The following is a 58,963-nucleotide window of genomic DNA, read 5'->3' as shown; positions in this document are numbered from 1 at the left end:
TAAGCTTCAAAACTTCTGCGTACTCTCGTGATAAAAGAAAACTACTTTGAAGGAAAACGTGTTAGTCGATACAGGCACCTCGGTAAACAAAAAGGAGCTAGAAGAAATCAAGAAGAGGAAATTGATATGTGAAGATTGTGAAAGGTGGAGGACAGATAAACTTTGGTGCCTTGATATAACGCAGTAGTTTCCAAGGGATGGGGAGCATAGACAGGGGGTGGCAGAAAACTAGGTGGTTAGATAAGATTAAGTTTGCTGGCGAAGGACAGCGTCAATTAGACATCTGTAGGACAGGCGCCTTTGAGCTTTAGTAACCTTAAGATAGATGATTATGATGATCATGGTGGTGTCTGCACAAATAACCAAACAAAGAACAGCATGGCAGCGCTGTAAATGCAATCGTAACAACCTTAAAAACTCTTGAAAGCAGTGCCCTGTCGTCCTTTCCTCGTCCACTGCTTTTTGCCGCCCATTCGTTCACTGCTTGCACTCATCTAATTAACTATTAATGAGACTTCATTAAGCACCTGATCAGAGAAAAAAATTGGCGGTGGCTTAGCTCGGCTATGCCACGATATACGTAACGAAAGTAAGTCGAGCTCAACGACGAGGCAAGTAGTGTGACGTCATACCAAACAGCGGCGAGGCGTGCGGTGTGACGTCATGCCAGATGGCGCGGCGAGCGCGCGGCGTCCGCCAGCTGCGGCGGTTGCTAGGCAACGGCTCAAGGTCGGTCTCTGTGCCTCCTCGGAGCAGCGCCACAGCGAAATCGCAAGTTCGTGGTCAACGTAGCTTTCGCTACAAAACAATGCGCCGTCGGTCATGAAACTTGCCCTTCGGCTGAAGGGAAGCGACGCCATCAGAGCGGGTAAATGTAATCGGCAAGCCTGAAGACATAAATGTACATAGTTGGCGCCTTGACCTCCAACCTTCGGCGTACACGTTATTGAAAGTGATCGTCAAGCTAGAAAAAGAGTTGTTCGAACGCCAGAGGCCAGCAAGGGGCAATTCGCGGGACGAAACAAACATTCGCAACTTGCTTTCTTCCGCTGTTTCTGCTCTCGTAATAGTATGTTCCGGTTCCGGGACACCCGGTCAAGTGAACGCAGTTTTGGCGATAGCTAACCATACTCTGTTCAATCCATCTCTCCTATCGAGATGAACAGGCGACGTGGAACTTGCATGCACCAGCCTAAAAAAGAAACAAAAAACAAGCAGACGAGCGCGATAGGACGAGAGCCTATACCCGAAGTGAAACAATGCGATGCGGCGTCAAAAAAAAAAAGAAACGAAGATATCGTTATGGCCGCAGTTGGAACACATGCAAACTGATATTGAAGATAAGTAACCCTCCCCGCCCCCCTTCCCCACTGCTTCCCGGCACTGCGGACGAGAATTGGCGAGACTTGGCCTAAGCCTACCGTGCTTTAGCGATACGGCGGCAGCATGGCTCCGCCCTTTCAGTGGTGCTCGGGTGTAATTTTCTCAGTAATTAGTGACGTCGTTATCTAAATTAATTAATGAAACCCTTCCTGCTTCCCTCGTCGAACTGTGGCATCAGCTGAAGCCCTGTGTTAGCCGAGGCCTCGAAATTTCCGTCAAGTGAAAGCGTGCAAGAAATTCAGCGGGACCAGCCACTACCGGCTCCGGACAACGTCGTGTTCGTGCCAGCAGTTCGTTCGCCCATCGCTATACACGGCAGGTCGCCTCTTCAATCGTATAAGAAAGAACTCCTGTGCAAAAGTGCCACTGCTGCCAGCTCGTCATGGAAGTGCGGTGTTGTTTGTGTCACCTCTTCAAAGGGATTGCATGGACGAAGTCTGCCCAAAGCTTCATTCGCTGCAACAAGAACGGTAAGTGTGATTGCAATCGGCCAGTTCTGCAACTCGCACTGCTTAGTCCGCGAGTTTTGCAATACTCGAGCTTTTGTTGGCGTCGAAAATGCATTGATCGCGAATGCCAAGGTACCGTACATACCTATATTTACCCCAAGAGATTTCTTGCGCTAATCGGGGGGGTACAAGTGCAAGCTGCGATAGGCAGCACGCTGTCATGTGTAGCTGAGGGTTGTTCGCGTACCTGTTGCTGATCTAGAAGTGAAAGCACGCCCCGACGCCATCGTCTCTTCTAGAAAGCAGAGAGGGAAGTAAGAACCGAAGTTGTCGCTTAGCGAGTACGGCGTGTTTAGGAATTAGAAGCACCGTTAGCAGCCGTGGTGGCTCGGTGGTTATGACGCTCGGCTGGTGACCCGAAAGGTGCGGGTTCGATCCCGAACGCGGCGGTCACATTTCGATGGAGGCTAAATGCTAGAGGCCCGTCTACTGTGCGATTTCAGTACACGTTAAAGAATCTTAGATGGTCGAAATCATCCGGAGCCCTTCACTACGTGGTCCCTCATAGCCTTAGTCACTTTTGGACGTTAAACCACACTAAACCATTAACTTCGCTGTGCGGCCCATTTTCGCGCTTTATTTGGAACTTTCACAGGGGCAAGAACCGGTGCTTTGAAGACAAAGCAGTAACTCTTGCCCGGCGTTCTCTCATTCTCTCATGTGTATACTCGAACGTTGGCTCGCGCCCTTTTGGCCTCCCACTGTGTCCCTCATTGAGCACTTGATCCAGGGCCCGCGTTCGAAAGAGAAACAGAACAAAGAAATGCACAGGCGGTCATACGAGGTGGTGTGACAGATATGTGTTTGGAGTATTGGTTGTACTGTATTTGTCGAAAGCAACCACGCCGGCGGCCGGAGCAGGCTCGCAGCTGAGCGGCGGCGCTGCAGTTCCCGACGTCGGTCACCTGCTCCCTTGGCTGCGAGCGTATAAAATGACTGACGGCCGCATAAAACGGCTTGTGCCCTCGCCCTCCTTCCTTGGATGATAAGAAGTAAGCGGGTAATATGTGCGGCGTGCATTTTCGCGCCTTCGGAGGTGGGCGTTGTGCGCCGCATAACGCGCTTATCGCTCATTTCGGGCTGGCGCTGTAAAGGCGCACAATTTGCGAGAAAACCATATGCGCGTTGAAGTTTCAGTACATCGTTCCTGTGGCTTAAACGAATGGGCAGATGCGCGCTTTTCTGCACGGGTTGGAGTGTCGGCAGAGTAAGAGCGGGAACGGATCTCGAATATTCACTGGACCTTTTCCACGGCACTTTTTCTTCCGTGCTGCCACTTCGTGTGGCTCGAGAAGCGAGCAAGGGAGCACGCTTTCCAACGCTTTCAAGTATACACCTATACTGCTAACGGAAATGATTCCTTATACTTATGATCTCCACAAGAAAACCTCGCTGTTAGTAAAGGTTGCCTGTGAATAAATTTTTCTAGTTGCTTTGAATCTTGCGATCAACACTCACGATAAAGCGGCCAGAAAATTCAGGAGGGGTGGGAATACCTTTTGCTTCCACAGTGCACTATATAGCGATGCACTTGCAGATTGCTGCTGACCCGAAAGACGCGGGTTCGATCCCGGCCGCGGCGGCTGAATTTCTTGAAGGCGAAATTCTAGAGGCCCGTGTGCTGTGCGATGTCAGTGCACGTTAAAGAACCCCAGGTGGTCGAAATTTCCGGAGCCCTTCACTACGGCGTCTCTCATAGCCTCAGTCGCTTTGGAACGTTAAACCCCAATAAATCAAATCAAAAACTTGCAGATTGTCTTCGGCATGTTTTAAGCATGTTGCTGATGGCACCACTCTGCCTGCAAGCCCTGATCTACCATGGAGGTGGTCAGATCAAAAGCGGGCAACACAAAAACTGTTCACCAGTTGCTGATGCCGTGTGCCCTAAATAATTATTTCCAGAATTCATCATTATTATTTGGGGACATGGTGTTTATTGCTTATGGTCGTGACGCTTATTATGGAAATGGGGCACGTATGTTTTATGTCTGAGAGTTAGATTCTTTCTTGCAGTTTATTTCCTGAAGCAAAAAAAGGTTACATGCAAGCCAATCCCCAAAACTAATTACCATTACAGAAACAGCTTTGCATGTAACCAAGTGTAGGAAATGGAGTGTGTAGCAGTTGGCGCAATTCGAAGAGCTGGAAACATTGCTTCGTTTTTCTCTCCTCGAGCATCATAAAATAGGAGAAACGTTTAATGACCAAATATTCAGAGGGCACTTTGAGGATCTGAAGTGCGCGAGGTGGAAGCCATGCCACCAACGAGACGACGGCTGTAGGCACACGCGAGGAGGCTATGGGGCAACTTGGATTGGCTAGTCATGACTCATGACTAACTAGTCATGTTTGGTTAAAAACTAACTAGTCAAGATTAGTTAATCAGGTCCACGGTGATGTTCGGTGAGGCAGGAGCCCAAGATTATCGCCGCTCGACTGGTTGGTTGACCTGTCGAGCAGTCGCGACACGCTTTAGCAGCCAGTGCCAATGCAGTGAATTTGCTGTGGCTGAGCTATTCTTTGTATAGTTAATTACTAGTTAATTACCAATTAGTCGTGACTAATTAGCTAATGACTACCTAAACTAATTACCAAGGCAACTCATGACTAGTCATGATTGGCTAATGACTGACCAGTCATGTGTGGTTAATGACTGACCATTCATGTGTGGTTAATCATGACCAGTCAAGGTTAACCAGTCATGACTTGTTGATGACTAACTTGCCATGACTGATTAATTATTAATTAATGTCTAATTAGCTGATGACTGGTTCATGACTAGTTAGCCGTGACTAATTAGTTGATGACTAAGTAGTCATTATTGGTTAATTACTAGCTAGTGATTACTAATTAGTTGATGACTGAGTCATGGTTGGTTAATTACTAACTAGTCCTGACTGGTTAATGACTACTTAGTCGTGACTTGTGACTAGTAATGACTAGTTACGACTTTCAATTTAGATGTAACGGACGGACGGACAGTCATGGCCGCGAGAATGAGCGCTTAAAGGCTTTCGCCTGAGAAAAGAAGGATGTTGACTGAACTGGTGAGTCCCATGACCCCAGTGTCCTTGGCCGGCTATCGCACAAGTTAGATGAGCGATCGTTGGCTCTCCAAGGTGACGCTGGTCAGTTGTATCTCTCACTGCTCAGATGACGTGTCCGGTGTCTGTAAATGTTGCTGTGTCTGTAAATGTTTGCGAATGTAAATTTTGCCTGACACCTTCATAATATATGAAATTGTCTGACAAGCGTTGCACCAAGGGCAGGTGTTTTGATATTGGGTGGGTTGCATACTGTGGTGTCTTGAAACGTTTGGAAAAAAAAATCCAGGGATGCACACAAGTCTGCTTATATGCAGTAATGCGAAAACATCTCCTACTGCTGCCGATTATGTTGCTGCGTGTTCGTTTCTTCATACTTTTGCCGTTTCTAAGTCGTGTTTTCGCTCTAATTTCGGCTCTACCACATCCGAAGACGTGGCTCCGGTTGATAGAGCGTCTAGTATGCACAGAAAGTATAATTACTTAATTAGTTCAATTTAATTAAATAATTAACTATTTTAGCATTTAAATGATTCATCAATTCAATTGAATTACTGTTTGATTTGTAAATTATTGGCTAATGATAGTTCAAGTAATTATTTCGTTTAATTAATTAATTACCCATTTAATCTACCGTATTGCTAATTTATTGTTCTTTCATGCTGATAACACAATTATTTAATCAACGATTCAATTAATTACCCATATAATGGATGGCCGGCAGTTAGTGCGGACACGCTCTGCGGGAAGGTCCTGTACACACCACTCATGAGACAAGAAACGCTTTGGCATTGAAATATTTGTTTGAATTTGACGCCGACCGTAGGCTTCCTCTGAGGTGAGGCGCCTGTGGAGTGGATAAATCCGGTAGTCGAGCAGGTGGGTCTGAAGGCTTTCTGAATACGTGTATGGTAGGGGAACAAGGTTGGTAGTAGGCAGCTGAGCTTGGTTGGTAAGATCGCGAGCTAAAGCGTTAACCCTCTGGTTCCCCTCTAGGCCCTCGTGGCCTCCATGAGGTCCCCGTAATTCGGTGAGGCAGGAGCCTAAGATGATCGCCGCTCGACGGGTTGGTCGAGCTGTCGTGTAGTCACGACACGCTTGTTAATGCGAGATGTTATCAAAACGTTCAATAGCCAGTGTCATTGCAGTGACCTCTGCTGTGGCTGGGCTGTCGGCTCGTACAGAGGCCGTTGGAACCGGGTTGAAACTGTCGTCCAGGGCCGCTACAACGAAAGCGTCACCGTTCGGGTGGGCTGCCACGTCCACACACACTGCTTCGGTGTCTTTTTCGACCCTTATTGCGCAGGCGCTGAATACGGGCCAGGCGGTGGCCTGCGTGCAGCTCGTGGTTCATGTGCTTTGGTATTGGAGACACCTGAATGGGGTGTCGGATACCGTGCGGGAGTGATTATTTGCATACCAGTGCTCGCAGGTCTTCCGGGTTGCTTACCCGTATGAGGATCTCTTTGCCCGCCTAGGTGGTCTGGAGCCTGGTCCTCTGTGATGAGAGGACTGTGTCACTTAATTAGTCAAACATATGCGGTTCTAGGGCTAATAAGCCTGTTCCATTACAGGTGATAATGGGGAGGCTTCGAGTCGTCCAGTACGCAGTCCGAATGATTGGATCAGTCTGCTTGACTTCGCTTTTGTGTAGGGTTTGATAGCGGAGACCGTAGGTGATAAAGAGAGAAAGGGAGACGAAACTTTTAATTAACATATAGATTAATTCGGAGGAGCTGGGTGTTAGGGGTCCCCAGCCCAGGTCTCCGATGGCGGCAGCTGACTTGCGGACTATAGCTGGATGATCCATGCTTGCTGGCACAGGTTGTCGCTGGTCAGGGACTCCTCCCACTGCTCGTGTGTCGGGTGTGGCACTATTAACGTTTTGTCCTGGCATTCCCAAGAAGTATGATAGAGCGTGAGGTTTAATTCGCACCAAGGACAGTAACTTGGGTATTGTGTGGGCCTGATCTTGTGTAAAATGTGAAGGCTTGGATGAGTGTTTGTTTGTATTCTCATCCAGTCAATGGCATCCGAGGTGAACAGTTGTTTGTGTGGGGGTGAAAAATGTCTTCTCTCTAGCCTAAGGTATTCTAGCCTGTCACCATACGGTCCTAGGAAGGGGGGGGGGGGGGGGGTGGGGGGCTAGGGATAGGGATCCGCCCGGTTTGTGAGAGCTCGGGCTAGATAATTCGCTACCTCGTTTACAGCTAGGCCTTTGTGACCAGGTGTCCATGTTAACCTGTGTCAGTGCGAGAGTGTACTTAATAGTGCGCTCCCCTTCCGTGAGTTCTTCCAGCAAGGTAGTCTGTGCAGGCTTGTTGGGAGTCCGTCACTATGTGCGATGACTTCCCCTGTTGATCCTGAGTCTTGATGGGGATGGCCATGGCAGTAGATTCCGCTTCTGCAGGATCTTTGGCATAGGTTGAAGCCCTGATGATTTTCCCTCTTATGTTTGTCGACCGCAGCGGTCGCGAACCTGCCTGGCTCGGCATAGGCCCCGGTGTCCACGTATACGACTCCCGGTTCTTTTGATAGTCTTTTTGCCAGTGCTTTGACTCTGGCTCTCCTTCTACCCATCTTCCGTTCGTGGTGCATGTGCCTAGGTATCGGATTTACATCGATCATCTCTCTTGAAGGTGTTAGAATTTGGGAATTGCTGTCATTTGTTTGCAGTGCCTGTCATAGCCCCAGTCTCGTCACGATATCCCTACCCGCTTGCGTTGTGGTTTGGCGTTTTTTTTTTACCGTCTAAAACCGCCTCCCTGAGCTCGTCGAAGATGTTGTGTACTCCGAGTGCCCAAAGACGTTCCGTTGATGTAGTTGATGGGATGTTTAGGACAGTTTTATAGGCTCCCCTTTTGATGGTATCAGTGGACTTTCTATTAACGATTCTGATCTCTTGATAGGGGAGCCCGTAGGCAATCCTGCTTACGACTAGGGCTTGGGCTAGGCGGAGGGTGTTTTCCTCCCTCATATCTTTCCGATGTCCGGTTGCCCTTCTAATCATTATAAACCTGGGTCTGTGGATTCAGAGCAATGGATGGGCTGCTAACACGATCAAAGACTCTCAAAACAATGAAGAACCAAATGAGCAGCATGATTACACGCAGCACCAAATACTGCGACGGGATGAGAGAACAAGACACACTTTGATGAATTCCCTCATAGTCACTTGGATCATTTACGGTCAATCCTATCAAACGCTATCGAGCATGCTCCTCACTCTCGGGCGTGCCTTTACAACGGCGCTCATGGAAACTTACCTTCGTTCTGTGTGCTGCATGTTGTCCATACCTCGTAACCATGAGAGGTGGCTCAACCACACTCACATTCACGGCCACTCGCGCTCACATCCACTCACTCACACTCACAACCACTCACTCACATCTGCACTCATGTCCACTCGCGCTCACAGCCACTCACTCACACTCGCACTCACGTCCACCCATACTCACAACCACTCACTCGCACTCATCTCCACTCACAACCACTCACTCACATCCGCCCTCATGTCCACTCGCACTCACAACCACTCGCACTCACAACCACTCACTCACATCCGCACTCGCGTCCACTCGCACTCACAATCACTCACTCAAACTCACAACCACTCACTCACATCTGCACTCAAGTCCACTCGCACTCACAACCAATCACTCATATCCGCACTCATGTCCACTCGCACTCACAACCACTCGCTCACACTCGCATTGGTGACCACTTGCGCTCACAACCACTCGCTCACAACCACTCGCTCACAACCACTCACTCACATCCGCACTCGTGTCCACTCGCACTCACAATCACTCACTCAAACTCACAACCACTCACTCACATCTGCACTCAAGTCCACTCGCACTCACAACCAATCACTCATATCCGCACTCATTTCCACTCGCACTCACAACCACTCACTCACACTCGCTATGGTGACCACTTGCGCTCACAACCACTCGCACTCACAACCACTCACTCACATCCGCACTCGTGTCCACTCGCACTCACAATCTCTCACTCAAACTCACAACCACTCACTCACATCTGCACTCAAGTCCACTCGCACTCACAACCAATCACTCATATCCGCACTCATGTCCACTCGCACTCACAACCACTCACTCACACTCGCATTGGTGACCACTTGCGATCACAACCACTCGCACTCACAACCACTCACTCACATCCGCACTCGTGTCCACTCGCACTCACAATCACTCACTCACATTCGCACTCATGTCCACTCACTCACAACACTCACTCACACTCGCGACCACTCGCACTCACAACCACTCGCACTCACAACCATTCACTCACGTTTATGTACACTCACTCACCTTTACGTTCACTCACTGTTTCCTTATGTGCTGACAACGGAAGGTATGAAAGATTTACTGCCTCGGTCGACTGCGCTCGTGGCTCCTCTGGCATAGTCTTGGTCGCACAGATGTGGTGGTGAGCCGCCCGGGGCTCTGCCCGGAATTTTGGCCAGTTCTCACAGTTTCGATGATCGAAGGAAGTGGTCGCTTATCAAGCATATCTTCCATGTCCAGAAACAAACTTACCACGTGTGCTTCCACGCTTGCTGCTGAGACGATGAGTAACTGTTTAGCGTCAGCGAAAATGCTTAGACACGTTTTTGAATGGTCACCATAGGCGTGCGCAGGGTTCTCCATGAAGGGGAGGCAAGTTTCAGCGCCGCGCAGGGGGGCTCTGCTCCCCACCTGTAATTTGTCATGGCCAATAAAGTTTACACCACCACCACCACCCACCCCCTTTCCCTCAGCCTCTTCTTGCCTAGGCCCCTACGGTCAAAACGGAGCACAAAGATGAGGAATGATTATAAAATATTTATTTCAATGTGGTGGAATTGCAATGTCTATAAACTATCATTGAGCAGTAGATTTACTTTCATGTGCAATACATACCACACATACCATGAATCACAGTTACCGACTTGCCCAAGTTAATACCCTTGTGAATTATATTTAATGTGCAAGATAAGCGGAGGAAGGCAGTAGTACCTGCGCTGATGAGGCACGAATGTATCAACGCTCTTCCGAATGAATTTCCATTCTGTCTAAACCACAGAAAATGTGACACTTCTGTCTTTTGTTAACTGCAAAAAAGAACATGAAAAAACTGCCTCAAAGTCACCCTTCTAGTAAACAGTTTTTGGTAGGGGTGTGCGAATATTCGAAATTTTCGAATATATTTCGAATATTATATTTTTAGTATTCGAATTCGATTCGAAATCCAAGTATTCGTGTTGTTTCGAATATTTGACCCGACGCGAATATTCGTATCTAGCCGAATATTCACTGCGAGCACCGGCGTGCATTTCGGTCCGCAAGCCCTATCGACAGATATATAACAACATGGTGGTGGTGGTGGTGAAAAACTTTAATCAAAGAGAGATTGAAGGTTAAAAAAAATAAAAATAACCCTGCTGCATGGTCGGTATCCTTAGTCCGGGACACCGCATGACGAGGCCCCGTCTCGCGCCCGCTTGACCAGAGCCCTTTGGGACTCCAGTGTGGAGCAGTTGAGGAGGGCAGTCTCCCATGCCTCTCGGGTGGGGGTGGGGGAGGGGGGAAGGTGAGGATTCTGAGTACATGCCCACACCATGTGAAAGATATCGCAGATCTCTCCACAGTGCGGGCAGCGCCCATCTGTGTTCGGATCGAAGTGTTTTGCTATTGCAGGACAGAGAAGGGTTCCTGTCTGCAGGCGCCGCAGAGTTCGCTCCTCCGCCTTACTCAGCCCCTTGGCAGGTGCCGGGTAGAGACGGTGGCGGTCGCAATAATAAATTAGGATTTCGCGGAACCGCGGAAGCGGTTTATGAGCTTCTGAGCCATGAGAGCTAGGATGAGGAGCCCGGTGTGTGAGCGCTCGGGCGGCCGCATCAGCGGCCTCATTGCCTCGTAGACCCTGGTGGCCAGGAGCCCAGATCATTTTTGTGCGAGTTGGATCGGCGAGAGCGCGTCTTAGAATTTGCGAGGCCAGAGGTGATATTTCGCCTCCAAGATAATGTTCACAGGCCCGGCGAGAGTCTGTGATAACCGTTTTCGATTTTGGATCGGCGGCAGCGAGAGCTATTGCGACTTCCTCCGCTCGTGTTGAATTCGGGGCCCGAAAAGATAGCCCATCGACATTCATTCCCCGGTGGACTACGGCAGCCGTGAAGAATCCCGCGGGCGACGGCCCTGTGATGTCCACGTAATAGACGCCCTCTTTATAGCCATATTGCCTCTCAAGCGTGCGAACCCGCGCTTGTCGTCTGCCTTCATGTGAAGCCATGTCCATGTTACGCGGGAGCGGAGCGACCAAGAGCATGTGGCGCCACAGCACCGGGATGTTCTCCGTCCCCTCTGGTATGCATGTGTCTTGGATGTGTAAGCGGTTTAGCAGGCGGCGCCCAGGCACCGTCTGCGATAGCCGCGTATATTGGTTCACGAGGTGGGCGTCCCGCAACTCCTGATAGGAGTTTACCACTCCCAACGCCTTCAGTTTGGCGTTGGAGGTAGCCACCGGGAGGTCCAGTGCTCGCTTTGTTGCCTTCCTGATGATGGCGTCAATGCGCTCGTCTTGTTGTTTGGTGGGGCATAGGTACGGCACGGCGTAGAGGATCCGGCTGGTCACGAAGGCATAGGCGAGCCGTAGCGCGTCCCTGCCCCGCAGACCACCCCGCTTGTTGGAAACACGACGGATCATGCGCCCTACCTGTTCACCTATGCTCTTGAGTTTCGCTATAGTAGAGTCCGGCCTAAGTTTGTTATTGATGAACAGACCCAGGATCCGGAGCTCCGCAACTTCTCTGATGGGACCGCCCGACAGAGATATGTGTAGAGACGTGTTGTCCTTGTGGTTTGTCCTGACGTGTAGAAGCTCTGATTTGGCGGGAGCACATTGGAGACCACAGTCGGCAGCACATGCTGCGACTATGGAGGCGGCCTGCTGAAGGCGGTCCTCTATCTCCCCAAGGCTCCCCTCGGTGGTCCAGATTGTAATGTCGTCTGCGTAGAGTGCGTGCTTTATGCCATCCACCTGAGCCAGTCGGCCGGGAAGGTGCATCATGGCGATGTTGAAAAGGAGCGGTGATAACACCGCCCCCTGTGGTGTACCTCGTGTACCCATAGAGTACGGGCCGTACTCCTCGTCCTCGATCCGGAGGAGTGCCTGACGCGCAGAGAGGAAGTGTCTGACATAGGCGTAGACCTTCGCCCCGCAGTTAGTGGTGTTCAAGTTAGAGAGTATGGTGCCATGTTTAACATTGTCAAACGCCCCCTTAAGATCGAGGGCGAGAATGGCCTTGTCGTTTTGTTGCATGGCTGTGGGTCGTATTATGTCCCTGTGTAGTTGGAGTAGGATATCCTGTGCAGACATGTGCGGGCGGAACCCGAACATAGTGTCTGCAAAGAGGCCCTTACCCTCCATGTATGGAGAGAGGCGATCCCGAACCATCGTCTCCATGAGCTTTTCCACACACGAGGTTAATGAGATGGGTCTCAAGTTGTCCGTAGTCACGGCTTTACCTGCTTTGGGGAACAACATGGCGGCGCCTACACGAAAGGAAAATTCTTTCTTCCTCCAAGGGCCATGCCGTAGCTGACTGCGCTGGTGAGCTTTTTTGTGGCTATATCTGCGAAGCTGGTATAGTCAGAGCTGTGCACGAAGTACCTCGCAATACGTGCCAGGTCAGTGCCAAGTGAGAGGGCTTTTTCTGAAGCTGGTATAGTCAGAGCTGTGCACGAAGTACCTCGCAATACGTGCCAAATCAGTGCCAAGTCAGAGGGCATTTTCTGAAGCTGGTATAGTCAGAGCTGTGCACGAAGTACCTCGCAATACGTGCCAAATCAGTGCCAAGTCAGAGGGCATTTTCTGAAGCTGGTATAGTCAGAGCTGTGCACGAAGTACCTCGCAATACGTGCCAAATCAGTGCCAAGTGAGAGGGCATTTTCTGAAGCTGGTATAGTCAGAGCTGTGCACGAAGTACCTCGCAATACGTGCCAAATCAGTGCCAAGTCAGAGGGCATTTTCTGAAGCTGGTATAGTCAGAGCTGTGCACGAAGTACCTCGCAATACGTGCCAAATCAGTGCCAAGTCAGAGGGCATTTTCTGAAGCTGGTATAGTCAGAGCTGTGCACGAAGTACCTCGCAATACGTGCCAGGTCAGTGCCAAGTGAGAGGGCATTTTCTGAAGCTGGTATAGTCAGAGCTGTGCACGAAGTACCTCGCAATACGTGCCAAATCAGTGCCAAGTCAGAGGGCATTTTCTGAAGCTGGTATAGTCAGAGCTGTGCACGAAGTACCTCGCAATACGTGCCAGGTCAGTGCCAAGTGAGAGGGCATTTTCTGAAGCTGGTATAGTCAGAGCTGTGCACGAAGTACCTCGCAAGACGTGCCAAATCAGTGCCAAGTCAGAGGGCATTTTCTGAAGCTGGTATAGTCAGAGCTGTGCACGAAGTACCTCGCAATACGTGCCAAATCAGTGCCAAGTGAGAGGGCATTTTCTGAAGCTGGTATAGTCAGAGCTGTGCACGAAGTACCTCGCAATACGTGCCAAATCAGTGCCAAGTGAGAGGGCATTTTCTGAAGCTGGTATAGTCAGAGCTGTGCACGAAGTACCTCGCAATACGTGCCAAATCAGTGCCAAGTCAGAGGGCATTTTCTGAAGCTGGTATAGTCAGAGCTGTGCACGAAGTACCTCGCAATACGTGCCAAATCAGTGCCAAGTGAGAGGGCATTTTCTGAAGCTGGTATAGTCAGAGCTGTGCACGAAGTACCTCGCAATACGTGCCAAATCAGTGCCAAGTCAGAGGGCATTTTCTGAAGCTGGTATAGTCAGAGCTGTGCACGAAGTACCTCGCAATACGTGCCAGGTCAGTGCTAAGTGAGAGGGCATTTTCTGAAGCTGGTATAGTCAGAGCTGTGCACGAAGTACCTCGCAATACGTGCCAAATCAGTGCCAAGTCAGAGGGCATTTTCTGAAGCTGGTATAGTCAGAGCTGTGCACGAAGTACCTCGCAATACGTGCCAAATCAGTGCCAAGTCAGAGGGCATTTTCTGAAGCTGGTATAGTCAGAGCTGTGCACGAAGTACCTCGCAATACGTGCCAAATCAGTGCCAAGTCAGAGGGCATTTTCTGAAGCTGGTATAGTCAGAGCTGTGCACGAAGTACCTCGCAATACGTGCCAAATCAGTGCCAAGTCAGAGGGCATTTTCTGAAGCTGGTATAGTCAGAGCTGTGCACGAAGTACCTCGCAATACGTGCCAAATCAGTGCCAAGTCAGAGGGCATTTTCTGAAGCTGGTATAGTCAGAGCTGTGCACGAAGTACCTCGCAATACGTGCCAAATCAGTGCCAAGTGAGAGGGCATTTTCTGAAGCTGGTATAGTCAGAGCTGTGCACGAAGTACCTCGCAATACGTGCCAAATCAGTGCCAAGTCAGAGGGCATTTTCTGAAGCTGGTATAGTCAGAGCTGTGCACGAAGTACCTCGCAATACGTGCCAGGTCAGTGCTAAGTGAGAGGGCATTTTCTGAAGCTGGTATAGTCAGAGCTGTGCACGAAGTACCTCGCAATACGTGCCAAATCAGTGCCAAGTCAGAGGGCATTTTCTGAAGCTGGTATAGTCAGAGCTGTGCACGAAGTACCTCGCAATACGTGCCAAATCAGTGCCAAGTGAGAGGGCATTTTCTGAAGCTGGTATAGTCAGAGCTGTGCACGAAGTACCTCGCAATACGTGCCAAATCAGTGCCAAGTCAGAGGGCATTTTCTGAAGCTGGTATAGTCAGAGCTGTGCACGAAGTACCTCGCAATACGTGCCAAATCAGTGCCAAGTGAGAGGGCATTTTCTGAAGCTGGTATAGTCAGAGCTGTGCACGAAGTACCTCGCAATACGTGCCAAATCAGTGCCAAGTCAGAGGGCATTTTCTGAAGCTGGTATAGTCAGAGCTGTGCACGAAGTACCTCGCAATACGTGCCAAATCAGTGCCAAGTCAGAGGGCATTTTCTGAAGCTGGTATAGTCAGAGCTGTGCACGAAGTACCTCGCAATACGTGCCAAATCAGTGCCAAGTGAGAGGGCATTTTCTGAAGCTGGTATAGTCAGAGCTGTGCACGAAGTACCTCGCAATACGTGCCAAATCAGTGCCAAGTCAGAGGGCATTTTCTGAAGCTGGTATAGTCAGAGCTGTGCACGAAGTACCTCGCAATACGTGCCAAATCAGTGCCAAGTGAGAGGGCATTTTCTGAAGCTGGTATAGTCAGAGCTGTGCACGAAGTACCTCGCAATACGTGCCAAATCAGTGCCAAGTCAGAGGGCATTTTCTGAAGCTGGTATAGTCAGAGCTGTGCACGAAGTACCTCGCAATACGTGCCAAATCAGTGCCAAGTCAGAGGGCATTTTCTGAAGCTGGTATAGTCAGAGCTGTGCACGAAGTACCTCGCAATACGTGCCAAATCAGTGCCAAGTGAGAGGGCATTTTCTGAAGCTGGTATAGTCAGAGCTGTGCACGAAGTACCTCGCAATACGTGCCAAATCAGTGCCAAGTCAGAGGGCATTTTCTGAAGCTGGTATAGTCAGAGCTGTGCACGAAGTACCTCGCAATACGTGCCAAATCAGTGCCAAGTCAGAGGGCATTTTCTGAAGCTGGTATAGTCAGAGCTGTGCACGAAGTACCTCGCAATACGTGCCAAATCAGTGCCAAGTCAGAGGGCATTTTCTGAAGCTGGTATGGTCAGAGCTGTGCACGAAGTACCTCGCAATACGTGCCAAATCAGTGCCAAGTCAGAGGGCATTTTCTGAAGCTGGTATAGTCAGAGCTGTGCACGAAGTACCTCGCAATACGTGCCAAATCAGTGCCAAGTCAGAGGGCATTTTCTGAAGCTGGTATAGTCAGAGCTGTGCACGAAGTACCTCGCAATACGTGCCAAATCAGTGCCAAGTCAGAGGGCATTTTCTGAAGCTGGTATAGTCAGAGCTGTGCACGAAGTACCTCGCAATACGTGCCAAATCAGTGCCAAGTGAGAGGGCATTTTCTGAAGCTGGTATAGTCAGAGCTGTGCACGAAGTACCTCGCAATACGTGCCAAATCAGTGCCAAGTCAGAGGGCATTTTCTGAAGCTGGTATAGTCAGAGCTGTGCACGAAGTACCTCGCAATACGTGCCAAATCAGTGCCAAGTCAGAGGGCATTTTCTGAAGCTGGTATAGTCAGAGCTGTGCACGAAGTACCTCGCAATACGTGCCAAATCAGTGCCAAGTGAGAGGGCATTTTCTGAAGCTGGTATAGTCAGAGCTGTGCACGAAGTACCTCGCAATACGTGCCAAATCAGTGCCAAGTCAGAGGGCATTTTCTGAAGCTGGTATAGTCAGAGCTGTGCACGAAGTACCTCGCAATACGTGCCAAATCAGTGCCAAGTCAGAGGGCATTTTCTGAAGCTGGTATAGTCAGAGCTGTGCACGAAGTACCTCGCAATACGTGCCAAATCAGTGCCAAGTGAGAGGGCATTTTCTGAAGCTGGTATAGTCAGAGCTGTGCACGAAGTACCTTGCAATACGTGCCAAATCAGTGCCAAGTGAGAGGGCATTTTCTGAAGCTGGTATAGTCAGAGCTGTGTACGAAGTACCTCGCAATACGTGCCAAATCAGTGCCAAGTCAGAGGGCATTTTCTGAAGCTGGTATAGTCAGAGCTGTGCACGAAGTACCTCGCAATACGTGCCAAATCAGTGCCAAGTGAGAGGGCATTTTCTGAAGCTGGTATAGTCAGAGCTGTGCACGAAGTACCTCGCAATACGTGCCAAATCAGTGCCAAGTCAGAGGGCATTTTCTGAAGCTGGTATAGTCAGAGCTGTGCACGAAGTACCTCGCAATACGTGCCAGGTCAGTGCTAAGTGAAAGGGCATTTTCTGAAGCTGGTATAGTCAGAGCTGTGCACGAAGTACCTCGCAATACGTGCCAAATCAGTGCCAAGTCAGAGGGCATTTTCTGAAGCTGGTATAGTCAGAGCTGTGCACGAAGTACCTCGCAATACGTGCCAAATCAGTGCCAAGTCAGAGGGCATTTTCTGAAGCTGGTATAGTCAGAGCTGTGCACGAAGTACCTCGCAATACGTGCCAAATCAGTGCCAAGTGAGAGGGCATTTTCTGAAGCTGGTATAGTCAGAGCTGTGCACGAAGTACCTCGCAATACGTGCCAAATCAGTGCCAAGTCAGAGGGCATTTTCTGAAGCTGGTATAGTCAGAGCTGTGCACGAAGTACCTCGCAATACGTGCCAAATCAGTGCCAAGTCAGAGGGCATTTTCTGAAGCTGGTATAGTCAGAGCTGTGCACGAAGTACCTCGCAATACGTGCCAAATCAGTGCCAAGTCAGAGGGCATTTTCTGAAGCTGGTATAGTCAGAGCTGTGCACGAAGTACCTCGCAATACGTGCCAGGTCAGTGCTAAGTGAAAGGGCATTTTCTGAAGCTGGTATAGTCAGAGCTGTGCACGAAGTACCTCGCAATACGTGCCAAATCAGTGCCAAGTCAGAGGGCATTTTCTGAAGCTGGTATAGTCAGAGCTGTGCACGAAGTACCTCGCAATACGTGCCAAATCAGTGCCAAGTCAGAGGGCATTTTCTGAAGCTGGTATAGCCAGAGCTGTGCACGAAGTACCTCGCAATACGTGCCAAATCAGTGCCAAGTGAGAGGGCATTTTCTGAAGCTGGTATAGTCAGAGCTGTGCACGAAGTACCTCGCAATACGTGCCAGGTCAGTGCTAAGTGAAAGGGCATTTTCTGAAGCTGGTATAGTCAGAGCTGTGCACGAAGTACCTCGCAATACGTGCCAAATCAGTGCCAAGTCAGAGGGCATTTTCTGAAGCTGGTATAGCCAGAGCTGTGCACGAAGTACCTCGCAATACGTGCCAAATCAGTGCCAAGTGAGAGGGCATTTTCTGAAGCTGGTATAGTCAGAGCTGTGCACGAAGTACCTCGCAATACGTGCCAAATCAGTGCCAAGTCAGAGGGCATTTTCTGAAGCTGGTATAGTCAGAGCTGTGCACGAAGTACCTCGCAATACGTGCCAAATCAGTGCCAAGTGAGAGGGCATTTTCTGAAGCTGGTATAGTCAGAGCTGTGCACGAAGTACCTCGCAATACGTGCCAAATCAGTGCCAAGTCAGAGGGCATTTTCTGAAGCTGGTATAGTCAGAGCTGTGCACGAAGTACCTCGCAATACGTGCCAGGTCAGTGCCAAGTGATACGGCATTCTCTGAAGCTGGTATAGTCAGAGCTGTGCACGAAGTACCTCGCAACACGTGTCAGGTCAGTGCCGAGTGAGAGGGCATTTTCTGAAGCTGGTATAGTCAGAGCTGTGCACGAAGTACCACGCAATACGTGCCAGGTCAGTGCCAAGTGAGAGGGCATTTTCTCTGGCTGGAGGAGTCGTTTCAGTTAGAAGGGAACTACTTCTGTCTGACCATGTGGTGCAGCCGGTTTTCCTTCACGACAACCTTTTACGTCATCCCAGCAACGCGCTTTTCTGCTGATGGCAAGCTAGCCATAATCAATGCTGTGTGCTAGCCATCTTCTCTGATATTTCCACTCTTATAAGAATAATGTTCGAGACTTTGATACATTTTGTGCAGCCATACACACCTTTTGTGTTCATTTAATCATCGATAGTTGAACTGTGATGTTCTTGGGTGCCCAAATAAATGTTTTGTAGTGATTAAATGCGTCTGTCCTTGATTATTTGATATTCGATTCGATATTCGGAACTAAGTATTCGTATTCGATTCGTATTCGAAAAATTTGATATTCGCACACCCCTATAGTTTTTGGAATGCAACATCATGGGACTCGGCTGCCAGTATCGTCAGAAAACCTGAATGGCCATAACACTGGATTATATACACTGACGGAAGGAATCTGACAAAGAAAAGTATGGGGCAGACCTGGCGCCCCCTTTGATGTCTAGAAAGGGCGGCCGCAACCCCCCCCCCCCCTCCCACCCTGCCCCTGTGCGCATGCCTATGACGGCATGTAAGTAACAATAATCAGTTTGCCTTCACAGTGGTCCTGGACAGTACCAGTGTTGGGTTTGTCTTGATAATTACTTCTCCTTGCGTCTACATGAATACATTGGAGGCAAGCGATGACTGAATACTTATAACGGCGTGGGAAAAGATTCCTTTAGAACAGACTCTTGGGCTTACTTTGGGGCATAGTAAAGAGCAGGTTCATATAGCCAGAGCAGGTATGCATGACCGATCTGTGGACATGCCTCCGTGCAGAACGTTCTCTGCGCTTCCCATAATGCCTCTCTAGAGGAGGCTTTAGCAACCATCGCGGAGTTTTCACTTGAGACCGGTGCGTGCGGAGACCACGTGCGCATCCGCATTTGCATAGGGGGCGCTAACAATGCACCTAATTATTAAGGAGAAAATTTTTAATGGCTCATACTGCCGTCCGTTAACAAAGCGTGTTACGCGCGTTTAACTCGGGAACTAAAAAAGAAGAAAACCAATGGTTGCTTAAGATAGAGGAGGAAAAATGAACCTAGAAGCCAAGTTTGAATATTGTAGATTAATTAGGTGATTAATTGTAGGCAAAAATGCCAAAATTGCGTCAAAATATCCCGGACGTCGATATAGCCACGGAAACGGTGTGACGTCACATCCACCGGAAGTCGTCACGGCATAGTGAAAATTGTCACAGGATGGTCGGAAAAACGCCGGATCTGTGTCAAATTAGAGAGAGAAATGCGTAATTAAGCGTAATTAACACTTGAGATCCCTGAAAGGTGTACAATTTGGTTATCAATGTAGCCACAGGGACGGTGTGACGTCACATCCACAATTAAGTGAAATTAACACTTGAGATCCCCGAACGATGTACAATTTGGGTATCAATATAGCCACAGGGACGGTGTGACGTCACATCCACCGGAAGTCGTCACGGCATAGTGTCCTCGGCTTTCGCCTCTCAACGCTTTAGTTGCAAAAGTGTTCATGCAATTTTTTTTCTCACGTACTCCACCAAGTCGTTGGTCGAAGAAACGTCGTTCGCGGCAGAATGCGTATGTAGCTAACTTGTGAGCCGTTTTGTAGCGCATGTCCTTCTGAAACGGTGGGACGTTACTGGGAAAAAGCCCTATACAGAGGTTCTTAAAGGAAATCATAGTATGCGATTCAAAAGGATTCCTCAAGCGGTCCAGATATCAATGCTGGTAGAACTGCTGAAAGTGGGGCGTCCAAATAGAAGTTATTCCGCTTACAGCATTGCAAACAAAAAGATAAAACAAAATCGCATTTCACAAGCCCATTTCACTTGCCCAGTGCCGAAGATTGGGCGCCACAAATCAGAACCACGCCTAGCACACATGCAGTGGAAGCTTGTATGCAGTTCTTGACTTGCCAGGACAGCTCGCAGAAGCCGAAACTGCCAAAGGCGTAGTTCTGCGTACATGGTGCTGACGGGAGCCTTTTGATGACCCTACAGAAAAACCGTTTTTTTTTTCGACTATAGGGAGAACGCGGGGGAGCTTAGTCATCAAGTCTTTCCTATGCTACGAGCGCAGTATAGCATCCAACATGCCGGCACCTTTCGACTCCTGTTCCTCAGTCTCCTGTTCTCTTCTCGTCACATTTCGTTATGATGTCCGTCGGACTACTTTTCTTCGCTGTTTTATCGTCAGTTTGTACCGGAGTACTCGCTTACTCAACACTATTAGGCGAAATGAAAACTGTCGCCCCTAGCTTGATTCTCATTAGCTTTCAGTCGATTGTACTGCTTTTATTTTGCAGTTTTCTTTCTAGAATAAAAAGGTGACAGTACTGAGAAACACGTTTTATACTCCTTTCCCGAGTATATAAGATATAAATTTGAACTGCACGTACAACCAATCAAAAAGAGTGCGGCCAATGTGCTGCCACCTCATATCCACTGCCACCATTGGCACGAAACAGTAATTTCTGGAGCAGATTAAAACATTAAATACTACAACTTTGGCCATTTCCTTGGCGTCAAGGCATCACCATGTCTGATGCTATGCATACAAAAAATAAAAACCCTATGCTTGATTTGCGACGCTGGGCTCCTTCAAGTACACGACAGAAACAAAAATCCTCTGGCATTACCGAAACGCGCGCTTGGTTTTTGCGCCGTTTCCGGGCTTGAGCCTAGCTTGTGCGGTTGAAGAGCCAGGCTAAGTAGATCAAGTCTTTTTGCATGGTTCTGGCCCAATAACAAAATTACGGCCAGGGCAGAGCTTTACAATGCACACAGCCGGGCACGGAAAAAAAAAAAAACTAAGCGTCCACTGCAGTACTTGATATTCCACCTTACGCTAGTTATTGCCGAGAAACTGAAAGTCGTTGTTTCAGCAGCAAGCATTGAAACTGTGTGTATATGAGCTCGAGCCGTGTAGGAGGCGTCTCAAGAGTCATCTACTTTCCTACATCTTCCTTTAGCAGTGGGAAAAAAAGAAATTGTATTAAAGGATCTCTTGCAAAGGCTCACTGCACCCGCGGAGGGCGTGCGCCCATGTCAACGGCGAACAACAACGAAAGATTGTTGTTCACTACGCCAGCGAATTCCTCTGCATCGGTTGAAAAAGACACTGGCATCATGCCTTATGCTGTCTCGAGCGCCCTCGGCAGTGAATATTTACTTTCCTCAACTGCCAACAACACGAAAATAGCTAAGCGCACGCGACAAACTTCACTGCCACGTGAAGTTTGCTGCTACTCATATCCACTCACAGTCACTCACACCTACTCATGTCGACTCATCACTCATGTCCTATCGCCACTCGTCTCTCTCACGTCCACATCCACTCACTAACCTGATTTCCACTCACATCCACTCACTCGCACTCGCACTCGGACCCCCCACACTCACATCCACTCGCTGGCATACATACTCACGTCCACTAGCACTCACAACCACTCACTCACACTCATGACTGCCCATACTCCCATCCTCTTATTCGCTCTCACAATCACGTCCACTCAATCACACTGTGAGTGTGAGTGAGGCGATATGAGTGCACTCATGAGTGAATGTGCCGACCTATGGTGTTGTCTTACGGCCGCCTCGCTACGGCGCTTGGCGCGAGTAACTGCAGTGGCCGGTGCGAAGCCGCCTAATGTCCTTGCAACGCGTTGTGGCATAGAATATTGCCTAATCGCCAATATTCTTCGCTACTGCATTCTTGTCACGCCCATTCAGAGGACCAAAGCTTTACGTCATCCTGACAGATATTTTTGCGTACTGTGTGAGGTCGACCGATAGGGTTTCATATTTTCAATGTGTTGCTGTTGTAGTGGGGACACAAGATTAAAGTGTAACCTTAACTTGTCTCAGCGCACTCATTTGTGGTACCATGTCGCATTGTGCTATGCGGGCTATTTACTCATCGTTCTGTGAAAACACTATGAAAACAAATTCGACTAAAAAGGGCTCCCTTCGGAAAGGGCAGGTAACAGCCGTTCAAATACACAGTATTTCAATATATCGTTGACCACACGTACCCAATAAGAAACGACTTTATATATGTGCTCGGCGCTGCGGTTTCTTTAATAAATCCGCAGTAAAATTGTGAAAACGTTCGGGAATTAGAGGACGGTCGCTGTACCCTAGAGCTACTACCACTCCCTCCTCCTGTCCCACTTTCTGGCCTGTTTTAATGACCCGTAGAATGCTGATTCATTCCCATTAGGGCCCCCGTCCATACGCACATGACCTAGGCGCAACTGCATAACGTGGTCATTGGACGCCACGGTTACGTCAGTTATTACCCTTAATTCGGAATCGCGCAAAGTGGAGACCCGAGTCACGAGCCAGGAAATGGCGAATGCATCTTTTCCATTTTTCATCCTATCCTGTCCTTTACAAAACAACAATGTCAAATTAGACGAGCCGTTGTTAATGAGCTCAGAATAAAACATCTGAAACGCAATGAAAAATCGACCCGGTTTTCTGTACTGTAGCCCCTTGCATGATCGATCCCGGCCGCGGCGGTCGAATTTCGATGGAGGCGAAATTCTAGAGGCCCGTGTACTGTGCAACGTCAGTGCACGTTAAAGAACCCCAGGTGGTCGAAATTTCTGAAATTCTCTCATAGCCTGAGTCGCTTTGGGACGTTACACCCCATAAACCAAACCAAACCAAACCAAACCCATTGCTTGAACCTTCACGGCTGCTGAAAAATCGCTCCAGTGGCCGGTGGTGTTGGTGGTGAAAACTTTTTATTCAGTGAAGGGACAGTTTGCAGCCAAAATAGCCCTTTGCACAGGTGGAGTCCTTAGTCCGGGACCCCACTGGACGAGGCCTCCACTCGCGTCCGCTGGACTAGAGCCCTTTGAGACTCCAGCCCCGAGCAGTTGAGCAGTTGAGCAGCTCCCGAAAGAGCACCTTGAGTCTCCAGGTGATGGAGCTTGGCGCCATCACGGACCATTAGCTCCCATACCGAAGCCTTCATCCGAGCAGTGGCGATAGGTTTTAAGGAAAAGGGTAGAAACCATGAACGGTGGTGGTCGGGGCCATGGTCAAGCTCCGGCCGACGGGCTTCCCGTCTGTCTACCAGTTGGGGGACTCCGGTACCTTCCTGTGAATGAGACGATGAACCACGGGCGACATTTTAGAAACCGTCAGCGTACCAATATCGCATGAGTACTTCTTCCACAAAACCTGATCAGTCCCTGCAAAGGAACCGCAGCGGTGCAAGTTCCACCAATACCCGGCCTGATTATAACCACATTCCTCATCTCCTGGTTATTCACTCTCTGAACGACTCACTTTCTGCAATGTCTGTTTTTGTTATCGCTTGAACCCTTGAGGCAATGATAGGAAAAAATACAACAAAAAACTTCCATCCAAACACCTTCTTATTGAAGTGTCGCAGAAAGATTACTCTGACACTTTTCTCAGACAAAAGCAGTTTGCTCACCTTTTGGTGGCCATCACCCCCCCACCGCAATCTAAACACAGTGCAAGGTTTCATTTCAGAACGAGGTCTTATTCAGGAAACAGAGATTGATCTCCTGGAAGGCTTCCGAGATCAAGGTGTCATTGCCCTTCGCCGCATCACCGTAGGGCGGAACGGTGAAGAGGTGGTGACACCCCATACTGTCCTAACATTTCAAAGGTCCCGTCTACCAGATGCTGCGAAAGCAGAATTCGTCCACTGTAAAGTTCGTCCGTGTATCCCAAACCCGAGAATATGCTTCTACTTACTTGCAAGGATCCTAGACATGCCGCGGAAAACTCACCTGTGCAAGTTCGGTGCCCGTGAGCAACTGATAACTGCAGTGCAGCTCGAGCAGACTGTACCAACTGTCACGGATCACACGACAAGGCTGTTTGCGAATAATGTGGAGATGAATTAACGACTAACTACATCTTATCCTCTTGTGTGAAACTGGAAAAACTAAGAAAAAAGCACTTTATTCAATTCTATAACGAATATATTTCATTTCATCTAACACTGCTTTTAGGAGGTAGTGCAATCGTTGAATAGTCTTGCGTTTTTAGCTTTTTAAGACAAGCACGGTTTCTCGAGAATCTCTAAATTCTGACCAGCTGCTTTGCTAGTATTTTGGTATACCTCGGCCACTTTCTCATTCTTGAGAAGAAGGCTGAGCTCTATTTTGGGTCGTTGGGAGCCTCGACATCCTTGCGCACCCAAGAATAGCTGCTGAGGTTACCCAACCCTCTTTTAAGCTTTTACTAGAAGCAGTTTATAATATTTCTCTTCTATGTGAGTACTAGGTAGTACTAACGTCTTAGGCCCTCTACATCACCGATGATTTTGCACATCTCTATACAATGCAGCGCAGAAAGTTTTCGTATATACCTTGTGTTTGGCGCATGACGGGCTCAGTCGCCTATGTGCCATGAAACACAACACAAAACAACAACAAGGTTAAAGAAAACTTCACATTCTGAGAAGCACGGAAGAAGCTCTCGCTACCCTCCGGAAGATCCTACGCTGCCGCAGCGCGCCGGGGGGCCGGGCGGCGTCTCGTCACGGTGGGCACGCAATAAAGCATCACTGATGCACGCCCATCTCGGCTCCCCACCAAGCAGCCTTCGGCTGCACCAACATTCCATGTCCCAGAGGTCAACTCTTTGCAGACCTCTGAGAAAACACTGACAAATGAGAGGGAGCCTCTCCCTCCTCTTGACAAATCCTCGTCTACTTCCTTCACTTCACTTCACTTTATTCACCTTAAAGACCCCCTTCAGGTGGTATTACATAAGGGGTGGGTTAATATGGCCGCGAAGTGTCGACAATGTTGGAAGCAATGCTGCCCCATGATGGCCGCGACCCCGACGTTGCAGCGGAGGAGTTCACGCCTCGCGCAGAAGAAGCTCGACACCTTGCAAGAGTGCGCATCCTGAACCAACAAGACCGTGATGCCCGACGTTACAACCACCGCCACAGACTAATGACGTTCGCCCCGGACGACAATGTGTGGGTATGGACACCCATTCGACGCCGTGGTCTTTCCGAAAAACTGCTCAAGCAGTATTTCGGCCCCTACAGAGTTCTCCGTCAGCTAAGCGACGTAACCTATGAAGCTCTCCCGGATGGGGCTTCCCGGACTACTCGCCGTTAGCAGAGACCAGAGATTGTTCATGTGGTGCGGATGAAGCCCTATTTCTTCTTAAAGCATCGGACGATGCTCTATTCGAGAGGGAGGGTAATGCCGCGTCTACAACAATAGCCACTCGGCGGCTGTTCGGCACGCAGCTCGTGCGCCCCGCTGTTCGCTGCTGAAGAAGACGAAGCTGGACGTTCCATCCTGGCCGTCTCGGTGCGCGTTCGCATCTTCTCGGTGTTGGCGTTCCTCTGCCGTCTAGACGCGGCGCTGCCTGTACCAACTGCTACGTGACAATATATGCAACAATAATAAATACATGTCATTGCAGTACGATACAAGTGGTTACAGCGGATAAGAATGAAGGTGGGCACGTGATGGCGGCAACATCGGCGGGCAGGGCATTCCAGTCAACAATGGTGCGAGGAAAAAGGAACCTGAAAAAGTTGCAGTGCGCGATAGAGGCCGGGCGATCTGGAACGGGTGTGCGGTGCGGTGAGATATGCGGGTCGGATGAGAAATGTAAGGCGTTTGATTCAGAGTACTATGGAAAAACTTGTGGAGCAAACACATGCAGGCGACGCGACGGCGAGCTTCAAGGCTTTCGAGACTGGAATTATTCTTTCGTGATGAAACGCTGATCGTATATGAAAATGCATAATGGACGAAGCGAATGGCGCGGTTTTTAACTGATTCGAGTGCATTTGTTAAGCATATTTGGTGTGAATTCCAGATAGGACTGGCGTACTCGAGTTTAGGTCTAATAAGGGTTTTGTAAGCTAGAAGTTTCACGTGCTGCGGTGCATGACGAAGATGGCGTTTTAGAAATCCCGGAGATCTGTTAGCAGATGATATGATTGTGGTAATGTGTGTTCGCCAAGAAAGATCGCTACAGAGTGTTACACCGAGGTACTGGAATGATTGGACCCTTTCTATAGATGAGTTGGCAACTGTATAGGAAAAAATAAGTGGGTTGCGTTGACGCTGAAATGAGACGAGTTTGCATTTTTTAGCGTTTGGTGTCATTAGCCAGAGGTCGCACCATTCATGGACGTGGTTGAGGTCATTTTGAAGTGCCACTTGATCAGAAATGTTAGTAACGATACGATAAATTACACAGACATCGGCGAATATGCGAATTTTACACTATACTTGAGGCACCAGATCGTTAATATATATTAGGAATAAAAGCGGGCCTCGGACTTCCGCGTCTCCAGCAGAAGCAATGGTGGTGACACCGGGATTCTCAGCGTCGGAGACATTGAGGAGTCCCCCAAAGTGAGGCCGCGTTTTCTAGACCGCTTTAAACCGAAAAGACATTTGCCAGTCAAGCCGCCTGATAAAGGCGGCGATATCTGAATACCTCCCGCTAGTCTTCGCTTCCTCACTCAGAACTATGGCTGTCGAGAGCATTATCCACTGGAACTGCCGAGGGCTACTTAAGAACCTGGATGACCTATATGAAATACTCGCATATCAACCAAACATACTTTGCCTGGAAGAAACGCACTGAAAGCTAACACATACAAACTATCTGAAAACATATTTACAGTACCGGAAGTTTTTGCGAGGCAGTGCCCACTTAGCAGGCAGCGTTGCAATTGTGGCTCTGAATTAAATTTCCTCTCAATGTCTTCACTGGCTACTGATTTAGAGGCAGTGGCAATCGTCATCATCATCATCAGCCTGACTACGCCCACTGCAGGGCAAAGGCCTCTCCCATGTCAATCCGGATCATGAGAGGGAAATGGGGTAAAGTGCATATGGCAGGTTCTCTCAGGCCATGAATGGCAGTTTATCAGTATCCCTCAGGAGAAAAGTATGCAACAGCTGTATCTTACCGGTACTCACCTATGGGGCAGAAACGTGGAGGCTAACAATGAGTATATAGCTTAAGTTAAGGACAACGCAGCGAGTTATGGAAAGAAAAATGTTAGGTGCAACGTTAAAAGGCCGGAGGCAGGTGGAATGGGTGAGGGAACAAACGCGGGTTAATGACGTCTTAGTCGAAATCAAGAGGAAGAAATGGGCTTGGGCAGGGCATGTAATGTGAAGCGAAGATAACCGCTGGTTCTTAAGGGTAACGGAGTGGATTCCAAGTGAAGGCAAGCGTATCAGGGGCGGCAGAAAGTTAGTTGGGCGGATGAGATTAAGAAGTTTGCGGGGATATGGTGGCCGCGACTGGCAAATGACAGGATTATTTGGAGAGACTGGGGAGGGGCCTTTGCCCTGCAGTGGGCGTAGTCAGGCTGATTATGATGATCCAGTTTGAATCGGCGAGCTGGGCAGCATACGCCGCAGCCTACTCCGCGAGTTCGACAATGCAAGCCTTAAGGGTGCGATTGAGCTTTTGCTTCTTCCACCGTTTGGTAAGGACCCACACGTGTGGGCAACTCGGTTACTTGAGACACATGCCGTGACCTGTCTCTCGTTAAGAGCAGCAGAGACGCCACCTGGGGGAACCTGGGGGACACTAGCGATTACTGCCTTCTCCGGATCACTCTTCTAGTGAAGGCAGCTCACAAAAAGTGGGGCCAGGCCAAATTGACCGATTGCCATAAGTTCCGAACACAGGAGATACTGCCCGTGCTCTTTTCTCGCGGATAGGCAAAGTGGGCCATGCAGTTGGACACAATACTGAGACAACGGTGGTAATAAAAGTGAGGTACCACCAGTCAAGTGACAGAACCAGCCTAACGCAGCGGTGATTTCCTTTCTCGTTATTAATTTCCGTACCACTCAAAACAAGGTTGGTGAATATGGAACATCGGCTGATATGGTTAAGCCGTGTGTTCTCGCCACCGAATCATGGTTAATAGCGTTGCTAATGAAGTAAACTCAGATCACTTTAAAGGTTTCAGAAAGGACAGAAACTTGCATGGAAGGGGTGCTTTCATTCTTGTGAATAATAGAATTTCTTCCCACCTGGTAAATAAAAAAAATGTACACTGTGGAGTTTAACGTCCCGATGCGACACATGTGCAATGAGGAACTCCGTAGTGGAGGATTCGTGGTTTATTTACACCACCTTGCGTACATTAACGCGCACTGACAGCGCTCAGTACACGGGCGTTCTTGTATTTTGCCTTCAACGCAATACTGCCGGCGCGGCCGGTATCCTAAAGCCAAAGTCACCGAGCCATAGTGGCAAGTTCGCATCAGATAAATGCTGACGCCGCCACTGTGAAACTATGCGGTGCGAACTCACGCTTCTTAATAACAAACATTTAATTGCGTGTTCTTTTTACCACCCATCGGATTCTTTAGTCGATGTGCTGACGAAGCTGGCAGGGAGAGTTGAGGCGATGCAAACAGACTTCATGATGACTGGAGGGAATATTGATTAGTATCGTCAACCTCGTTTTCTTTCTGTGACGTGCCGGTCCAGCCAAGGAATGATTACCGTCATTGAATTATTTTCATTACGTCACACTTTTGGTTGTTTTAATGGTTCATTGGAGTTTAACGTCCCAAACCGACTCAGGTAGTGAAGGGCTCCGGAATTTCGGCCACCTGGGCTTCTTTAACGTGGAGCCGATACTGCTGGTCCAGCCAAGGAATGATTACCGTCGTTGAATTCTTTTGCATTACACCACACTTTTGATTGTTTTATTGATTTATAGGGGTTTACGACCCAAAGCGACTCAGGCTATGAGGGATGCCGTAATGAAGGGCTTCGGAAATTTCGACCACCTGGGATCCTTTAACATTGAGTTGATACTTGAAATTCGTATTTTAGTTTTGTTTTTCATGAATAAACCTGAAATCGTTCTCTTCGTGATTCCCGGAATAAGGGATCATAGCTGTAATGCGGCTTGAGCATTTGGGAAGCATATGAACTGTAAAGAGACTAGCATATACCTGTGAAAAGCTATTGTAAGCGAGAAAAATAAGGGGCTGAACGCAACCTAATGGTTTTTGAACCACGCCGAAAGCGGAGGAAGTGATTGAATGGTGGTCAACATTTAAGAAGTTGTTTCAACTGCGGCATCACTTCGTTTGTTGATGGATAATGAAGTAAATAAGTCAAAGTAAACCTTTGCTTACTCAGAAAGGGCATAGTGGTACGCGAAAAGGGCAACGAATTGGTGGCACATTTATTTATTTGACTCCTCGAGGACTCTCATGTTGAGATATTACATGATTGAGTGGGCAATACAAGGCAAAGAAATACAGTAAAAATCATGATGAACTGCTATGGATGAGCCGCTTGTATGTTGGTGGCTCAATGATGGTTGCAATATCGGTGGGCAGGCCATTCCAGTCCCGTACTGTGCGCAGAAAAAATAAGTACTGAAAAGTCGTATTGTGGGCTCGTATCGTGGATTAGCAGACAGACGAAAACTAGGCGTGGGACTCTCAACCACGATATAGCTGGCAACATAGAGGAATTCTATAGTATTAACGAGAGGGTGGCAGCTATGGTAATTAGGCTTAAGAGGTACAAGCTGAAGGTGGTGCAGGCCTACGCGCCTACCTCAAGACATGATGACCAGGTCGTTGAAGCCTTCTATGAAGACGTGCAATCGGCGATGACCAAAGTAAAATCACAGTACACTGTACTGATGGGCGACTTCAATGCGAAAGTAGGCCAGAAGCAAGCTGGAGACCAGGCGGTGGGTGACTATGGCATAGGTGCAAGGAATAGCAGGGGAGAATTATTAGTAGAGTTCGCAGATAGAAATAATTTACGGACCATGAATACCTTCTTCCGCAAACGAGCCAACAGGCAGTGGACGTGGAAGAGCCCCAATGGTGAGACTAAAAATGAAACAGACTTCATAGTGTGCGCTCAGCCTGGCATCGTAGAGGATGTGGAGGCCCTCGGAAAGGTCCGTTGTAGCGACCACGTAATGGTAAGGTCTCGTATAAGCTGAGATTTGAAAAGGGAAAGAAGGAAATTACTGAAGCGGAAGTCTATTAACGAGTTAGCATTAAGAGGGAAACTGGAGGAATCCAGGATTTTGCTGCAGAACAGATTTTCCACTTTAACTGAAGATGAAGACCGTAATGTTGAAACAATGAACGATCGTCTCACAGATATCATTACGGAGTGCGCCGTAGAAGTACGCGGTAGGATGGTTCGATAGGATACCGGGAAGCTATCTCAGGAGACTAAAGATCTGATTAAGAAATGCCAAAACATGAGGACGTCTAACTCATCGACAGAATAGAACTCGTAGAGCTGTCGAAGTTAATAAATAAGCGCAAGATAGCCGACATCAGGAAGTTTAACGTGGAGAAAATCGAGCATGCTCTAAAGAGCGGATAGCCTAAAAGCAGTGAAGGGAAAACTAGGCATAGGTAAAAACCAGATGTATGCGATAAGAGACAAAGAGCGCAATTTCATAAGCAATATGGATAAGATAGTTAAAGTAGCCGAAGAGTTTTATACAAATCTGTATAGTAGCGATTGAAATCATAATTTTACTGAGAGAGGCAGTAGAGCACAGCACTGGGACATCCCGCCAGTACCGAAGGAGGAAGTAAAGAAAGCCTTGGGAATAATGCAAAAGGGAAAAACACCTGGTGAAGATAAGATAACAGCAGATTTGTTGAAGGATGGAGGAGAGATTGGCTGGAAAAACTAGCCACCCTGTATACGCAATGCCTTGTGACCTCGAGCTTACCTAGAGCTTGGAAAAACGCTAACATTATCTTAATTCATAAGAAAGGAGACGTCAAGAACTTGAAGAATTACAGACCGATCAGCCAATTGTCTGTTGCCGACAAGGTATTTACTAAAGTAATCGCTTATAGGGTCGGGATAACCTTAGACTTCAATCAATCAAATGATCAGGCAGGCTTTCGTAAAGGATACCCCACAATAGACCATATTCGCGCTATCAATCAGGTGATACAGAAATGCGCAAAATATAGCAAGCCCCTATATATAGCGTTCATTGATTACGAGAAAGCATTCGACTTAGTAGAAACCTCTACAGTCATGCAGGCATTGCGGAATCAGGGTGTAGAAGAGTGTTATGTGAAAATATTGGAAGATATTTATAACGATTGCACAGCTACCATAGTTCTCCATAAACTCAGCAACAAAATTCCAATAAGGAAAGGTGTCCGGCAGGGAGACACCATCTCGCCTATGCTATTCACTGCCTGTTTACAGGAGGTATTCCGGGGCCTGAAATGGGATCAGTTGAGGATAAGAGTTAATGGAGAATACCAAGGTAGTCTGCAATTTGCTGATGACATTGCCGTGTTAAGTCACTCAGGACATGAAATGCCAAGCATGATAATTAAATTAGACAGGTAGAGCACAACGGTGGGGCTGAAAATTAACATGCAGAAAACCAAAGTAATATTCAACCGTCTAGCAAGAGAACAACAGTTCGCAATTGATGGCGCGGTGCTGGAAGTAGTAAGAGAATATGTCTATTTAGGGCAGGTAGTGACTGAAGATCCGGATCATGAGACAGAAATAACTACAAGAATAAGAATGGGGTGGAGCGCATATGGCGGGTTCTCTCAGATCATGAATGGCAGTTTACCAATATCCCCCTCAAGAGAAAAGTATAGAACAGCTGTATCTTACCGGTACTCACCTATGGGGCAGAAACGTGGAAGCTAACAAAGAGGGTTCAGCTTAAGCTAAGGACAACGCAGTGAGATATGGAAAGAAAAATGATAGGTGTAACGTTAAGAGATCGGAAGCGGGCAGAATGGGTGAGGGAACAAACGTGGGTTAATCACTTCCTGGTCGAAATCAAGAGGAAGAAACGGGCTTGGGCAGGGCATGTAATGCGAAGGCAAGATGACCGCTGGTTCTTAAGGGTAACGGAGTGGGTTCCAAGAGAAAGCAAGCCTAGCAGGGGCGACAGAAAGTTAGGTGGGCGGATGAGATAAAGAAATTTGCGGGAATACAGTGGCGGCAACTAGCAAAAGACAGGGTTAATTGGAGAGACAGGGGAAAGGCCTCTGCCCTGCAGTGGGCGTAGTCAGGCTGATGATGGTCGGTGAGTACCTATAGAGCGAAGCCAAATAATTTAGAGTTGTGACGAAATGTTGACAAGGGAAGAATTCAGACAATTCAGATCCTGCTTAGGGGTGATTAGTTCATCCCCACCGCGCGAATTATGACGTTTATCATTCAGATCCCGTTTAGTGGTGATTAGTACACCCCCACGGAGCGAATTATCAGGTTTATCATTCCGGAAGACATAGAAATCTGACAGGAACGGGAGGATCTCGGTATCGTTAACTGATGCGTTAAGCCATGTTTCAGTTAGTAGTAAGAGATCGCACGCAGACGACCCAATTAGTCTGTACAAGGAATCCCGCTTTCGAACAACACTTCGATTGTTAGCGAGCAGAAATGATAGAGGGGGTGATTATGTGAACGCGGTTTATAATTTGGTCTTAATGATGGCTATGGGCGTTCGTCAACCACCTGGTTAGAAGTGCGATCGAAATAGTAGGATTTTGTCACTAGTGACAAGTCTTTTATGTCGCAACTTGTAACGCAATTTTCGGACCTTTCCAAACTCGATGAGGCGTTTCTGGGCAAGGTGCGTGTTCGGAGCCAAATCTTGAACAACGACACAGTCAGCATCTTTGAATTTCCGAGCCGAAAACACTATTTGCTCTTTTTCTTTAAAGTGAGCAAACCTCACAATAATGGGCCTGCATTTGCCAGTTTGGAAAGACGCAATACGATGTGCACGCTCGATATCACGTGGTTCCACCTGAATGTCGAAATACTGCTTACAATGTGCAATGATAACGCCGCGGTGGTTCAGTGGTTATGGTTTCTGGGCTGATGATTCGAAAGACACGGGTTTGATCCTAGCCTCGGCGGTCGCATTTCAATGGAGGAGAAATGTCAGAGGCCCGTGTACTGTGCGATGTCAGTGCACGTTAAAGAACCCAGGTGGTCGATATTTCCGGAGCTCTTCACCACGGCGTCCCTCACAGCCTGAGTCGCGTCGGGACGTTAAACCCTCTTAAACTAAACAATGTGCAATGATGTAGTTTTCATAATCAAGCCACGTTTCTTTCTCTTTATCCTCTATGCCATATCAAGCAATGTTATTTTTTCTGGATCTGTCTTCCACGTCATTTATCCGGACAGACAGTGCATTTATCTGTGCTGTGTTTTCGGTGCTTACCCCATGAAGTTTTTTTTTCATTTTGGCTGTATTAAACGGAAACCGGCGACGCGCCAAAATTGGTTGAAGCTACGAGAAACCATTGACAAAATTAAAATGGCTGTTGCCATCGCAGAGCATTCGTTGGTATTTCTACGAAGTCGAGTTTAAAGCTTAACCCTGAGGAATCCTGGAAGCCTGCAAAGTGTAATAGAAATATAGTTTAGCCATACCACCTCTCATAACCGGCAACAGTCTTGGTCATTATGATGCCGAAAAAGCTGATTTCTTGACGTAACATTTTAGTTTTGGTTCAAATCCGGAACGGTACGAGATGCTATGAACAGTTTGGATTTCCAGGCAGACATCTCTATTGAAATTTTTTTGTTTCCAAAGGCGGGTGGTCTGATGACTTGCTAAACAAGTTCTATAAAGTTGGGGCACAGTGTCTAGAACCTTGTATAAAGATTTCTGAAAAATCGATTGACGAATTCCGCCTTTCTTGTGATTGGTAAATGGCAATCATTTTGTTAATTCACAAATCTGGTCCTAGTGATAGCGTCAAATTATAGGCGGCATCACTGACTTCAGTCGCGTGCAAGACACTAACACATATTGTAGAGCATTGCAGCACATATGTACACACATTCATTCATCAATCCTCATCAGCATGGTTTTCGTTGTGGCCTGTCTTGGAGGCTAACGTGGAGGCTAACGAAAAGGGTTCAACTTAAGTTAAGGACAACGCAGCGAGCTATGGAAAGAAATATGATTGGTATAACGTCGAGAGCCTGGAAGCGGGCAGAGAAGATGGGGGAACAAACGCAAGTAATGACATCCTAGTCCAAATCAGAAGAAAAAAATGGGCTTCTGCACTGCAGGGGATGTAATGAGAAGTAAGATAACCGTTGGTCCTTAACGGTAACGGAGTGGATTAGAAGAGAAGGCAAGCGTAGCAGGGGGCGGCAGAAAGTTAGGTGGGCAGATGAGATTAAGAAGTTTACGGGGATACGATGGCCGCAACTGGCAAAGGACATGGTTAATTGGAGAGACATGGGAGTGATCTTTGGCCTGCAGTGGACGTAGTCACACTGGTGATGATGATGGTGATATTGACGATGACGATGTACACATCCTGGGGGAGGCAGATAACAGACGACTAAGTGTGAACTGTGTGTTTTTCGATTCCAATAATCATTTGACACTTTGACGTACAGCTTACTGATTATAAAAAAAGGGGGCTCTCTACGCCATTAGCCCTCGAGTGATTTCATGGGTTAGTGATTACCTAAGTTTACGGCGACAATTAGCGGTTTTAAGTGGTGCATAGTCCCTAATGTCAGGATTTGTTGGTTACGGCGCTCGGCTGCTGACCCGAAAGACCCAGGTTCGATCCCGGCCGCAGTGGTCGAATTTCGATGGAGGCGAAATTCTAGAGGCCCGTGTACAGAGCGATGTCAGTGCACGTTAATGAACCCCAGGTGGTCGAAATCTCCGGAGCCCTCCACTACGGCGCCCCTCATAGCCTTAGTCGCTTTGGGACGTTAAACCCCCATAAACCAAACCAAACCGTCAGGAGTTATGTCCGGTGCTCTCCAGGGCTTCTTGTTGAGGTCACTACTGGTCTTGTTCTATGTGAATGACGTTAGCGACGAAATAGTTTCAAAAGTGATTATTTGAAGACGGCTGCGTCGTTTATAGAATAGTCACTTGTGATGAGCAATATGTTAACATATTTTAAGAATAATTGCATAGAATATTAGACTGATGTACTAAGTGAAATATTAGTTAGAATTTCACCGAAACTGTCGATTTGAAAAGAAGTAAAAACCCAGATACGTACCCATATATCAATAATAACGATGACGCAGGTATTTGAATTTAAATGCTTAGTTTCTTATTTCACTTTTGCAGTCAATCGAGTGAAACCTAGAACGGAAGATTTAACCGGGGATAACCCAGATAAAGTAAGACCTGGAACAAAAAATCAAGCGCAAAATAGGATAAATTTTATGAACTGACTGCAAATATAGAACAACACAATCAGCAGGCAGTCAAAAAGACTGTTCAAAGCTTGGTACAGCTGATTCTTTACAAGCTCCAGTCCTCGAAAAAAAAAATCACAGGAAATTGCAGGAAACCGCCGAAGGGCCCAGAGCGAAAATAATCAAAATTGACAGCAAAAACAGCAGTAAAGGCATAATAGAGGAATAAACGTAAGAAGAAGATGGCTACAAAATGTCGTCCACATAACATTTATTCAACTTGGCAAAACGTGACAAAGAGAAATTACAAATCATATTATGGAATTGCAGGGGGGTGAAGAGGAAAACATAAACGCTACAAAAATGCATAGAATAGATTGACAGAACACCAGAAATAGTACTTTTACCAGACGTGGGCACAGAAGCCAAATTAAGGGTGCACCATACCCACCGCAGGAGTCCGTCCACCTGTACCCTCGCGCACAAAGAGTGCACGGCCGTAACGAAAGATTTCGGTTTGAGAGGAGAAATCGCGCACAGTTTTTTCCTCAACATCATCATCATCATTAGCTTGATTACGCCCACTGCAAAGCAAACACGTATCCCATGTCTCTCCAATTAACTCTGCTCTTTGCCAGCTGGGGATAGCAGATCCTCAAAAACTTCTTATGCCCCTTTCACACGGCCAGTTTCAATGGCCATCGAGTCGAGGGCCTTCGAGATTTTCGATCGCCATCGAGCTCGAGGGAGTTGTGGTGCTGCTACACGGCAGATCTCAATAGCCATTGAAATGGTTCTCGCGTCTTACGCCAAGCTCGTGTGGCCCCACAATCGCTACGTTCGGTTTCGCGCAAATATAAAAGATATTTTATACAACCTAATCACATGTTGAAATACACTGTTTTTGCAGTCATAAGGCGCGTTCACACTCGTCCAAAAATCCGGCGCGCGAAGCGAAATCTCTCGCCGCAAAAACTGGGCCCGGTTCTCGTCCCAGACCGATACAATTTTGAAATTATTGTGCAGACTAATAGTTTACCGCTTGCATTGAAGTTTGCGAGAATAATGTTTGTTCATGCTTATGTATCGTCACAGCCTCCTTTATAGTATCGTGCACGAAAGTGCGCGTTGGTGCCGTTCGAAACAATGCTAGCAACCTTGGGCAACGCTCGAAGGCCCTCGAAATCTCGATTGAGTTCCGGGCTGCTTCGTTGACTCGATAGACTATTGAGTCGATGGCCATTCAAACTGGTCGTGTAGCAGCGCTCGATCGCCTTTGAGTCGATAGACTATCGGTTCGAGGGCCTTCTAAATGCCCGTGTGTCAGGGGTATTAATCTCATCCGCCCACCTAACTTTCCGCCACCCCCTTCTACGCTTGCCTTCTCTTGGAATCCACTCCGTCATATTTAAGGACCACCGGCGTTACATTCCTTGCCCAAGCCCATTTCTTCCTCTTTATTTCGACTAGGATGTCATTTACCCGCGTTTTTCTCTCTCTTTGCTGAAGGCAACGATGTCAATCATGCAGACGTTATGGTTATAGCTATATTTGTGTGCTGCTTGGTTTGCTTTTGTTTATAGGGGTTCAACGTCCTAGGCTGTGAAGGATGGCGTAGTGAAGGGCTCCGGAAATTTCGACCACCTGGTGTTCTTTAACGTGCACTGACACCGCACAGTACATGGACCTCTAGCATTTAGCCTCCATTGAAATTCGACCGCCGCGGCCAGGATCGAACCCGCGTCTTTCGGGTCAGCAGCCGAGCGCCGTAACCACTAAGCCTCCGCGGCGGCTCAAAATTAGAAAAAAGAGGGGTTTGCCTCATTGGTCGGACTAAGTTCTGGGAAGTGGCAACCCCGGCACTGGGTGTCGACGCGGCAAATTAAGAGGATTGGGCGAAAACACCAATTGGAAACGAAAAACCACTTCACGCGCAAACTGCAACGCACCGGAGACACACCGGCAGTAGACCGCCGGCTCTTACACTTGTGGGAATATAGGAAATCTCTAACTAAGAAGTGGAAGAAACAGAAACACAACCGTAAGCTTGAAATTAGAATTGCCAAACTAACCAAACAAGCGGAAGCACAGGCGTGGTCTCTAGTCGGAAACAACTGGATATGTAAATGCTGTTACGTTCGGGGCACCTTGAGCACGAAGGGTACCTTGAGCCTCCCCAGGTACCTACGGCGAATAGAGCAGAAATTTAGGGAAGGCACTCCACTACTTTAAAGGCGCGGACGAACAACTCTCCGACAAAATAAAAGAACGATACTTACGTACGACCGTGGGTGCGACCGAGGAGATTAGGGCGTACACCGAAGAGAGAAATTCACAGGTGGACGCAAAATTAAGCATCAAGGAAAGCAAAATCGCAGTGATGAACATGAGACATTGGAACGGCACCTGGAGACGATCGGACAACGGTGGTAATCTCTGTTCCCTGTTCTGGTGAGGGAGTGGGTTGTCCCTTGGTCATCGAGATCAGGTCGCACCCCAGGCGTGGTTATGCAATTCCACTGACTGCGGAGTTTGTTTTAAATTTTTTATCCGATGGAGAATTGCGCGACACCGTGATTTAAACCCCGGTCCTTTTGCACGCGGGTCGGATGCTTTCCCTCTTCTCTGTCACTGCATATTTAAAAAAATTGGTGTCGCTAGTAAAGTAGTAGTTTTTAACTCATGTAGGCTTTGTAAAAGAGATCTCTTATTCCAAGTAACCTCAGCCCCTTCTCCCAGCTGAGGAGAAAGTTGTGCTTAGTCGTAGCTGCCAAATGCCTCGCTCTTGCTGAAGCAGGAACTGGGGTCGAGGCTGCCTGGCTTCGTTCGTCCCTTATGTGTAACAACACTTACCACAATTTAGGCGCTCTAGACCACTTTAGGCCATTCCGCTTGGCTTATACACCCTCTTGACAAACTATAATCACGCGAATACTAACTACTCTTAGACCCTATACAGCCGGAGTTGATCTTATCATGAGCACACATTTTAGCCTGAGCCGACGAAAAACCTTGTGTCTGGCGCTTTTTTACCCTAGACGCTCTTGCGCCAAAAAAAACTTAGCATCACCAAAAACCTAGCGATGCGCTAATGCTAGAGTAAATGGCGATTGGACTGGCCTCTACCCACTACGACGCTGCGTGCATAAGTTAGCCAACCAAGGAGGGCTGGGGCCCTGACCAGCTCCGAGCTGGAGGCCCCAGGGCACTGGTCCAGAGAGCTGTTCCCCAGCGAAACAACCATCCTCACCTCCCTGTCCCAAATCAGTACAGTGTCTCATAACCATTTTCTCCTCCTCTTCACAAATTGAACTGGCGCAGTCACGTTGATTCGTGTTACTACTAAAGCATGCAAAAAACTTCTTCGTCGAAATGCTAGCACTAGCTCTTTGTCACGTTGGGACCATCCATAAGAGACCTATGTTAGGTCGGCAGTCGATGAAGGCAAGCTGGGAAGGATGGAGAACCTTGACACTCGCTTGCGCATGTGGCACATGTTGGGTGCAGTGCAGTGCATCGCGTACGAAAAAAATTCTGAGAGGGTGGAGTTCGACGTCCATCGTTAGCGGGTTTATGTTCAGCGTTGCGAATGAGGACAGAGTCGCGATGTTGGTCAACAAAACCAGCAAATATATTCTCATGAATATACAGAGGCGAACCGAACGCAAGCCTTTACATGTATTTAAAAACAACAAAGTGGAAAGTTAATACAGAGTACTTTGTACACATATTTACGCTATTGACGTACATCCATAGGTAACATAAATGCCACACTAACGATTATAATTAAATCAGTCAAAGGGACACTGTATCGGGTCACATGTAGATTGCACACAGGCATTTACAATTACAGAAGGCAAGTGCGGTGAAAAGTTCAAATTGTAATCATGTTGAAAACGGGCATACAGTTCACCGGGAAGCACAGTGGCAGTCCACTCACAAAGACGATTCTGGAAGAGTGGCTGTTGAAGGCGATGGTCCTTCTGGAGCCCTAGGGTGATTCAGGGTGTTGTGGGTGCTCAGAGCGTTGTGCGTCGGTGGAGAGGAGCGCGCTGAAGCTGGGGGACTGAGTCGGCTTCTTTTAAAGCCATCGGTCGCCGACGGCCGAGAGACACGCGGACAATGGTTCACGCACAGAGTCGGAGTCCAAAAAAAACAAATACCAACGTGCGCACCAAGTAGTTGATACACAGAGGAGAGATCACGTAAGCTCCGCACTTTCGACATTGCATGGGCGCTATGTTGAAGTTAAGAAAAGTAAGACACAACCAAAAAAAAAAAAAGAAGAGGCGCGTACGCCAACTCCGACTCTGCAAGGGGGAACCTTGCAGGCGAAAAGAGAATACCATATTACAAAAAGAGCTCAAGGCTTTGAGCTGGAAAAAAGACACAGACTAAACAAGCAGCACGTACGCCCCCGCTCGCAAACTGCGAGTGGTTAGCCCAACTGGACGGGAACGAACAGGCAAAGACAACCCGCACGTACTCGTGCTCTTGCATTGACCGACCCACGGAGAGATATACTACATCAACCAACCCGAGAAGCCTACATATGTTTACTCGCATGAGCTATCATGCACGTATAATTGCTGCCACTTTTGCGGCATGGTTGAACGCGGAAAGTATGTGCCACAACTTTTTTTTTTTACCAGTATAACCGCTTTGATCAGGATTTTAAGGTTAGAGAATTCTCTACGAAAACTGAACTGTTCAGAACGTCTTTCTTTTCAAAGACCACCAGGAAATGGACCGCATTTCCGAGATATGTTTTGGGTTACATGAAACGATGCTTTCTTGTCAATGCTGCGAAAGTGCATGTCTAAATTGCGTTTTTGTTTTGTTTCCTACATCTTCCATTAAAAAGACTTATGGCGCTGTTGGTTTCTGGATAAATATGCAAACAAATATATAAAAAAATTATTATTGACTAAATAAATAAGACGCCGGACTATACAGCCATACGGTTATAGGACCCACCGCCGTCTCCACCGATACAGGTAAAAAAAAAAGGATGCCATAGGCGCCCTACTGACTACATAGGCGTGCTCGGCCACAAATATGTGGGACGTATGCATAGCGCAATAAAACAACTTTCCAAGCGCCAAAATTTGTTTCGGGGAATTTAAAAAAAAAGGTTTGTACAGTGGCATGGTCGTCTTTGCCGCTCCGTTTCCGCAGAGAGCAGCAGCCGTGGAGCCCAAATGCATCGTGACAAAACGAAAATATAAATGGCAGTTTATATCGCGTAAAAAGCACAAACAACTCCTTCAGTGCACGGAATCAGGAACCAGCCAACTTCTATGCGAACATGCGCAGTGCAAAGTACGCTACGTTTTATGCGCTACGGAGCACTGTTATTGATAATCCCGAAATGCATTTGTGAGAAACTGTTTCCTCGAAATTTTCTCTCGATTTCATGAACTTGGCCAACTTAATAAATTGCAAACTCTTCTCAGCGTAAATGTGACCACTTTTTCTCTGTCGGTCTTCATCCAGGAATTGGGAATTTTTATCTCATTTTTTCATTTTTTGTTCGCTGTCTATTAATTAACGCGTTTTATTTCGTGGCAGGTTTCAGTTTGGGGATTGGATCAGGGTCACGCTCACAGAAAATGACAGCGTCTGCTATGAAGAGCAACCGAAAGTGCAAAGCGTCGCTGCAAGGTATGCACGCACAACAAAGCACCCTCTGTTCCAGCATGAGTCAGGACGCGCTGAAAATGAAGTATTACTGCCCCACCGCTTTGGCCAGGGGGGAACCGTTCTGGAATACTAATCAAAGTACTGACAAACCCAGCGCATACTTCTATTTATTTCTGCGCATGCCAACAGGAAAACACTTCAGAAGAATGTCCTGAGGGGCGAATTGGTGCATGATGAAATGAACGGCGGCGCAACAAGGACGCTAACAAGAAAGGAGACAATACATGCGCACATGTGCGCATGTGGTGACCCTTTTCTTGTTAGTGTCCTTGCAGCGCCGCCTTTCATTTCAGGAAAACACTTATTACATGAATGCAGGCGCTGTTGCTTCTTCCGTTTCCTCCTACACAGAGTCCTGCAGCAGCTGCTCAACGGCTTGCATCCCAAATAGAATGGACCGTCACAAAGTTTCTGCGCAAAGAGACAAGATATACGCATTACAAATCCCTCATTTCTAAAAAACCTTGGGCCGCCGTGGTGGCTCAGTGGTTATGGTGCTCGGCTGCTGACCCGAAAGACGCGGGTTAGATCCCGGCCGCGGAGGTTGAATTTCTTTGGAGGAGAAATTCTAGAGGCCCGTGCACTGTGCGATGGCAGTGCACATTAAAGAACCCCAGGTGGTCGAAATTTCCGGAGCCCTCCACTACGGCGTCTCTCATAGCCTGAGTCGCTTTGGGACGTTAAACCCCATAAACCATAAAAAACCTTGGTCCGTTACTCCGAGTCCCAGACCTAATTATGTGATTTAAATCAACATAGAGACTACAGGGCGTCAAAATAAGTTTGATTTGTTCTTCCTTCAGCCCTTCGAACACTTTCCCACAAACCCGATCCCCATCAGAAAATCGAATAAAAGAGAAGGAAATCAGAATGTCGCGATGAAAACGGCGGTCCCTAGTGGCGGCTGCATTTCCCGCGACAGATAAATCGACGCTTGCTAACAGTGTTTTCGGTTTTCGGCAACTGAAGTACGAAATGACAAGCACTTCTTTCCATCTACTATTCTGGAGCGCACCACTGGACCTCCCTAGCTTGCACCTTCTTGAGAACACGGATCAGGTTTGAGGCGCTCTCGTGTCAGCAGCAGGGCGAGACTAATATCGCAGCCGCTGTTGACGAAATGGCCCTAGCAAAGAAAATCACTCTCGGATGCTGTCCGTGCTGATCGGGATGGCTGCGACACATGTACCCATGCCCTCTGGAGGTTGTCCTTGCGAAAGGCTACCACAGCTCGTCAGAGGCACACACGGCGTTTTCACACGACAGCACACGGTATTGCACACTTACGCCTACTTCGATGGTCACAATACTACATGAAACCGATTCTTAGGCAGCAGACTCAAGATGGGAGCAATCGTATGTACCAAGCGACGATGCTATCCGCACTTCCACTACTGGAAAGACGCGCTGATGAAGCGGCAGTAGGGGCGCGCACTAGCTGGTACCGGGTGCTGTGGTAACGTGTGACGTCACGGCTACCAAGAGGCCGCTGTTTCAAGTCCCCGTAACGAATCTGTGCAGGTCACTACTGTGCGCGAGCGCGGCGTTGGATGACTGGAGGTGCTGGACGTGTTCTCCAAGCTGCCCCAAGTGAAGCTGTGGACGGCAGAGCTCACCGCCGACGAGGACCGGCACACGGTGAGCCCACCACTCATTTCCATGCCATGAGACACCAACACGAGCACGGGCAGTTGGGCTAGTGGCAGCAGGACTGGGGAAAGCGAAATCTACTTTGATGCCTATAAAGTATGGGCGTCCCCCATGCTGACACTGTTGTGTTGTAGCCAGGATGTTTATGATCTATCACAATGCGACCATATTTGGTCTTTGAACAGAACAGTAAAGCTCCTGCAGTGTGAGCTCCGAACTGAATTTTCCATTGGCGAAGAGTGAGCATTATTGAAACTCGCGTTGCCAGGGTGCAAAATGTGAAAACGAACTCTGAAAGAGTGGCCTAGCTTCTCTTTCGAGGGATAACACTATAACTGTGAGTAAAAAAAATGTTTAAAGCGCGATAGAAAATATACTGGAGCCATACCACCTCACCTTTCTACAACAGCTTTGCTTCTGATTATTCCGAAAAAGCTATCGGTCAGGTTTATTTTAGTTTTTGTTTCCGTCTGGAACAGTACCAGGGATGATATGAACCGTTTTGATTTGCAGGCAGAGATCTCCACTGAAATTTATCATGTTGGCAAAGGCGAGTATTCTGTTCACTTGTAAAACATGTTCTATAAACTTTGTGCACAGTGTCTAGCAGCCTGCTTAATGATTATTTCTGAAAAATCGATTGAAGAATTCCGCCTTCCATGTGACTGGTAAATGGTAAATCGTGCCAATTCGCAAATCCGGTCCCCGTGGTATCGTCAAATTATAGGCGGTATCACTGACTTCAGTGACACATCTTGCATAGCAATATTGTAGCAAGTATATGTACACACATTGATTCTTCAATTCTCACAAGCATGGTTTTCGTTGTGGCCTGGCAACGCGCTAATGATAGAGTTAGTTGCGATTGCGCTGGCCACTACCCACTAAGACGGAGCGTACGTAATGTCCGACTCGCCGCAGGCCCGCCGAAATTAACATCTGGGTAAGATAGCGCCACTCGCCCGCAGAATGCTATTAGCAAATGGGACCAATTCCTACTCGGCTGCTAGCAAACGGAGTTTGTATGGTCGCCCTGTCGCCAGGGGGTGGAGGTGAACACGGCCGCTCACGCGACAGCCCGAGCGTTAATACCGCGGGGTTCCAAGCAGCCGCTGTTCTGTCGCGGCGCTCATGCCGATCCCACTAATCTTTAGCGCGATTACAAACCATTTGCGCTTGTGCAGGAGAGTACTACCTGGACCCGCCAGGGGTCTTGACAGAACCGAGGGCCACCATTCCCTAAATCCGCCACATTAAAACACGTGGACCTGAAATTCCCGGGCCGATGCAAATTCCACGGGCAGTATGCTGACCTATACCCCATGGTGTGGGCCTATACAAATATAGACAGTGGATGTCAGATGACTAGGGAGGGCTTGGAGGCGGTCCTGTCCAGCTCTCAGCTGGAGGCCCTGAGGTTTCCTCTTTCGGTATCCCGGAATGGGGCTTTATACCACGTAAAAAGCACAACCAACCCATTCAGTGCACAGAGTCAGAAACCAGCCAACTTTTATCGGAACAGCCGCAGCGCAAAATATCCTACGTTTTATGCCCAACGGAGCACTGTTATTGGCAATCCCGAAATGCGTTTGTGAGGAACAGTGAAGTCGAGAGTTCGACGAAAACTCGTCTGGTCGGGGACAAACATATTGACGATGAAGAAGGAACGCCGACCAAAGAAAGTTTTTTGTTTTTTCTTTGGTCGGTGTTCCTTCTTCATCGTCAATATGAGGAACAGTTTCAACGGTATCTTCTATCAATTTCCTGATTTTGGCGGCCTTAGTAAATTGCAAACCCTTCTCTACGTAAATGTCACCACTTTTTCTTTGTCGGTCATTATGCAGTAGTTGGGAATTGTTTTCTCATTTTTACATTTTTTTATTCGCAGTTTATTAACGCGTTTTATTTTGTTGGCAGGTGTCAGTCTGGTGACGGGATCGGGGACATGCTCGCAGAAGATGACAGCGTCTGCTGCAAAGAGCAACCTAAAGTGCAGAGCGTCGCTGCAAGGTATGCAACGCATTACAAAACACCCTTCGTTCCAGCTGCACTGCCTGAATCGGGACACGCCGGAATTGATGTATTTCATTTTATTTTATTTATTTCATCCTTAAGCGCCCCAGGGCATTACATAAGGAGGGGCTACAGTTGAGGTAAATACAAGCATGATGAAGGTAGGCACAATGAACACAGACACTACAAATTATAAAATACACAAGAAAAAATAAATAAATAAAGAGCATCAATGTATCCGTGGGATGATGCGGAAAAAGCAAGAAATGCACGTGCGGCGGCAGGCAAAGTTGAAAGTCAAGGAATGATTGATGATAACACAGATGAAATGCTTACAAATCTTGGAAATGACTGGCGAGTTTTGTGCCAAATGATTTGCGGTTGTCGCATAAACCTATGTTGTTAGATAGGGCATTCCAGAGAGTAATCGCGTCGGGCAAAAATGAACTGTTCATAGCTGAAGTGCGGCTCCTGATACCTGCTATGGGGAGGCTGTGGCTTAGGCGACTGAGCGGTGGTTGCAGCAAAGGGTGTCTGGAAGCAGGATGATAAAAGAAGCTGTGCAGTAGGCAAAGACGGGAGATGATGCGGCGCGACTTAAGAGTGGGCAGGGAGATAGAGCGTTCAAGTGCAGTGATGCTGATTTCTTTGGAGTATTCAGAAGTGATGAAGCGGGTTGCACGATTTTAGACGGCAACCCCCTATGTCCCACAGCTTTGGCCAGGCGGGAAATATGCTAGCGTAATAACCGAAAGTAACGACGAAATCTAGAGCATGCTTCTATTTATATCTGCGCATGCCAACAGGAAAACACTTATTACACGAGAGAGAGAGACTTTAATCAGTAAAGGAGAGGTCTGCATGGTCATGAAGTCGGCATGCTATGTACCATGAAATGTACCATGAAATGAACATTATGCACAAAAATTATTTTGCATTGCAGCCATGAAATCGTTGGACTGAAATACACCAATGGGAAGTGAATTCAAATTGTTCAGCATTCGAGGGAAAAAAACTGTACTTGTAAGCGTTTGTTTTCGCGATATCGGTGCAAGCAAATACTCATGACTGTGCTGTGTTCTCCTGGTAGAAGGCCGACATACGGAAGCTGGTAGCGTCATATTATTTTTTACAGAAAGAGTATTATTAATTAGTACAAGACGATTAATTTTTCGCGTATTTCGAGTGTCTGTATTCAATTTTGTAACAGTATTGAGGACGGCGAATCCTTCCTGGCATATTTGCCGTATATAAATCTCACTGCTTTTCTCTGGACTCGCTCGAGTTCTTTGGTGTCTTTCATGGCATGCGGGTTCCAAAGTTCGGAAGCATATTCTAACTTAGATCTCTCTATTGCATTGTAGGCTAACATTTTAGTTCTTACAGGCTCGTTTTTAAGCTTTCTCTTTATGAACCACAACTCTTTTAGCGCAGCTGAGCAAACATCCGAGATATGTGTTGACCATATGAGCTTACTGTTAAGAGTAACGCCAAGATATTTGTATTCTGGCAACTAAGGTGAGAAATAACACTCACTTCTTTCCATCTACTATTCTGAAACGCACCAGTGGCCCTCTCCCGCTTGCATCTTCTTGAGAGCACGGATCAAGTTTGAGGCGCTGTCGTGTCAGTGGCATGCCGAGGGTCAGCAGCGGGGCGAGACTAGTATCCTAGCCGCTGTTGACGAAATGGCGCAAGCAAAGAAAATCGCTCTCGGATATTGTCCGTGGTGATCGGGATGTCTGCGACGCATGTACCTATGCCCTCTGGAGGTTGGTGTCCCTTCGAAAGGCTACCATAGCTCGTTAGAGGCACACACTTACGCACTACTGCAAATGCTTTGATGGTCACGAAACTGCATGCGGCACATTCTTACGCAGTAGATTCAAGATGGGAGCATTCGTGCATACCAAGCGATGATGCTATCCCGACTTCCACTACTGGAAAGACGCGCTAATGAGGCTGCTGTAGGGGCGCGCACTAGCTTGTACCGGGTGCTGTGGAAACGTGTGACGTCAAGGCTACCAAGAGGGCGCTGTCTCAAGTCCCCGTAACGAATCTGTGCAGGTCACTACTGTGCGCGAGCGCGGCTGGACGTGTTCTCCAAGCTGCCCCAATGGAAGCTGTGGACGGCAGAGCTCACCGACGACGAGGACTGGCACACGGTGAGCCCATCCCTCATTTCAGCCCGCATTCCCAAATGCAATGGATGTGACACCAACACGAGCACGGGCAGCTGGACGAGTAGCAGCAGGGCTATGGAAATCGAACAGTTTTTGGATGCCTAGAAAGTTTATGCGCTCCCCATGCTGACACTGCTGTGTTGTTGCCAGGATGTTTATTATCTATCAAAAGGCAACCATAATTGGTCTATGAACAGACCAATCATGGGTCCAGCGTGAGCTGCGTACTGAATTTTTCATGACTGCTGAACCGTGCCTTTGGTGAAGAGTGAGCATTATTTAAAGTAGCGGACGTACGATGCGAGATGTGAAAAGGAAGTCTGAAAGAGAGGTCTAACTTAAGTTTCTATGGTTACAGTGCCTGAGAAATTGGTTCTACAAGACAGGACGAACCGCATAATTGAAATTGTGCGCGGAAAGCTTACAAGAAGGCTAGCCTCTAGCGACCAGATAGTGTGGCCATTAGGGTGCTGCGTCGCACCTGATTTCGGGGTGTCCGCGCTAGTGTTTCACCTAACACATGACACAATTTAAAAAAATAGGCATGCCTCCTCATGAAATGCAGTACGTTACCCTTAAGGAACAGCGGTTATCATGCCTTCGCGTTACATGCCCTGTGCAGGCGAATTCCTTCCTCTTGATTTCGACTAGGATGTTATTAACTCGCGCTTGTTCCCTCACCCACTCTGCCCGCTTCTGGTCTGTTAACGTTGCACTTGTAATTTTTGTTGAAAGCCTCTATGAAGACGTAGAATCGGCAATGCACAAAGAAATATCACAGTGCGCCTAACCCTACCGACAGAATAGAACTTGCAGAGCTATCGAAGTTGAAAAATAGGCGCAAGTTAGCCGACGTAACGAATTTTAATATGGAGAGAATCGAGCATGCCCTAAAGAATGGAGGTATCCTAAAAGCGATAAAGCGGAAACTAGGCAAAAAACCAGATGTATGCGTTAAGAGACAAGAAGTGCAATGTCATTAGCGATATGGACAGGATAGTTAAAGTAGCCAATGTAATCAGAACGTTAATTATTAAGGTAATCGCTAATAAAATTAGGACAACCTTGAACTTCAATCAACCAAATTATTAAGCGGGCCTTCGTAAAGGATATTCCACAATATTAACACTATCAATCAGGTGATAGAGAAATGCGCAGAATATAACCAACTCCTATGTATAGCCTTCATTGATTACGAGAAACCTGTTGTCTCCGTGGAAATCTCAGTAGTCATGCAGGCATTGCGGAATCAGGGTGTATAACAGCCTTATATGAAAACACTGGAAGATATCTAGAGCAACTGCCCAGCTACCATAGTCCTCCATAAAGTCAGCAATAAAATTTCAATAAGGAAAGGTGTCAGGCAGAGAGACACGATGTCGCCAATGCTATTCACCGTCTGTTTACAGGACGTTTTCCGAGGCCTCGATTGGGAACAGTTGGGGAGAAGAGACAAATGAGAATACCTAAGTAATCTGCGATTCGCTGATGGCATTGCCTTGCTAAGCCTCTTAAGGGATGAGCTGCAAAACAGAACGGTAGGTCTTAAAATTAAGATGCAGAAACCAAAGCAATGTTGAAAGTTCTGTCAAGGGAGCAGCAGTTCCCAATTGGTAGCCAGGTACTGGAAGTAGTAAGAGAATAAATATGTCTGTTTAGGGCAGGTAGTGACAGCTGATCCGGATCATCAAAGGGAAACAACTAGAAGAATAAGAATGGGGTGGAGCGCATATGGCAGGTTACCAATATCCCTCAGAAAAAAAGTATATAAGAGCTGTATCTTACCGGTACTCACCTATGGGGCAGAAACGGGGAGGTTAACGCAAAGGATTCAGTTTAAGTTAAGGACAGTGCAGCGAGCTATAGAAAGAAAAAATGATAGGTGTAACGTTAAGAGATCGGAAGTGGGCGGAGTGGGTGAGGGACAAAACGCGGGTTAATTACTTCCTAGTCAATGAGCTTGGGCAGGGTAATACGAAGACAACATAACCGCTGGGCCTTATGGGCAGTGGAGCGGATTCCAAGAGAAGGCAAGAGGAGCAGAGCGCGGCAGAAAGTTATTTGGGGGGATGAGATTAAGAAGTTTGCGGAGATAGGGTGGGCGCAGTCAGGCTGCTGCTGATGACTATGAAGACAATTTGCCACCATGGTATAGCCTCCCCACAGTATGTGACCTCACACTGATATATTCAGACAAAAAGCAAAAGCCAAACCAGCACATACTACACACAAAGAGAATTTATTGCGCACTCACAGACATGTACAATACGAAGATATCGCCCCTAAGGTATGCTTCAAACAAGAAGAAAGAATACTATGCGCTCTACAAGCAAAGAACTCTAAGTAAAACAGCTTGGGAGGGGGGGGGGGGGGGGGGTGCACTGGGCACTAAGTCTCCCCTACAACATTAACACCGAGGAAACAAAGCCTAGTGCGCTCCGTTAACCATTCCTAAAAGAGGACAGGGCGGGAAGGCATCAAAAAGAACGGGGGGAGGGGCACAGACTGAAAGGCTCAAATCAGACAAGTGGCGAGACCGACAAAAGAAAAAGAGCACATACTACAAAAATTTTTTGCACCTCAAGAAAAATATGACACGTGCTAACAAATTCACACTGATGGCTTCCAAAACAGGAACGCATGTTGGAAGACCAGTAATTCAAGAAAAAGGGAAAGAATGATACGACTGCCGCGGTGTACGTCGGTTTTTACTACCGAGTGTAATCATTACCGAGTAATCATTACCGCGGTACCGAGTGTACCGCGATCTTCGTAGCTGTACAGAAAATTGTAAAAGGGAACATCAAAAATAGCACCATCTACAGGGATTCCCTGAGTATGCTTAAAGCACTGCACCCTAGAAATGCTCTTGAACTTATAATAGGAAACATCATACATAACATAGCTAAAATCACAAAACAAAAACATAACTTTAAATTCTGCTGGGTTCCTAGCCATGTCGGAATTGTGGGTTTGAAGTTATTGCAAGGAAGAACAGGTAAACAACCAACTGCGTTCCATAATGGTCATTTTAGAAGAATGAAAATCGTGTAGACATAAGGAACGCTTTACTGAAGTTGTGTCAACTATGCATGGGACACACACACAATTTCTTGTGAAGAAAAAAGACAAACTTCTCTGCGAAATGTGTGCTGATGAACTCATCATAAACCAAATCTTAATTTTACAATGAATACATTCTCTTACACTCCATGGCACTTTTAGATTTCTCATATATTTGTAAGTTTTTCAAGGAAGCCAGAGAGGTCGGCCGGTGGTAGCATGGCCCTGGCCTGCTACTCCGCACTGGGAAAAGGGAAAGTGCGAATAAAGGTTGGTGATGGCAAAATACAATGAGTTTCATGGGTGATGTCCACACACACATACACACACTGGCTGGCACTCGCATCGCGGTGAGTAGACGCACGTGAAATTCATGTCTTGAACACACACTGGAGTAGGGGCTCCATGAAAACACAAATGTGCACAGACGGGTATCTAGGCCTGTTTCACATAAAAGCTGGAGCACGTTTCGCCCTGGCGCTTCCAATGTTCTCCTCTCATCAGTGTAGTTCGGGCACTCGCAAAGAAGGTGTCCAATAGTCTCTGGAGTGTGGCACTGTACGCAATTTGCGTTAGTTTCTATTCCGATCTTGTGAAGGAAGTGTTTGGTGCAGGCAACGCCAAGCTGTAACCGGTGGAACAAGGTCCCTTGACGTCGCATTATCGTAGATGGCAGGTGAAATCCTCAGCCGGCGTCAAGCTTACAGATGCGGCTTGCGTGAAATGCGCCAGCAAGGCTTCAACCTCAGATCTGGAAAAGGCTGTTCCAATGAAAGCGCAATCATCAGCAAAGAAGCTAGCATTTTAAACCACCTATAGGTATTGAGAACGTCATCATGCTCACAAGACACTGTAACCCTGTGTTTGGCGCACCCCAGCCGTAGTTGCTTTTGCGCCATTGAACTCGAAATATCTAAGTACTGCAGGCACTGTCGCATTTTCAGTTGCCAGGTACACAGTCTTGCATCAGCTGCTGAACGGCTTGCACCCCAAACAGAATAGACTGTCAGAAAGTTCCTGCGCAAAGAGATAAGGTACACATATTACAAAGCCGTAATTTCTAAAAAAAAAAAGAAAACCTTGCTCCTGGCCCCAAACCTAATTCTATCATTGAAATGAACGTAGAGAATACAGCATGTGAAAGCAGATATGAGTTGTGATTCCTTCAGACCTTCCATCTATTATTCTGAAACGCACCACTGGTTCTCTCTCGCTTGCACCTTCTTCAGAACACGGTTCAGGTGTGAGGCGCTGTCGTGTCAGTGGCATGCCGAGACTACTATTGTAGCCGCTGTTGACGAAAATTGCTCTCGGATACTGTCCATGTTGGACGCTCCGTAGCTGGCACCAGGCTAAAGGGGTGTTCAAACATGTGGCGTCGCGGTTGCTAAGAGGCTGCTGTTTCTCAATCTGTGCAGGACACGACGGTACGCGAGCGCGGCGTTGGATGACTGGAAGTGCTGGACGGGTTCTCCGCGCAGCCGCAAGTGAAGCTGGTGACGGCAGAGCACACCACTCATTCCAGCTAGCGAGGGAATGCCGCAGCGTGCACAAAATGGTCTGTAGCATATGTGCGCTCCCCATACTGTCACTGTCGCGTTGTGGCCATGTTTGGTATATTGTCATACTCCTCAGTGTAATGCTGAAATGTACCTTTGGTGAAGGGTGAGCATTATTGAAAGTCGCGGCGGTTACAGTGCCTGAGAAATTGTCTCTGCAAGACAGCATGAACCGCAGAATTGATATTGTGCGCGGCACCTGTTTTCTCAAGATGTTTCACTTGAGACAGTGTACATTCTTTTTTTTAAATAGGCTTTTTCAACATGGAATTGTTAGCGGTGTAGTACATCTAGGTACGACGTGCGAACTCGCAGAATGGTTAACTAATATGAAATAGTGAACTTTGAAACATTTACCGAGGTGCTTGTAGCCCACCATATCAGTTTTTAGAATTTCGAAAACGTGGTTACCCTAGAGACTGTGGCCCAACAAATTTTGGATTTATCGACGAGTTACGTGCACTGGATAGGTAGCTTTGCCTGCGAGCTTCTCGAAAGCGCATGAATTTTGGCGCGATGTAGCCAGAATTTCTTGGATCACAGCGCCGAGGGTAACCACGTCTGCATAATTCTAAAAACCGATATGAATAATACTTATGATGAGCTACACGTCTCTCAATAAGTAAGGATGTTAACAGTAATTGCGGTTTTGGAGTCGCTCATTATGAGTGCGGCACTCTATGGCCGCCTCTTCCGCTTCGAAGGAGGTGGTTGCCCCTTATCGAAGCCTTGTGTTTGAGGTCGTGTGACACCACGCTTAGGGCGTGCGCTGGGTTGCATGGCTATTTTGCCGCGTCTGCATAGAGTGCGTCTTCGTTGTCCGCGTGTTTTTTATACAGGGCTTTGGAGCGTGCTTCGCGTCATTCCCGGTTGTGGGTGGACGATTAGCTTTTCTTTAATTTGTTTAGGAACGCTGTGGGTGTTGCTCGGAGGGGGACCCGTTGGTTGAATGTTTAATGCGGTTCGAATGTGTCTGCCCAAGTGTGCAGTGCGGTGGGCTTAAGTCAGTTCTTGTAGAGTGTTTTGGACCCCCATGCGGAGGAGTCTGTTGTTTGAGGCCCCTTGTGGTAGATTTAGGGCCGATTTGTAGGCCTGTCTTATTAGCGAGTTTAGTCTACCCGCTTCTATCTTTGTGAAGTGAAGATAGGGGAGTGTGTATACTATTCTGCTAATCACGAATGCTTGCCATTGTTTGGACTGTCCTGATGGTTTGATGTGTCATGATCGTGAGTTTGACGGATGGGCTGCTCACATATTCATCCGTCAGTGCTGTCAGTGGGACACGCACGAAGGTATACGTGGTCTAGACAGCTTTCCCCACCCCAACCCATTCACAACAGGCTCATCTCCACCCTTACGTACCCCATATACCACCCACCAAGGAGTCCAACAATACATTCAGACAGAAGAATTCCACACCGGAAGCAGTTACGCAGGAACAAGCAACGTGAACATTAAAAGGGTCATGACATGATCTACCAACAAATCGTGGGGTTCTAGCCACGACCGTTGTTATGCATACTTAAAAAAGAAGCAGGGCTCTACGTGCGCATTTTAGCTAAAAATTGCAATTTGAAGTTATCGGGTCTAAGCCCCTCCCCCGACATCGCCGCCGTCTGGTGGAAAACCGCTGCAAAACAACCTTGACACATTAAGGTGAAGCCGCCGAGATCGGCAGTAGACAGAAAAGGGAAGGACACGGACCTTTGTCGCCTTTGTTCCCCTGTCGTGACTCCCCCCCCCCCCCCCCCCCCCCCACCCCTTACCCTTCGGCACCCCTATCCCGAACAGCGAGCAACCCATTACCCTACGCTCATTACGCGGAGTGCGCAGTTCAGTCGTTCTGTTGAGCGAAAGCACGGCGTCATGAATCGCGAGCGTGTTAGTCTTACCTGACTACCACACGGTACAGCAGAAGCTTTAAACATTCAATTACAAATTACTAGCTGCACCATATAGCTCACATTTTGCCCAGTTGTTCTGAGATGCATAGCGAACAAAATGTAATAGACAACATGAGTCTGAAAAATGGTGTCATAACCTATTTAAAGGTTATCCGGTGACAGCTCCCACACGACGCAAAGCCATCCTCACTCCTTAAACCTAAACACACCCGCAAGAATCGGCGCAACGGTTACATGAGGCCCCACCACAGACCTTGCTTATATATTCAAGCCCACACGTCTTGATCAAACCGCAGGGTGTCCTAGCAGATTTTTTCGGCAGCAACCTCCCCACCTTTAACACTACCCTTACATTCAAAACCAAAATATTTCTTCCCCACACTTTTCTCTTCTGTGCGATGTCAGTGCACGTTAAAGAACTCCAGGTGGTCGACATTTTCGGAGCCCTTCACTACGGCGTCCCTCATAGCATGAGTTGCTTTGGCACGTTAAACCCCTGTAACCCAATGCACTCAACTCCTCTGGCAGCGAGAAAAACGTCGCTCTCATCTTGCGCCAGAACCAGTAGCAAGCTTTGCACACCCCAAGCAAACGAGTCAAAAAGATACCCAGGACATCACAGGTAGACTCACACATTTTACATATCTGGGCAGCCGCCAACGCCTCCTTGGACGCTGGCGTCTACAAAGCCTCAACAGCAAACTCCGCCTCCGAATCTCCATCTGCACACAGGCCGCGAAAATTTCCGCAACCACCATCGCTTGAAACAGCTGGGCTTCCTTCTACATCATCATCATCATCAGCCTGACTACGCCCACTGCAGGGCAAAGGCCTCTCCAATTAACTCTTTCTTTTGCCACCTAATTTTCTGCCGCCCCCTGCCCAAGCCCATTTCTTCCTCTTGATTTCGACCAGGATCCCCCATAGAATCCATCACCCCATATGTGGGTACCGCTAAGATACAACTGTTGTATACTGGTGAACTGCCATTCATGATTGAGAGAACCTGCCCATGCGCTCCCCCCTCTCATGATCCGGATCAGCGGTCACTACCTGCCCTAAGTAGTCATATTCTCTTACTGGACTGTTGAATATTACTTCGGTTTTCTGTATGTTAATTTTTAGTCTCACCGTTCTGCTCTGCAGTTCATGTCTTGAGTGACTTAGCAAGGCAATGTCATCAGCGAATCGCGGATCACTTAGGTATTCTCCATTGACTCTTATTCCCAGCTGTTCCCATTGAAGGCCCCGGAATACCTCTTGTAAACAGGCGGTGAATAGCATAGGCGAGATCGTGTCTCCCTGCCTGGTACCTGTCCTTATTGGGATTTTATTGCTAACTTTATGAAAAACTATGGTAGCTGTGCAATCGTTGTAAATATCTTCCAATATTTTCCCATAACATTCTTCTGCACCCTGATTCCGCAATGCCTGCATGACTGTTGAGGTTTCTACTAAGTCGAATGCTTTCTCGCAATCAATGAACGCTATATATAGGCGCTGGTTATATTCTGAGCATTTCTCTATCCCCTGACTGATAGCGTGAATATGGTTTATTGTCGAGTATCTTTTACGAAAGCCTGCCGGATCATTCGGTTAATTGAAGTCTAAGTTTGTCCTGACCTTATTAGCGATTACCTTAGTAAGTACTGTGTCGGCAACAGACAATAAGCTGATCGGTCCGTAATTCTTCACGTCCTTGACGTCTCATTTGTTATGAATTAAGATAATGTTAGCGTTTTTTCCAAGTTCTAGGCATGCTCGAGGTCGCAAGGCATTGCGTATACAGGGTGGCTAGTTTTTCTAGCGCAATCTCTCCTCCATCCTTCAACAAGTCTGCTGTTGTCTGATCCTCACCAGCTGCTTTCCCCCTTGGCATTGCTCCTAAGGCTTTCTACTTCCTCCTCCGTTACTGATGGGATGTCCCATTGGTGTGCTCTACGGCCTCTCTCAGTAACATTCTGATTACAATCGCTCCTGTACTGATTTGTGTAAAACTCTTTGGTTTCTTTAATTATCTTATCCATAGTGCTAATGACATTGCCCTCTTTGTCTCTTATCGCATACGTCTGGTTTTTGCCTATGCCTACTTTTCTCTTGACTGCTTTTAGGCTACCTGCGCTCTTTAGAGCATCCTCGATTTTCTTCATGTTAAACTTCCTGAGGTCGGCTACATTGCGCTTATTTAGTAACTCCGACAGCTCTACTAGTTCTATTCTGTCTGTGGAGTTAGACGTCCTCATGCTTTGGCGTTTCTCAATCAGATCTTTAGTCTCCTCAGATAGCTTGCCGGTATCCTGTCGAACCATCCTACCACCTACTTTTATGGCGCACACCATAATTATAGCTGTGAGAAGATCGTTCAATGTTTCAACAATACGGTCGTCTTCTTTAGTTAAAGCACAAAATCTTTCCTGCAGGAAAATCCTGAATTCTTCTACTTTCCTTCTTAATGCTAACTCAGTAATAGACTTCCGCTTCACTAGTTTCCTCCGTTCCCTTTTCAAATCTAAGCTAATACGAGACCTTACCAAGGACCTCTACATCCTCTACAATACCAGGCCGAGCGCATAGTATGAAGTCTATTTCATTTTTAGTCTCACCATTGGGGATCTTCCACGTCAACTTCCTGTTGGCTTGTTTGCTGAAGAAGGTATTCATGATCCGTAAATTGTTTCTATCCACGAACTCTACTAATAACTCTCCCCTGCTATTCCGAGAACCTATGCCATAGTCACCTACCGCCTGGTCTCCAGCTTGCTTCTTCCCTACCTTTGCATTGAAGTCGCCCATCAGTACAGTGTACTGTGATTTACTTTGGTCATTGCCGATTCAACGTCTTCCTATAATACTATAAAACTCCTCTGTTGCCAGCTATACCCTGATTGATGAGGAATTCCACACCTAGTTCTCGTCTATCTGCTGATCCACGATAGCGCAGTACATGCGCCCCCCCCCCCCCGCCCCCCCCCCCCCCCCCCTCCATGGCATCTCATTTAATACCCGCCGATTCCTACAAAAGCACTGCTAAGCTAGCCTCACTGGATAGAGGTCTTGCGTTAAACGTTGCTAGGTTCAGTTTCCAATGGAGGCCTGTCCGCCGCCTTGGTCAGGTGCTCCGCAGCCGCTGGGGACTGAGGGCCGAGGGTTAATTGGGTTGTGCATGGAAGGTTGCGGCCAAGTACTACACCAGGGTGGCCAAATCCTGCTCTGGTGAGGAAGTGCGTTGTCGGTTGTGGTCACCGAGATCAGGCCGCACACCAGGCCTGGTTGGGCAGTTCCATCGACACACGGAGTGTCCTTACTTCTAAAAAAAACCCGATGGAGAATTGCGAGCACAAAGGGCCTAGGCCTTGCTAGGGCTAAGCCTCAGCGCGAAGCCGAGACACCCAGCGTCGCGAAAAACACGGCCGAAAAAGGCCAGCTCCCCAGAAAAGAAAGCCGGCGAGGACCGCGCTCGGAAGGGCGATGGAACGGACCACCTGTGTCTCCCAGCGCCGCAGACGCCGCGGCCGACCACAGCTGGGCGATGGGTAGACAAGTCCTAAGCTGAAGAAACGGCGGAAAACCGCCAACTGGCCGCAGGGCAAACTCAAAGAAACATTAGACACAATACGCACCTGGACCACTCTCTGAGCCCTCCTAGACCCCACCACCGCCAATACCCAAACTCACAACACGTAGCGTTTTTATCAATTCGATCTACAAAAGAAACAAGGAAGGGGGAAAGCTTTAGGGGCCTTGACAGCGTTTCGACAAAAGAATTTGTGTTCACCTGGGCCATGCCTTCTTGTCGAAACTCTGGCAAGCACCCTGAGGCTTTCCCCCTTCCTTGTTCACTTTGTGATTACAAGAACCATCTGCCTACCGCCTCTCTGCCTTGATTTAAAAAAACGGCACTGACATCAACCTTGATGAAGTCTAGCGATCGCTGATTATCATACGCCGCCCTATAGCCCCCGGACCAGACCACATGACATACAGGCTAATCCGCAACTTTGACGACACTCAACTTTAGAAACTGATGGACCGCTGCCCTCCACCTGGAAACATGCACACATCATTCGAAACCTTTGCCCTAGCTCCCTTATCAGTTGCGTAATCAGTTGGAGTAATTGATCTCGGCTTTGTACAACGTGCGGCTGGCATAGGCGACAACGTACGAGGTCTGTTAGAAAAGTATCCGACCTTTGGCCGTAGAAAAAAAAAAACTTGCAAAACTGGAGCGTTGAAAACCTAGTCACCTTCAAAGTAGTCTACTTGGGACTCCACACACTTCTCCCAGCGGTGGTGCGATTGTGGGAAGTATTCAGAAAAGGCCCCTTTCGGAATGGAGTTTAGCTCAGCTGTCGTTGCAGCCATAATGTTCTTCCTTCTCTGAAATCGGGCTCCTTTCAATGGCCTCTTGATTTTGGGAACCAGCAAGAAATTGCAGGGGCCATATCAGGAAAGTAAGGAGTCTGGTTTTTCGCCAAAAAAGTCTGAATCAAGTGCGAGGAATGTGCAGGGGCGTTGTCGTGATATATGCGCCACTTTCCTGTTGACCTCAACTCCGGTTTCTTGCGCCGCACAACATCACGTAGGCAACGGAGGTCATCCCTGTAGTACTCTTAGGTCATTGTTTGACCCTGTGGAGTGCGTACTCGTGGTCTGCCACACAGAGGGAGTCAAAGAAAGCAGTCAGCATCACTTTCACATTGCTGCGCACTTGGCGGTCCTTCTTTGGTCTTGGTGACATGGAATGCTTCTACTGTAACGACTGGGATCTGGTTTCCGGGTCGTACCCGTACACCCAAGACTCGTCGCCAGTGATTATGATGTTGATGAAGTCGGGGTCACTGTTTTTGGAATCCAGCATGCCCTGTGAGACTTCAACACGAAGCTGCTTTTGCTCCACCGTGAGCACCTTCGGCACGAATTTCGCCGCAACTCACTCCATGGCCAAATCTTCGATGATAATGGAATGTGCGGAAAAATTGCTCATGTCCACCTCTTCCTCAATTTCTCGGATAGTCACGTGACGGTCCCGCATCATCACAGCGTTCAGCTCGGCAATGACCTGGTCATTTCGGCATGTTGATGGCCAATTGGATCGTGGCTCACTCTCCACCGATGTGCGGCCATCTTTAAATCAATTGTACCACTGCTTAATCTGTGTGCTGCTCATAGCATCGTCACCGAAAGCCGTCTGAATATTCGAATGGTTTCCACTCGGCTGTCCCCAGTTTATGGCAAAATTTGATACAGTAGCGCTGCTCCTGTCACTCCGCCATTTT

General features: G+C 47.8%; 1 protein-coding gene across 2 annotated transcripts; it reads left to right on the top strand.

Annotated features, from left to right (window-relative positions):
• Positions 1-1,421: 1,421 nt before the first annotated feature.
• On the top strand, positions 1,422-52,229 carry LOC149366154 (uncharacterized). 2 transcript variants are annotated; one of them, XM_089553011.1, is made up of 6 exons: positions 1,422-1,853; positions 41,184-41,276; positions 42,837-42,953; positions 44,883-44,975; positions 47,046-47,143; positions 51,643-52,229. In XM_089553011.1, the coding sequence occupies exons 1-6, from the start codon at positions 1,766-1,768 to the stop codon at positions 51,673-51,675; spliced, it is 522 nt and encodes a 173-aa protein (XP_089409137.1). In that variant the 5' UTR covers positions 1,422-1,765; the 3' UTR covers positions 51,676-52,229. The 2 variants fall into 2 exon arrangements, with proteins under 2 accessions (XP_089409137.1, XP_089409206.1); XM_089553080.1 differs by lacking the exon at positions 41,184-41,276.
• The last annotated feature ends 6,734 nt before the right edge of the window (positions 52,230-58,963 follow it).

Source organism: Amblyomma mixtum, chromosome 1 (assembly GCF_055824585.1).
Source record: "Amblyomma mixtum isolate Tamu chromosome 1, ASM5582458v1, whole genome shotgun sequence".
NCBI lineage: Eukaryota > Metazoa > Arthropoda > Arachnida > Ixodida > Ixodidae > Amblyomma > Amblyomma mixtum.
The sequence above is the reverse complement of the archived record's forward strand: the minus strand, read 5'-3'. Positions and strand labels throughout refer to the sequence as shown.

Coding starts and splice junctions, on each gene's coding strand:
- LOC149366154 (XM_089553011.1), top strand. CDS start 1,766: ATGGAAGTGCGGTGTTGTTTGTGTCACCTCTTCAAAGGGATTGCATGG. Junction 42,954..44,882: donor CCGACGAGGACCGGCACACG/GTGAGCCCACCA, acceptor TTTTGTTGGCAG/GTGTCAGTCTGGTGACGGGA. Junction 44,976..47,045: donor GTGCAGAGCGTCGCTGCAAG/GTATGCAACGCA, acceptor GAATCTGTGCAG/GTCACTACTGTGCGCGAGCG.